Source organism: Brassica oleracea, chromosome C6, assembly GCF_000695525.1.
Source record: "Brassica oleracea var. oleracea cultivar TO1000 chromosome C6, BOL, whole genome shotgun sequence".
Taxonomy (NCBI): domain Eukaryota; kingdom Viridiplantae; phylum Streptophyta; class Magnoliopsida; order Brassicales; family Brassicaceae; genus Brassica; species Brassica oleracea.
In genome coordinates this window covers 38,774,164-38,828,798 of record NC_027753.1, presented here as the reverse complement: position 1 = coordinate 38,828,798, position 54,635 = coordinate 38,774,164, and the positions used below count along the sequence as shown (strand labels likewise).

Genomic DNA, 54,635 nt, shown 5'->3' with positions numbered 1-54,635 from the left:
TTTTTTGGGATAAAGTCAAAATCGGAAAGATTATGAGAGCATGTATCATACTCCATAATATGATAGTAGAAGACGAACGAGATGGATACACTCAATTTGATGTTTCCGAGTTCCAACAAGGAGAAGACAACGGAAGTTCACATGTGGATCTCACATATTCTACAGATATGCCTACAAATATCGCCAATATGATGGGAGTTCGAACTAGAATTCGTGATAGACACATGCATCAACAACTGAAAGATGATTTGGTTGAACATGTATGGTTTAAATTTGGACGTGATGAAGACAACAACTGAACTCCGATGCTTCTTTCAAATTATTATCGTTTATTTTCCTAATCTTTGTTTTTATGTTTTTATTTAAAAATCTATGTTTAAAATGTTATCTTTTAATATGTTTTACTTAATAAAAAAATGTTAAGTTTAATAAAAAAAATGTTTAATGATTTTTTTTTTAAGATCCCTAAATTAAGAACCTTGCAATGGACCACTAAAATGTGTGGGTTTCTTAACCTTGTCTCTTATTTCACTTTTTGTTATTAAATGCATTAAAAAGTAATAAGAACCTCTAATATGAGTCTTTGCAATAATCATGCTCTGAGGTTAGGAAATAGGGCACTGACATCAAAGGAAGGACAAGGACTCCACATTAACCTATAGTATATCAAAACTTCTAGGTCCAGTATATAAAAAGAATTAATAATTAGTAAAGTTGCTTCAAGTCAAATTTCAAGTAGAGATCCACAACACGGTTAGCTAGTGCGGAACGTTTGACTTATGGCTTGTGGCTGGTCGTAAAGATAATAATAGATGCACGAGTTAGTCGTAAAATATGTGACAACTTTAATAAAAGTCTGGAAGTACTCACGAATCACACATTTGACATATATGGTCAATTTGCACAAACTTACAAGAATAGACCAATGCATCGATAACATTTTTTTTCTCAGTTTATCGTTAAAATCCAAGAAAGTGTACAACTGACTTACCTAGCTAGTGGTTGATATCTTGGACAGAAAATTATTATTATTTATATCATTTAATTGGGTTTGCCTATCGCTTGCTAAAACTTCTGTAAAATTTCTTCAATTTTTATACAGTAAATTATATTTATATATATATATATATATATATATATATATATATTTGTATTACTTTTGAAATCTTTTTCTATTTCTCTCTATTTCTAAAGTCATCATAGGAAAAGCTATAAAACCATTGGGTTATGCTTTATTCACTTTACATGGAAACCAATATTATTTGCAAAAGACAAACATGCGATAAATAAGCCATTTTTACGTTAGAATTTGTCAGTTTGTAAATAACTGGCCAACATTAGTCCTTAAAATCTTCTACAATCATCAGACCAAAGATGCTTTACTAAATGAGTAGGGAAGACGACGTCTTCCTTTATATACATCGGATTGCACAAAGTTCATATAGTACCATGTCGGTGTGTCTATTCCATATCAATACTACAATTCATCCGTGAAGCACAGAAAGTCGCATGTGACGACTTGTAACAAATAATCTCTTTTTCTTTTTGGATCATACCAACAAAGGTTCGTCTTTTGTTGAAAAAGGATAAATTATATTTTCTTAATTTTGAAAAAAAATAAGGATTGAGTAAATATCGACCTGCCGGTGGATAATAACAGCATACGCTCTTTGATATAAATCAACGATATCCCCATGTTGCTTCTTATTTATCAAAGATACGACTCTTGTCGCATTTGTTCAGTTACTTTGACCTATCGCTAGAAGAACACGCGTACATTCCAATTACACTGTATCTGACACGATTATCACGTTGTTTTAGATCCATACATACACAAACAAAATCTGATTAACTACAAGTTGGCAATAAGTTACAAAAAAAAAAAAAAAAAAAAAGACCTACCAGACACAATGTGAATACGTCGGGAAATATTTTTCATAAATCTCACGTCGCATAATAACAAGATATAAATATCAGTAATTTTCAAAGCTCGTCGGTAGAAGTAGAACCCGCTTCAATTCTTATTTATTTATTTTTTGTTCTTTTCCTCTTTTGTTTTATTTTGCATGCGACGTACAATCGAATGAATATTGTCAAAAAGAAGAAGAAAGAATTGATATGTAATAAATAATCGTATAATTTTTTTTTTTTGGTAAAAAAATAATCGCATAATTTATATCTTAATTAATCAAGTACAAAGGGGACATGGCTGAACAGCACATGTGATCCAGCAGATTAACCGATCCGTGAAGTTTTTTTTTTTTTTTTTCTGCCACGGTCCGCTACACACAAGAGCTCGAATACCGTGCACGCTAACTTATCCTATTACCCCAAGCATCTCTGCTTCGACGATTAAAAATATATGTGATCCTCTGTAAAAGGCGTACGGGTACAAACACCATCAAATCCACACACGTCGGAAACTATAAGCCACCGACATATCACCGCGTCTATGTGGGACTCACGTTTCTGAGGTTTACCTATTATCTATACTCCACCCAAAAACTCCAAATATTTAATACTTTTGTTATGCACTGATCCAATAAATTCTTTTCAGACACAAAACTAGTAATATCATTCACTTACGCGTCAATACTTATATAATACATGCATTTCTTTAATGTGAACTACGTACTACACACTACGATATGATGTCATAGGATACACGGCAAAACGAGCCGACCTACTGATAATGTAATTATCCAAGAAGTTACAAATATGTAAAACATATCACCATGCACCCACTTGGCCTCTTCCACTTAACTTACGTACGTGAGTTAATCAAACTTCGCACGAGTGGAAAATAAGTAATCTTGGTATGGTGATGTACGTCTCGAGATTTCGAACTTTTTTAAAAGATTTTTCAAGAAGAAGCAAAAGAAGAAATACTAGCTAGCTGTGTCTAGTATTACCCCAAACTTGAACCTTATCATCGACCGTCGTTGGCGTGTACAAGCGGGCAACTGGTCTCCTACTAATGCGTTTGATAATAAATGATCGTGATTTTTGTAAGACTCTTTTATTTTTTTTCGCAAACATTAATTTTCGGATAAGAAGCCATATCAATTTTTGTTATCTTGGCCAAATTTCTGATCGCGAGGTAACTAAAAAAAAATGCTGAGGCAAAATATCGCATAGAACTGATCATGTGTTTTTTCTTTTGTCGTCCATATAAATTCTAAACAATCTAGTTTCAGAAAAGAAAAAAAGATTCTAAACAATCCAAAAATCTGATGGACAAATGATGAAGTCCAAAAAATGAAAAATATTTAATTAATATATTTAATTACTTATTTTTAACTAAAGTTTATATACTCCATCCGTATCACTTTAAGTGGTGTTTAGGGATTTTAATTTTGTTTCATATTATGTGATGTTCTCATTATTCTAAATACAATTTAGTGTTTTTAAAAAGTTGTGACCAATTGTAAAATATTGTATTTTTTTCTTATTGGTTAAACTAATTTTATTTAATGTTATTTTTATGTAAGCAAGATAAACTACATAAAATTTTGTAATTTCTTAATCTTTGTGTAAAAACTTTAAACACCAACTAAAATGATAGAATACATATTATTACTATCATTAAGCATATTCTAACTTTTAATTTGTCAACTACTCTATAGTATTAAGCTTCTATAATTTTTCAGTCGAACTACTGAAAATTAAATTTAAAGGAGTCAATAAATATATTTTGCTTTTATGCACCGCCATAGGAAGAGAGAGAGAGACGTGTTACAAAAAAAGAGAGAGATAGATCAATAATTAAATTTATTAAGCTGAAATAGAAAATTAAACATAGTTTAAAAATTAAAATAGTTACTAAATAACTAAAGAGTAAATTAGACATGTACCAATGGGAAGCTTCTCTTCTTTTTCCCTTAAATACGCTGATAAGAGAGAAAAGATTTTGCTTTATTTATTCAAAGCTCTCTCTCTCTCTCTCCAGTGTAAAGTTTCCATTTTTTCAATCTTTCTTGCCTACATTGGCACCGTATATTTAATTGAGATAAAATTCTCATTCTTATTCAATTCTCACGAGAAGCTTTGTCCGAGAGATTGGATCCATTCACCACGACGCTCTCACACTCTCTAAATTGATAGAGTCTTGTCAAAGAAGAAGTTTGATTAGGATCATTGCTAAAGGTCTCTTCTTTCTATCGATTTTAGCCTTTCTTGCTTTCTGGGTTTCATCAATTTGATCCATAAAACATGGATCTTGCTCGTATTAACCATAAAGTTCGAATCTTTATTCGTAAATGATCTTCTGGGCTTATCAAAGTCTCTCCCTTTAAGCTCAAAGTTACTTTCTTTTCTATGTTTTGCAGTAATCTTCAATGCCAATGCCACTGCAACGTGGCACCTCAGGAGGAGGCATACGAGCTTCCGAAGCTCTCAGAGACTCTCAAATGAAAGACAAAACAGGAGACAACACCACCACCTTGAGGTTTCCTTTTACCGACAAGGCTGATCCTTACACGTCAAGGAACAACAAGCAGAGGTTGATGCTTCTGTTTGTTAAAACCACTTTGGCTCTTATTGTCCTTCTTGCTCTCGCTGGCTCCTTCTGGTGGACCATCTCTATCTCCACGAGCTCTTCTAGTGGTCACGTGTATCAACGCAGCCACAGCTACAGGAGGTTACAGGAGCAGCTTGTTTCTGATTTGTTGGATATTGGAGACATCTCTGTAGGTCCCACTAGGTGGAAAGAGCTGGAGTATTGTAGTATAGACTCTGAGAGCTATGTTCCTTGCTTTAATGTCTCTGAGAATATTGCTTTTGGTTACTCCAATGGTGATGAGAGAGATCGGTTTTGTGGGCCTGGTGGGTCGAGAGAGGGATGTTTGGTTTTGCCTCCTGTGGATTATAAGGTTCCACTGAGGTGGCCAACGGGTAAAGATGTGATATGGTTTCGTAATGTTAAGATCACTGCTGATGAAGTGTTGACTTCTGGTAGTATCAACAAGAGGTGAGTGATTTGCTTCCTCTTCCTCTTGCTAAAAGCTGACTTAGTTCTGCTACTTTTGCTGAGGTTTGGTTTTGTTTAAATTTGCAGGATGATGATGTTGGATGATGATCAAGTATCTTTCCGTTCTGCATCTCCTATGTTTGATGAGATCGAAGACTATTCCCATCAGATTGCTCAGATGATTGGGATTAAGAATGATAACTTCATTGAAGCTGGTGTAAGTCACACTCACACACTCAAAGATAGGTCCAATGTTCGAAAAAAAAATATCGCTAGGCTGTGACTAGGCGTCTTATAGAGGATTATTGTTTAGGCGAATTTTTTGAACCCTTTAAAAATCGGTTTGAAAAAATCATTTCACTGATAGGTCCATCTTTTATCTCTATCTCTCAGATCAGCTTTTTATATGCTGTTTAATTTTTGTTTTCAGGTGAGAACTATATTGGATATTGGATGTGGTTATGGTAGCTTTGGAGCGCATCTACTCTCAAAACAACTCTTAACAATGTGTATAGCAAACTATGAAGCCTCAGGTAGCCAAGTTCAGCTAACACTCGAGAGGGGTCTCCCTGCAATGATTGCTTCTTTTGTGTCAAAGCAGTTGCCGTATCCTTCTCTTTCCTTTGATATGTTGCATTGCTCAAGCTGCGGCATTGATTGGGACCACAAAGGTAAACAATTAAGAATGATTAATCTCATGAGGAGCTGGCCTTAATGTTAAGTTTTAAATCTTCTGTGCAGATGGGCTTTTTCTTGTGGAAATTGATAGAGTTTTGAAGCCAGGAGGTTACTTTGTTTGGACATCTCCTCTTACAAACACTCGTAGCAAAGAGGATCTTAAGAGATGGAGCTTTGTTCGTGATTTTGCTGAGAGTATCTGTTGGACTCTTTTGTCTCAGCAAGACAAGACTGTTGTTTGGAAGAAGACAACCAAAACCAAATGTTACAGTTCTAGGTTAGTGACACACACACACCATACTCTATCCAGAATCTTAAGTCTTCTTACATTAAATGTTGTAATAAACAGGAAGCCTGGGGTGGGACCTTCTGTGTGTAACAAAGGGCATGACGTTGAGTCTCCTTATTACAAGCCGCTTCAGATGTGTCTTGGTGGAACACGTAGCAAGAGGTGGATTCCCATTGAAGGGAGAACAAGATGGCCTAGCCGGTCTCACATGAACAAGACTGAGCTTTCACTATATGGTTAGACTCCTTAGTTAACATTAATGTTGTAAAAATCGGTCCTAACCGAAACGATTTTCATAAAATTCGATTTATACAATTCAAATCGGTTTAAACCATTTTAAATCGATATAAATTAGTCTAAATCTGTTTTAGTAATTTTAGTACAAACCAATAATTTTAGTACAAATCCACAAATCTGTCTAATTTCTTTTGTTTTATATCTCTAATTTTTATAATTCATTGAAATGTTCTTATAATTAAAGCCAAAAACTAAAATATTTTATAGAAATGTTTAGCTATTTCTTGAACATTTTAGCATTTACCTTCTGAATCCATACTTTCTGGAGCCTTTTGTTTTCTCATATGGTTTAGTTGGTTGGTTCAGGTCTTCACCAGGAGGAGGTTGGAGAAGATGCTGAGAATTGGAAAGTAACAGTAAGAGAATACTGGTCTCTCTTGTCTCCTCTGATATTCTCTGATCACCCCAAGAGACCAGGCGATGAAGATCCTTCACCTCCTTATAACATGCTGAGAAACGTTTTGGACATGAATGCTCAGTTCGGTGGTCTCAACTCCGCGTTGCTGGAAGCAAAGAAAACGGTCTGGGTTATGAACGTTGTTCCTACGGCTGGACCTAACCACCTCCCAATGATCCTTGACCGTGGCTTTGTCGGCGTCTTACACGACTGGTGAGTCATAACAAAAAAAAAGAGTATTCTTGTCTTCTTAATTCTTATATTCATGTGATTTAAATAACTTAAACATGTAATTACGGTGAGGTAGACATTATGCAAATTTCAAATATTTATACTCTAATATTCTTAATACACTATTACATAATATATATTTTGTAATTATTATTATTATTTATATCAACATTTATTTTATGCATTTAAATATAATTACTTTATTTATTTGTAAAATAAATATATTTTTTTTTATTTTTATCTAGCTTAATAATTTATTAACATATTTTTTTTTTATCTTTGTGTAGTTTGAAATTATTTCTACATGGTAAACTATATTTTTATACAAAAAATATATTTGAAATTTTTTGTTTCTCAACTTGTCTTTGTACAAACTTCAGGTGTGAAGCGTTCCCGAGTTATCCAAGAACATATGATCTTGTCCACGCAGACAATCTTTTGTCTCTCCAGACAAGTCAGCACCGAAGCTCATGCTCGCTTCTGAACATATTCACAGAGATTGATAGATTACTTCGTCCAGAGGGATGGGTGATAATCCGTGACACGGCACAGCTGGTGGAAACGGCCAGAGCTTTGACAACGCAGTTGAAGTGGGATGCTAGAGTCATAGAGGTTGAAAGCAGCAGTGAACAGAGACTCCTCATCTGCCAAAAGCCTTTCACCAAGCGACAATCAATCTAAAACAAGAAGGGACATAGTAGACACAGGTTTTCTCTATTTTTTGTTGAAAAGTATCACAGTGTAGAACCAGTCATCAAACTATGGTGTGGGTATACGGGGAAGAAGAAGAAAGGAGAAAGACACGCCAGGGGACGTAAGACCACCGGTGAAAGTTTCTTTATCTGGTTTCATGAGTTTTCCCCATTTTACAGAATCTAGATTTATTATATACAAGTGAAAAGAATATGTACCAACATTAGTGAAGATTTAATAAAATAGTTGTATTTCATTTTCAATATTTTTTTTTACTGATGGAGAGGAAACTTTTAGGTGTGAGAATATTGTTCTCAGTGTTTTATTAAAAAATAAATACGTTTTAGAAATAGTATTTTGTAGCAAAGTTCAAAATATATTTAATATGAAAATGAATATAACCTTAAGCTTAAATGTGTATTTATAATAAATATAAGAATATGTACCGACATTTGTGAAGATTTTATAAAATAATTGTTTTTCATTTTTAATTTTTTCTTAATGGAACGGAAACTTTTAGGTTTGAGAATATTATTCTCAGTATTTTATTAAACATTTTTTTTAAATAGTCTTTCTCGCTATAAAAGCTAGTTAGCTATGAAAGCTCAAATGTATTTAATATGAAAATGAATATAACTTTAAGATTAAATGTATATTTATAATAAATCACTAACCTAGAAAACCCTATTCTAATCAAAATAAAAAAACCATTAAAATATAGAAAATACTAATAAAAATATAATTGTCCTAATAAATAATACTAATAAAAAGATAATTTCCAGATATCTTGCTGCATCATTTACCAAATAGCCAATTCAATATAAAAAGTTTCAAAGTAAACACATTATTGGAACCATTCTGTTTAAAAGAATGAAGATGGAAATATATGGCTTATGTTTAAGCTGAAAAGGTGAAGGCTACTTGAAGATTTCAGTGTGATGTTATCTCTCTGCAGTTGAAGTTTTCTTCAGCTGATGTTGGCTTCTGCCTTTGGAACCACGTCCCTTTCCTTTGTGATGATGGGAGCTAGGGGAAGGTGATCCCACAACTCTCTTGGCAGATGTTCTTTTGCGTCTGTGGTGCAGAGAATCTCCACCACCAAAAGCAGCTTTCGCGACGCTGTCTTTGAGCACTTCCCTGGCTCTCTGTGGCTTAATGAGCTGTTTGTTAAGATAAACTAGCTTAGGGAGCAAGCTGGAGACGGTCTTTCGCAGCTGGTCTTCACCTACATTGCTCTGAATCGGGTTGCCAAGGATGTTGAGAGCGACGAGAGAGTTGTAGTTGGCTACTAGCTGGCCTATTGCTTTTGTTGTTGCGATCTTGTTGAAGCTAAGATCGAGAACAATGAGTTTTAACAGTCTGTGTAAGCCTTCTACGTTGCTGATCTTGTTCCCAGCTAGGTATAGTTCTTTGATCAGTGTACAGTTTGATAAACCTGATGAGTTAGCTTAAAGTTAAGACAGGAACCAAACAAGCAACTGTACAATTCTGTGTTATGACTGCAATCTTTACCTTGTCCAATGCGAGAAATACGGTTGTAACTAAGATCAAGCACTCTTAAGCGTGTCAGTTCTCTCAGTCCTTCGATTACACTGATCTTGTTCTTGGATAGGTTCAACGCATGAAGGCCCTTTGGAAGCGATGCAGGAGTAATTTGAACTGTAATTAATAGAACATTGTCTATTAACCACACACACATATAGTTGAGACCAGAGGCATGGGTAACCGTGAACCAAACCAAAGTTTACAAATAACCGAACAATTTCTATATTTCTATAACAAAAAACTGAACCGAGAATAAGATGGATAACCAAATATATGTAGTACAATTTATATTTAAAAATATTAATTATATTTAGTTTTAAAATTACCAAATATTTTAAAGATACTATTCATAACCGAAACACCAAAAAATAAACCTCAAATATTGTTTATCTGAAATATTTGAAATTATCTGAATCATTCAAAAGAACCGAATAAACCAAATAGTTTTATTCGAAATATTTAGATTTATCCGAATTATCCGATAACTAGTTCAAAGAAACAAAAAAAATCTAATTTTAAACCCGAATTGTATGAATTAAAAAAAATCCGAATTGTCTGAATTAACCATAAAACCAGAACCAAATTTAAACCAAAAATTTGTCGGGTATTAGCCGGTTCCTACAATTGTTACTCGAACCGAATAGAAAATCGAAAGAACCCAACCTATCAAATTTTCATAAATAACCGAACGGTTCTTATATTTCTAAAACCGGAAAACCAAAAACCAAAAGAACTTAACCGAACCGAAATTGAAAACCGAACTCCCATGCCTAGCTGAGACTATCTACTAGCTTACCTATGAAGTTGTTGGATAAATCAATGGACTTGAGGCTGGTGAAATGTGAGATGCTTGGGACAGCTTTCAAGCCTATGCTCGAGATGTGAGCCATGCTTGAGGATTTGCTCAGGGACTGGATTAAGCTGTTTGCATGTACTATAGCCTCTGAGTCATTTACATTTCCTGAGGGTGATCTCACCATCTTAGAAGAAGCCATGAAGCTGGGCTTGTCCTCTTCCTCGTTTACTGGAATCACTGTGTCTACATCTAGTCCTCTTACCCACTCATCCACTCGTTTCATCGAAGAGGACTCCGCAGAGAACGCTACCCACTGATTCTTATGACATTGGTGGTTGTTTGCAGAATCTTGATGGCTAGTTTGGCTTTGCTCAGCAAAGTCAGAGGTGTAACCAGACTGGTGATTGTTGCCTGAAGACTTTAGGGAGACAAGGTGTTTGTGAAGGTTCCTATGGCTCCAGAGGAACAGTTTCCACCATAGCCTCCTGCTTCCTGAAGGAAGTATCTGCATTGATGAATGTTTCTTGAGCATCACTCCATCTGCACTTCTATGTGACCTAACAGACTTGGTCTCGAAGCTATCTCTCGGGTCGTGGAGAGCACGCGGTGGTTCAGCACCGTTGAACTTGCTGAGAGTGGAGCAGGATCGTTTGAGCTTAGGTGAAGCAACCCAAGAGGTGGCTCTACCTAAGCCAGGATCGCTGACGTGGCCGCTTTCTTCAACATCATGTTCATTTTCAGAACAGTCTGTCACTTCCTTACCTAGCTCCTTACTTGTCGGAGACGCAACCGGTTGTTCTTGAACTTGGAATTTAGGAGAGTCGTTTTCATCGCGTTCATCTTCACCATCATATGAGTCTTGCTCCGTAGGGCTGTTGTCCTTGTGATCAATGAACTTGTGGTGGATCACGTTGGTGTTAGGCTCGTCCTTCTCTAGAGGCTTCACTGGCTCTTCACGTCTGATCTGAAGGATTCTTTGTGTTCTTGGTGGCAGAGTAGGTTTTGGATTCCTCTGTTTAGGTCAACAAATGAACTATTGTATTAGATTCCTGCTAAACTTCCAACTTAAAACTAATTGGCAATAAATGAATTGATTCCAATCTTAAACTAATTAGCTATAAATGAATTGATTCCAACATACACATGGATAACTTTAACATCAAATACCATATTCAGTTTGAGTTAATCATGACTTTTAAACTTAAAATCTATTTACGAGTCCTAATCTTTATATATTAGTTTATTTATTTAATTATCTATGTGGAACATTCATTCATTGACAAATGGAAACATCTCAAACATAAATAACTTGCCTGAAAAATTGACAAACACACACAAAGTCACCTGAAAATTTTCATGAGAACACCACAAAGTCCAACAGAGACCATAGAAGGAATTAACTTACCTTGTTTTTCTTTTTACCGATCAATCCAGCAAAGCAGTTGAACATCTTTATGTTCTTGTCGGAGATTAAAGCTTAACCGTTATCTACTGGAAGCTTGGAAAGCACCAACCCGATAAATAAAAAGGGATAAATGACGCCGGAAAAAGAGGAGGCAGTTCTTGAGCCGACCACCGCCGAAACCGCTGATGTGTCGGCCAGAGTTTCTGAAATCTCGCCGTACTTTGTTTTTAGATTATCTTTCACCAATACAAAACGATGACAGCCACTAAACCAAAACAGAGAAGAAGAGAAGAAGAAGAAGACTTATGAAAACGACGAGTTTTACAGAGCATGCAGGAGAGCCACATGTAACTTATATTCTATGGTTTGTTTATATCGCTTCGGTCTTAAAGACATATAAAAGTTGTGTGTACGTATTTAGTATATCATTCTTTACTATAAAAAGAATAGGCTTAATAAATTCCTAGTAATTGGTTACTGTATTTCTTTTTTTTTGTTAACAAATATAATTCAGGATGCATATAATTAGATAGCTACAAAATTATGCGAGGAATCCGCGGCTAAGACACGGAGTCAATGATTTCAATTTTCTTATTATATTATTTCCACAAAGTATAATAGAATAACATTCCCATCGCGTTCATGAAACAAGATTAGTTAGTGACTGAAAAATTAATAAAATATAAATATATGATATTTTTTTAATCGATAATGCGAAATTCTTTTCGTCATCAAAAATATTTCACAACAACACATTATGATTGCAATAGTAGTGAGCAAATTTGTCATCCAGTTATGTAAATTGAATTATTAACTTTTAGCTAATATAGCTGCATATCATTGCACCACACAAATTTTTATTAACTTTTATTGCAATATTTTAAAATATTCCCATATATATTTATTTGTTGAAGTTTGAAAGATTTAAAATAAATGCTATTGGATTAGTGTATATATTTATGTACCAAAATCCAAACTACTATCCCAAAATTATGAAGTCTTTCAAACTCGATCATACACAATATACTTTCAGATATATAATACTACTATAAAAAACGAACTATTAAATGTTGAGATCGTGTTTTTCTTTCTAAAAGCTCTAAAGAAAAGACAAGCAACATTAGCCAGAGCTTTTATTTAGAAAACGAAAAAGAAAAGACAAAACGACTGAAAGACAGTAAGAGAACGTACGTAAGCATCAGGTCCGGTAGTTGCGTCGGGTAGCCGCAAGTAACGGCGTCCATCCAATCGGCGGTGAACTTCTCTCTTGGGATTCAATACTATCCGTCCATGGCAGATATTTACATGTCTACCATCATACGTGCAGATGTACGTTGGACCCAGTGATGAAGTGGCTATGTCTCATTAAGTAGAAGACTACATCCAACTAATGGTCCCTCGTGTCACATGCTTTAAAACACTCAAATCATTCTAGCAAAAACAAACACTCTCATGACACATGCATATGAGTGATATAGCAGTTGAAAATATTACTTTATTTCGAGAAGAAAACAAATACTCTCTCGGTTTAGATCAAAAAAAAAAAAAAAAAACTCTCTCGGTTCTTAAAAAATCCATATTCTAGAGAAAATTTTTGTTTTAAAAAGATACATATTTTATATTTCCAATGTAATTTTTGTCAACTAATAATGAAAAATCGTGAAGTTCAAAAACATTAATTGCATTTCTTAAAATCTTATTGGTTTAAAAATATAGGAAATATAAAATTACAAAAAAACTATTCAGTTATAGCTAAGTTTTAATATATTTTATTAAAAAGTGTGAAAATTCTAAAACATAGATTTTTTACGAACGGAGGGAATATTTTTTGTTTTAAGGTGATATTATATTGGTGAATAACCAAACAATACAATCATATAGTACTTGACTCTATCTTTTTTTTTTTTGCTAAAACTGACACTATCATTGATATGGATTCATAACAGTATGGTTATTTCTGAATTAGTATGGTCGATTAAAAAATAACGACATATATTTTGGTAAATTCTTTAAGTGATGCTTGCCTCGTAGAAATAACGTTAACGTTGGTTTTCTGTTTCTAGAAAGTTATTATTCCTTCCGTATTGTAAATAGTTTTAGAGAAATTTTTGTGTTTCAAAATATAACTAATTTTTATATTTCTAGAAGCCTTAGCGATTCGTCTGGCCCTTTCACACGCCCTTTCACTGGGCTACACCAGAGTCTGTGTTTTTTCAGACTGTCAAGTGCTCGTGAGAGCAATCTGTTCGAAGTCATCACCGGTCGAACTCTACGGATTAGTCTGCGACATCGAACTTCTATCCTTCTTGTTTGATTATTGCACTTTGTCTTTTATTTCTCGTTCCCTAAACTTGGAGGCTGATCTACTTGCTAAATCAGCCCTTTGTAATGCTGCACTCACCACATGATTTCTTTCATGGTTTGATTTAATATAAGTTGTCTGTGTTCAAAAAAAAAAGAAAGATAATTTTTACATTTATTAGATATAGTAGGACCAATCAAACAAAATAGACATATTTATGATTGTTAAGTCATATCTAATCTATATATTAAATAATATTTTTTAAACAAATAATAACTTTTTTAATCTTTATGCTTTTAGGTAAAACTACCTACCCATTAAGAAGAACAGAGGGAGTATTTTTGTTTATAGGTTCCCTTTCGCTTTCTTTTGAGAAAACGTGAAACTTGGCACACATTAAGCATCACACAATCTCGAAAATTTTATTATTCAAAACAAATCCCAACGGTTATAGGCAAATACACAAAGTGGACGTAAGCGACATGGAAAAGTTTATAAACATGTTGTCCTTGTTTTATATACGTGTCGTATAAAATTACGTAAAACATAGTAAAGAATATATCCAATAGACGTTTGTTATGTACTTCTGTTATCTCTTTTTTTGCTAAAATGTTATGCTATCTCCACAAATATATGTAATCGGATTTGGAGAAATGACGCTGTATATTACAAAACTAAATTAAAGAATGGGTCCAACGAAAGATATATATATATATATATATATACTTGTTGTGATAATTTTAATATATCAATAAATAAGATACTTATTACCGAATTTAATAATACGATAAAAAAGAACTTTGTATAAGTTATAGTGTGCATTCCAAAGTGACAAGCAGTCGTTTAACCGAGAGGGCTTGCAATTGTAATGGGGTCGTCCTGAAGCATTCCTACTGGGTCGTATACTTTGCCTTGTAAAAGATCTATCTTGGACTGCAAATATATGGGCTTCTCTCCTCCACCTACATATAAGGTTATATCACTATCTTCTTTTATGCTTTTGTTTATAAAAGCATAATTATAAAGTTGAATTTACATCCTACTTTCAAACTTTGTTAATATATATAAAACTTATAAAATAAAAATATTTAGTATATATTATAGTAAATTTAAATATAAATAGTAAAAAAATGGATGCATAGTAGATTCTAGTCAATATAAATTTAATATTAACGAAAATATAGATTATTAATCAATCTATTTAGCTACTTTTTTTTTAATTGTGAAGATAAGACCGTTAAAAATCTTGACAATGTCTCATATTTATATACATTCATAAACTATATACATGTTCATCTAGTGAAACATATCCAACCTATACTAACATCAATTATATTTATTTGGAAAGATATATATGTTTTTATCTTAAATATTTAATTTAGATTTATCTTCTTATCCTCATCCTAAATGTTTCCTTTTGTTTTATAAATATCCTATCAATTTTTCTTAAATTTTTCCATTTTACAAATTGTTTTGTCAATTCCTTTCTTACAAATTTAATAATATCTTTTGTATAGTAGTTTATGATATATGTAAATAGACCTGTTTTGACGCATGATTGGGTTCAGTAATCCATTTTTTATCTTCATAATCACTTCTCTTCAAAGTTTCAACTAATCTGACATCGATCATCCCTTTTAATTCACATTAAGAAAAAAATACAGATAAACTGGTGGAGATCAAATCTATGGAAAACGATAGAGGGAAGTTGATTTACATGGCTACGATTGCTTACCTAGCTAAAAGATATGATGGTATAATTTCACATAGTTGCGTTTTTCAAACTAGACTTGCGTCGTTACACTACTTGATCCTGATCTAAACCAGTATATTAGGACAATTTTCGGTGGTTAATGACCATGCTGGTTTATATGTTTTCATGCGGTCGTCCAGTCGATAGTTGTATAATTTCGCATAGTTGCGTTTTTCAAACTAGACTTGCGTCGTTACACAAGTTGATCCTGATCTAAACCAGTATATCAGGACAATTTTCGATGGTTAATGACCAAACTGGTTTATATGTTTTCATGTGGTCGTCCGGTCAATGGTTATATAGTTTGTGGTATAGAATTACATATTAGTTATGTTTACAAATCACATGATTACAAACTTATGTTACGTGGCAGATATGACGAAATCGATGAGAAAAGTATGTGAATATGAAATAGAGCTAACTGACGTAGAGAGAGAACTACTAGCAATTGGCTACAAAAATGTGACGACTAAGAGAGCATCACTGAGAGCATTATCTTCCATTGAAGAAAAGGAAGACTCCAAAGGAAACAAGCAAAACGTGAAATTGATTAATAAAAAGCTAGACATAGTTAAACATGAGTTTTTCAGTGTTTGTAATGACATTTTGTCTCTCATTGATTCTCATCTCATTCCATCAACTACCAATGTCGAGTCAACCGTTTATTACTACGCAATGTGAGTTACATCCCATCATCATAATCAATGTCGTTATCGTCACCGTCATTGTTTTTTCTTGTTTATTGTGTTTCTTGGTATGCAGGAAAGCAAATTATTTTCGATATATGGCAGAGTTTGGTTCTGATGCTGAACGTGAAGGAGCTGCAGATAATTCTCTCGAGGCGTATAAGGTCATCTTTCAGTTGTGTTTTATCTCTTATATTTTGTTTTTTTTTTTGTTAATTTGATATAATATATAAAGGGCATGTATGTACTTGTAGATTGCAATGGAAACGGCAGAGGGTGGTTTATCGCCAACGAATATGGTTAGACTTGGCTTGGCTTTGAACTTCTCGATTTTCAACTATGGGATCCTTAAATCTACTGAAAGGTATGCATAATGTATAACTGTGCACGCATTTAATAAATGCTTTAATGTTTTAGAACGTTAGATAATAAAATATTCAAGTGTTTAAAAATATACAGTGCGTGTAAATTGGCTAAAAAGGCTTACGACGAAGCAATCTCTGAACTTGACGGTGCTGACAAGCAGTCGTACAAAGATACCATGTTTATCGTAGAGATACTTCGAGACAATATTTCCGTGTGGACAGACGGTAGTAATATACTTAAGAGATAATACAGTTTTTTTCTTTTTTATCGCCTTACTGCTGGGGTAATTTTTCTATTGATATTCTATTGATACTAATCAGAAGAGAGAATATTTGCAGAGCTGATTATTGATACCCCGCAAAACAAGAACTAGATCATGTTTTTGAGACGATGAAGGGGTAAGCCCTTGGCCGTGGAACTTGGGTTTAGCGCATATAAAGCAATTTATTTAAGAAAAAAAAGTTCTGATAAAGGAGAAAGTCTTTGACTCTTTGATAAACAATATGACTAGTCATTTTAATATCTCTTTATTCGTCTTAATTCAACCATATTGTTTTCCATCCGAATAAATATAGTCAGCAGTCCATTGATTAATTTAATCTGCGTAGAAATGAAGCATCTTTTTATCGAACATATATATTCCGTACAAATGAAAAGATGTAGCGACGTTATTGATTACTTGACACATGCAAAACTACATCGAAGCTAATGAAGTTAGCTACCAACATATCTACCTTTTTTTTTTTTATAACCGAGTATCCTGGCTCCACCGTGGTGGTTTAAACTAGAGACCGAAGCGAGCAAGGACGCTACCAGGGCATCACCATGTGGCTCACCGTGAACGGTCTTCGGTCTCGGACGCTGGGGTTCCGCATGTGAATTCCCCAGTGGCCGGGTTTCGAACCCAGGTGGCGGAACTGACAGCCGTGAGTCTTTTACCACCTGAGCTAGAAGCCCCGGTTAACATATCTACCAATTTGGCTTTAATTGGATTTCATTGTCACGTGTCACAAAAACTAACTAAAATAAGATGAGCCATATAACCATATTATTTTTCATTGCTTAATGAAATTGTGGATGGTGCTTGGAATGCTAGTACACAGAAGTGTGGTATAAAATGTATTTTCCGTGGTAATTGATACAAATCTGGAAACAATATACAAATCTGATATAAAATGTATTTTCTCGACTCGCGAAAGATTATTCAAGTAGTTCTACTTGATGATGGGTGTTTACGAGAAGACAGTAACAAAGGAATTAGATGAGTTCATGTTTTCTCCGATTCTCACTCCTTAATCAATATGATTAACATTTAACAAGGGAAAGGAGAACACATTGAGCTGACCAATATGCTAGTTGTTACATGGTTCTCAACATCATATAATGTCATATTATAGAGATTGTTAAATAAATTCTAACGGTTTTATAATAAAAAGTACTGATAATTTTTTTGGTGATTATGCTCTTGTCACTTCAACTTAGGCTGATTACTTTCTGATTTTTATTTAGAGAAACCAATATGTTAGCAGATTCGATTGCTAATTTGAAACTCTTGTCTTATCTTTTGAATAAAATGAGATATTGTTTGACAAAAGAAGAAGAAGAAGAAGGATCTTTTTTTTTTTTGATCAAAGGAAGGATTATTTTTTATTCTCACGATTTTCAAATTATTTTCTTCTATAATATTGATAGATGGAAAACTTTTTCATGATTTGACAAAGAAAAGACACTTTCTTTTACCAAATTTGAACGACGAGTTGTTTTTGGTTTGTGTCTATTTCACAAGCTGTAATCTTATCGAGTCTTCAATTCTTGGATTTTTTGTCAACCTTCAATTTAGGCCAGGGCATTTTAATCTGGATCTGAAGACCCGAACCGGAACCGACCCAAAAATATCTGATCCGGAACCGGATCGAAAATTTACAAGTACTTTTTGGGTCTAAATTTTTTTTACCCGAAAGAACCGGAACCGAAAAGGAACCGACCCGAATAGACCCGGACCCGAAAAGATCCGACCCGAATAGATCTGACCTGATAAGAACCGATTTGTACCCGACTTAAAAACATGTATATCTTAAACTATGATGTTTTTGTGTTCTATTTTATATATATTATTTTATGATTTAGTTGAAATATCTTTTGTTACCAATATTTGTTATTATTTTTTAACATTTTTAAAGTAATATAAAACTTTAAAATGTAAAATTTAGAGTTTAAAAATGTTAATTTTAGATATATATGACAAATATTCAACTAAAGTTGATGGAATTGGGTATATCATGTCATTTTCAGATCCTAAATACCCGAACCCGACCCGGACCCGATATGGACCCGGAAAATTACTGATATTTTATGGGTATTTTAATTATAGACCCGAACCGACCCGGATCCGAGAAGAACCGACCCGAACCCGAACCAAAAATTTCTAAGTACCTATTGGATCTAAATATTTAGGACCCAAAAAACCCGGACCCGAAAGGAACCGGCCCGAACCCGATCCGAAGACCCGAACGCCCGGGCCTACTTCAATTCTTGGATTTATGGAATTAAATTTCAAACCTACACACTGTTACAACTTTATGCTCCCATTTAAGATTACCACGTGCGCCTCGAATTCAGATACAAATATTTTCGTAAAATGTATACAATTTTTGGCTACCTTTTAAAAAGATTTGATTGTACAGCCTGATAAGAAAGCAAATAGTATGTACTAAAGGTAAGTAGGTGACACAACGCATATTGTACAGATTCTACATTCGTATTCCTTTTTATTGAAGATAGAATTAGAGAAGATAAATAAATAAACTGATTCTTGTAAAAACATTTATTTTCTTACTAATAATAATAATAATAAATGATAATTAATTGATCTCTGTTACATGCAAAGAAAACTAGCTTCAAGTGATGTGACTCCATAGTTTTAAAAGAAAACATATTTCAATATAAGCCTCCTGACGTATATAAATATTAAATTTCTGATGGTTGGCAATAAATCCCCAACCAATACCAGAGAACCAAACACAACACACACCACAATATATTCTACTCAATTTTTTTTTAGAAACTTCACATTTTAATCTCTCTTTTTTTTTTGTAATGACAGGTTGCTTCAGCTTCTCTGAAGTAATAGAAGGGGCTTACAGATACGGGTTCAAAAGATCCGGTTTACGACCCGTAACCATCGACTTGAAAGACGGAACCGTGGTCCATTTCTGGGTATCCAAGACCCGAGACGAGTCCAAACCCAACCTCCTCCTCATCCACGGACTCGGAGCTTCTGCCATCTGGCAATGGTACGACGTCGCACGACGCCTCTCTCCTCATTTCAACCTCTTCATCCCCGACCTCGTTTTCTTCGGCGGATCCTCCACGACCCGACCCGAAAGATCCGACATATTCCAGGCCCAGACGCTTATGCGGGCCTTAGAGGCCCAGTCCGTGAAACGTTTCAGCCTCGTCGGTCTTAGCTACGGCGGGTTCGTCGGTTACCGAATGGCGTCGATGTACGGAGACGCCGTGGAGAAGGTGGTGATATGCTGCGCCGCCGTGTGCGTGGAGGAGAATGACATGAGGGACGGCGTTTTCGCCGTCTCGGATCTTGATGAAGCTTCCAAGATTCTCGTGCCGGAGTCTGTGAAGAAGCTACGGGAACTTATCGGTTACATCTTCTACAAGCCGGCGTTGGCGAGACTGGTTCCTCCTTGTCTGCTCCATGATTTCATCGAACATGTGAGCTACTTTCTTCTTTTAGCTTGTTCATCCAATGATATTTGGACATGTGTCTACCTGTCTTAATGCATTTTAACAAATACAGTAGTAAATATTATTATGATCAGAAAAAGGCGAAAAAGTTTTTAAGATGATAAAAATCTAGCAAATGGGAAAAATAGTCTTCAAAAAGAGATATTTGAAAGATTCTAACTGTTTTTAGATAAGATATTAAATTGTCCACTTCAAGTTCTAGAGAGATCTTGTCTAGCTGGATTTTTTTTCTGTATAATTTCACTTTTCGGTTTTTAATTTTTTTCACTATATTTTTTTTTTTGTCAAAAATTGCTAATCATCTGGACTATATTTGCGAAGTGATTTTGCCACATGTCCTTTCTACGATCAATTTCACAAAATAAATATGACGTGAATACTGAAATTGATCAATTTCACAAAATAAATATGATATGCATTTAATGTTAATTTATATTTTTGATAAACTTTTTAAAATATGGTAATAACTCATATATTACATTTAATGTCAATTTATATTTTTGGAATTTTTTTTAAAATATGAGAATAGCTCATAAATCATCATTAAAATAAATATATTCAAATATGATATTATAAATTTTGAAATATAATTTAATTATATATTTTTAAATTATACAATTTTATTACTAAAATTTTCAAAAATGTATACAATTTTTTTAAAAAATTATAAAAATTTAATCGCAAAATCATTATTTTCTTATATATCTACAAATTTTATAAATATTGTTTAATTTTAATTTTTGGTTGTTATGCAACTTTTGCAAATTTATTTAATATATTTAATTAAAATAAATAGATAGAAAAATCTATGTAAGATTATAATTTCAAATATATACATGCATATTCTTAAATATAATTTTTATGTTTAATGAAATCAAATTTATATTAAAATATTGATACAAAAAAAAAATTACAATATTAATAAAATTTTGTTTTAAAATATAATTTATATTTATCTTTTAAAAAATATTTTAAATTTTTTTACTGCACATGCATGCATATATTATTTACTAGAGTATAATGCAACTTTTTATTAATATTTGTTTGGTACTTCATTGTGGTACTTGTTATGGCAGTTCTTTTGCAGAGTACTTGTTCTACCTACACAACAAGAACAAGTTATTAATTTTATCCACTATATTTTGTCAAAAATTTATAGTAGATTATACACATATATTGAAATATGTATACATCCATATTTTTTACTAGATCTCATTTATAATGCAGTTTTCAGACCTTTTTTATTAACATTTGTCAGGTACTTTATTGTTGTACTTCTTATGGCAGTTCTTTCGGAAAGTACTTGCTCTGCGCAGTGCGCACAACATGAACAACTTATTCTTTTTGTTTAACCTTTTATTTTTTTTATTTTTTTTTCTTTAAGAAATAAATATTTTTTCAAACCCGAAAACTGGAATTCAGTTTCGGTTACAAGTTCCATTTGAACAAAATTTCCCAAGTCAGAGTATTACAACCTAGCTTCGCCCACCACTAGACCAGGCACATTCCGCGAACCTTTTATATTTACATGAAAAGTTTACTAATTTGTAAAAAAAAAATGTAAATGAACCAAAACAGGCATTGACCAGAGAAAATGTTAAAGAAAAGAGGGAGTTGATCAAAGACATACCAAAAGATAGAATAGTCTCCGAAATTCCAAAGCTCACACAGGTTCATCCCTCTTCTCGAATTTTCTCATTACTCACTCTCACTAATCGTCATTAATAACTTTTTAATTATGAATGCAGCCAACTTTGATTATATGGGGAGAGCATGATCGAGTGTTTCCATTGGTGATGGGTAAGAGACTTAAACAGCACTTAGGAGATAATGGGAAGCTTGTTGTCATCGAAAGAACTGGTCATATCTTTAATTTTGAAAAACCTAAAACTTATGTTAAACATCTGAAGTCTTTTCTTATGCAGACTAAACAACAGGTTCCTGTCTCTAACGGATCTGTTAAGTCTTAAACATCTGTATTATTTTCATATCTTGTAAGGATTATTAACGCATGTAGCAGCTAGTGAATTTCTATTAAATGTAGAAAGTGTTTGATTCCTAAACCAAACATTTCACTGGTTATTAATTTCGTATTAGGCTAATTTACGTTCACATTTATGAGATTTAATTAGTTGGCCATAGGAAAAAGTTTCATGGAAGTGTGCTTATTTTCTATCAAGATAAATCAAAATAAATAATATTCTCTTTGTTATTTTCAAAGTTTTTCTTGTTTTTGAAATGAGATGATTGTAAATGTTGGAAGAAGAAGGTGGATGTACCAAAGAGAAGGATAATATTTGCAGAGAGAGAAAAATCTTTGCAAATAATAAAAGCCCTCTCGTGATGGTGAATTGATATTTGCCTCCAGAACAAAGCTAACAAGAATGTATCTTGCTGCTGAAAGAAGAGGCATATCTTTCTTCCTTATACAGAACAAAGCTCAGAATCTAATGAAAATATTAAACGAGAACATAGAACTATTGACATTGGAGCATAAACGCTTGTGGATTGATTGTATATGATGTTTGCATAGCATTTGGTATTATATAGAGGCGGTCTCTAACTTCTTGCTTCGAAAACCCTACGTAGGTTATAAAACATACTGCTTTTCTGAAAGCCTTATGGGCCTATATTTAGGCCTTTTATAAAAGCCTTGTAAAATTGTAAGCCTACTGATGTCGAATGCATATGGAATGATTGATTATTTTTCAGTTATATGGTACTGGTTCAACTGGAAGCCGGATTCCGGGTTTAAATGGTTTTTTGTGGATTTTACCAAATTTTTAAATAGTGGATTTTGCCAAAAACTCAAACCAGATTATATATTGGGTCACCGGATTTACCGGTTCGACCACGGATCTGGTTGAATTTCAAAACACTGGTTATACTGTATGGAAGAAAATGTATAAAACATGTATCAAAGAAAAATAGAGTATCAAATAGATCAGTTATTCATTATTCCAAGAATATATCTTCAAGACTAAATTATTAATCAAATTTCTATTTTGTTTTTTTATATGATAAGATGTCATCTGGTTTGTCAAACTAAACTCCTAACATTTTGAGACTGCAAACGTACCAAGAATCAGAACAAACTGAGCCGGACCCAACACAAGAATCACATAAGCTGAATCTATCATCTATTTAAACCGGACAACAATGCAAGATATGTCATCTTTACTGTTTCTTTTCAATGCTTCAACAACTAGTTGTTTAGCCGCTTTCTTTGGATCTTTAAACTTCAAAGCTATGTCAACTGCTTCTTGGTTTGCCATCACCTTTGAAATACCGTCACTAGCCAAAATAAGAATCTCTGTGTGGCTATCAATTTTGACATCCTTAATGTCAGGCTCTCTATTCATAAACGCTTTGAGGTCCTTATCACCAAAGGTACGAGACACAGCTAATATACCATTCACTCGAGCAACATCACCTGCTCAAAACTCACAAACATGAGAATCATCATCACTATTATTTAATAGCTATATGTATAATACTCAAAAATATAAAAATAAAAGATTAATTAACCTGGCCTGTTGGTTACAAATCCACCTTTACTCTCGATCATACTCCTTTCAGCATCAGTATTAGGATCATGATCAACACTTATCTGCGTTGCTTTACCTCTACGAGACACAATGGCTCTTGAATCACCCACATTAGCTATCCACATAACCTTTCCATTTATCAAAATAGCAGTCACTGCGGTTGAACCACCACTCCATAAATCCGAACTAGTATCCGACAAAATCTCTTTGTCTGTATTCTCATAAGCTTTTACTATCGTTCTTCGAGGATCAACCAAGAACTCTCCCTAGAAAACATTAACACATTATAACTAATCATAGTACACAAAAGTAAACTACAATATTTTGTAAGACTTACATCTTTAAGGATGTTGGAGAAGAGATGTTTCTGCAAATAAGCAGCTACTTGATCACCTTTATGACCATCAAAGATTGCAAATAAACCAAGTTCATTGCCTTCGACGTTGATGAGCTTAGAAACATGATAATCCTCCAATGGATGCTTAGCCTTCCCCTTCATTAAACTATATCCAAACTTGATTTCTCCATCGGGTTTTCCTTTACTAGAACGAGATTTTTGTCCTAGTACAATCTAGCATTAAGATGGCGTAATCAGACATAACATAATCATGTTCCACCAGTTTGTCCGTACAAAAACATTCATATAGGAAAATATAAAATTCGAAAATAATACTCAAGGTAACGATTAATTACTAGTGAATAAAAAAAAATAGAAAAAGGGAGTTTGCTTGTTTACTTGTGTATCAGAACGAGAGCAGCAGATCCTTTTCATCAGGAAGCTAAAGAGGAGGAAGATAAAGCAAGATCGAGGAAAGAAATGAGCGTAACAAAACTCTCTTTAATCTACAACCCGAAGAGATGAAGAAGCCTTCGCTCTACTTCGTTAATGTCGTTTTCTTTATATCCACTTTTTTGGCACAATATATTCACTTATAATAACTCAATCTGGTTATTCTGTAAATTAAACTCATATGATATGTTTATTTTATAACTCTTTTTGCATGTTTTTTTTTGGAAAAATACATAAATATTTCCACAAAAGGAAGTATATAGTCTATTCTTTTTCTTTTGATTTTATTTCCATTTATTTTCTGTATTGATAACTATGCAATAATTACAATTTGACAAATTAAGCTTGTGTGTGTGTTGTGTATCAAATTATGACAACTTATAATGAGACTTATATGTAATTTAGATAAACAAATTATATCTATGGATTAGTTGTTTACTATTTTTAGAGCACTGAAGAAATCTCAAAGCTCTCAACATGAAATGACTAAGACTAAAAGAGTAGAAAAAAAGTCAAAAATGTTATTTTTGTTCTTTAAAACTATGATAGATGTCAATTTGTATATAACTTTATTTTATTTTCTATTTAATTTTAATTTCATAACAAAATAATAAAAATCTTAAATTGAGAAGGTGTTACTTTTTTCTCTCTCTGAAGTTACACTGAATATTGAAGATAATCAGTCAAGATCCCAACTCGAAAACAGAGGGGGAGTGAACCCAAAGATGTTCTTACTCTTTTGTGGTTTATTTCTAGCAGATTTGTTTCTTTTATATCACATATATTCTTCATTTTACCTTTCTGGGAAAAACTATTTTTATACAATATTTTTCGTGATCATGCATAAGTCATACAATAGAAAATTTCTGATCACTTTGATAGTAAGTTACGGACCTATGGTACTAATGGACTTACAACCTTTATTAACATTTTCATTTCTAGCTATGGGCCTTAAATGGATAAAGCCCATTTACACAACTAGATTCTAGCGAAACCAGACCTTTTCGTCAGTCATCGCCCACCACGACACATCGCCGCAGAGAGAGAGAGAGAGAGAGAGAGAGAAAGCGAGAGGCGAAAAAGATGAGGTTGATAGTGCACAACATGTTGACTTGCAACATCAAGGGAGTGGTCAACAAGTTCCCTCTACGGATCGAAGCCGAGAAGGTGATCAAGAAGGATGTCGACTTCAACCCTGATTTTCTCAGACACATGCTGGCCAAGATCGAGTGGAAGGCTCTCGTGGACGGTGCACGTTCCATGGGGTACACCGAGCTTCCTGATCACGCACCGGCGCTAGAATCCGACGAACCGTTCCTCAAGAAGTTCCACCACGCGTTGCTCGAGCTTAATCTCGAGGAAGGCTCGCTCGTATGCCAAGAAACCGGTAGAAAGTTTCCAGTCGAGAAAGGAGTCCCAAACATGCTTCTCCACGAGGACGAAGTTTAAAAGTAGAATCCCCGGTATATTATCTAGGCATGGGAGTTCGGGTAGCCGTTGGCATTCGGATCGGGTTTTTCGGGTTTTCGGATTTTCGGGTTTACGTTTCTAGGTCCCATGCTAAAATTTTATTAGTACGGGTCGGGTTCGGATAATAACACTTCGGGTTCGGTTCAAAATTGTATTGCATCATAAAACCCATAAAGTAATCATATATCATACTGATTCGGGTTATATCGGTTCGGTTCGGATATAACCAAAGTAAAAAAAAAAAAAAATTTGAAGTAAAACATAAAGAAAAACATCTAAATTAAATAAAAATTAATCCATCACATATAAAATTGATAAAATAATAATAAAATATTAAATCAAGCATGAAAACAAACATCATTTGTAAACAATATGTATTGCCTTATATAGAGTAGAATTTTTATTTCAATGAGCAAATTATAAAATACTTACTATTTATAACTAATTGTGTACTTAAAACATTTATTAGAATTTTAATATTTATTATTATATATAATATTACCACAAATATTGAATTTAATAATTGGAATACTTGTATATATTTCAAAATATTTATATTGACTATTAATTTCAGATTTTTCGGGTTACCTGTTCGGGTTCGGTTAATAACACTTCGGGTTCATATATTTTTTTGTACCATCCTACAAGACCCATTCGGGTATTTTTACGTTTCGGGTCAGATAACGGGTTGGATTTTTCGGTTCGGGTTCGGTTCGAATTTCGGGTTCCGGATTTTATGCCCATGCCTAATATTATCTGAGAAGCATTACAACTTCTTTTTGTATATCACTAGATGATTCTTAGAATCATTAAAGAAATATGTTGGTCCATCTAATTATATAATAATTTTTTTATTAAACTAACAATAAATTCATTATTAATATACTTTATTATTTCCTTAATTAAAATTTATGGAATTGTCTAATGTGACTAACGTATATATGACAATTAATGATTTTGAATAATAAAGATTTGATAAAAATTAGTATATCTTCTATCATATTTGTTTAATTTTAAACTATTAAATAAATTAAACAACCACAATAACCATATTATAAAATTTTAGATTTTTTTTGTATATGTTATATTTTGAATTCTTAAAAACGACTATAAATTACTAAAACTGTCAAAAATCTTAAATTCAAATTTTGTGATCCATGGTTTAAAATTTAATTATTAAGATTAATATATATATATATATATATATATATATATCGTTTTAAATTAAACTATAAACCATATAAAATACAATATTTTAGTTTCAAAATTTACTTTGAACAATTTTTTTGATAAAAGTTTTGAACGAACACTAACAACTTATTTTTTTAAAAAAATTATAAATTTCTAAAACTATTAATACCACAATGAAAATTTTGTTATCAGTAGTAATTTGAAAAAAAAATCTATAAAAGATACAAATGATCAAAAAAACTATATGAGTAGAAATCATCATTCGATAGACATTAATATTAAAAAATACACTAAAATATACTATGTATGTTAGTATCATTTAAATTTAATTACATATCCTATCAAATATAAAAAAACATTCTTTGGATTAATAAAATTGATTTATATGTTTGCACCAATTGTATTATATATTTAATAGTTCATGACTTTTAATGATTCAATATATATATATATATATATATATATATATATGTGGGTTATTTAATAATATGTAAAAATATTTAATATATAAAATAATTTTTATATATAATGTTTTTTCTGCGCAAGGCGCGGATCTTAATCTAGTTAAACTATTATTGCCTTGTGTTATGGATGAATGATCTTCATACACTCCTAGCCAAAGTAACTTTTTTTTTTTTCGCTAAAAAACCAAAGTAACTTACTGAGTGAGGCTTATTGGATTAGGGATTTCATAAAAAAAATTAGGATTTTGTCAAATCCTCCCTTATTAAATATGGTATTTATAAAAACCTTTACAAATCTATGGTTATTGGATATAGCATTTGTAGAAATCCTATCAAATCTCCTCTTATTGGAAAATATGATTTCATCAATGGGATTCATAAAAAGTTCTTTTGGGTTATTAGAAAACGTCATTTACCCCTTAAATTCAATAAGAAAGAATACCATCTACATAGATGGTATTTGAAAAAAAAAATCAACGAGAAGAGATGGTTTGGATTATTCGAAAACCTCTATTCTTCTTCGTTCTATCCTTGCGTGGAAGACGAAGCTTGAGTTTTTTGTTTGGTCTGAGCATGGCTACAATAACAATACAAAAGGATTGAAATTGACCGTAACAGAGAACAAAACCTCTCGACATACCATTTGTTCCTATACTTCCAGTGGAAAGCTCTTCAAGATGAAAAAGTTTCATCTCCTCTGTCTTTAGTCTTCATCTTTGCAAAACTGAAATAAACAGTCAACTTTGTTTATGATATAGGAAAGATCTCTCTGCTCTTCTTTGGTATGTGCAACACTGGGAACGATATAACAAAGCTTTCATCGATCTGAAACCCTTGAGTCTTTGGTTAAAGACCCGACCTTTCATCACATTCAATGTCTACAGATCTGGAGGTTAACATCATTCGTTGTCAGCATGGTCTTTCTTTTACATTGGCTCACTACAAGAAAAATGAGTTTTATTAGCGGACGAAAAACGCTATATAACGATACGATAGCGGTTTTAGAAACGTTGTATCATCGCCCGTCATAGTAGGTCATGTACATTAGATAGCGCTTTTTTAAACTGCTATCTTATGGTTATATACAATAGCGCTTTTATGTATGCAATTAAAAATGTTTTAATAGCGTATAATTTTCGCTATTATTTACATTAATAAAAAACAAAAAAAAATACAAATCACAAAAAACAATTAAATCTATTATATATGAATTTTGATTTACAAAATAATTGAATTTGGTTTACAATTAAAATAGTTACAAAATAACCTAATTAAAAAAACTAAACCTAAAACAAAAATTATACAGTTAACACCTAAACCTAATTTGGTTGTTCTCCAACGAGCCGCCATGGCACTTTCGACGAGAAGCAAAGCTGTCTCAGCGAGGATGAGATGTAGGGTTGTCCCAGAGGAGGAGCCATCTTCGGCTTGTTGTGGAGGAGAGGAGGTTTGGAGGCGCAGATGAGTGGAGGAGAGGTTGCGCACAGAGGAAGAGAGACATCACTGGAAATAGACTACACGGAGGCGAGAGGCAGAGGACGCGTCATGTAGCAGAGCTCTCACAAAGTAGAGGACTATAATTTTCACAAAGTATGGGAGGAGAAGTCATTTCGTCGCGGAACCGAGGAGGAGACAGATCGGAAGACGGCGACGGCAGAGATGGAAAACTCGCGACAGTTCGAGATTCGTGACGAGAAGACGTGGGCAAGCTTGAGCAGAGGTGGAGAAGAGATGAGATACATAGAAGAAGATGAGTGGTTGGCCTTGAAGACGGAAACAAAAGAGACGAGAGAGATTCTAGAGAAGAAAAAAAAACGATGTGCAAAGAGAGAGGGCGTACATGAATACGCGGAGAGGTTGTGCGGCGGTGGAGTTACAGGGAGAGGAGGAGGAGGAGGAGATGCCGCGGGGGAGAGACTGAAGCTGGGAGAAGTAAGGGGTTGGATCGACGGTGCCCATGTAGATAGAGTAGGAGGCTATGAGGAAGACGAAGAAGACGATGGTGCATATGGTTTTGCCGTACATTTCTTCGTGATGAGATTTGGATCCAACCGTCTGGCTTCTGTTTTTTGTTGCTTGAGTTTTGACGAAACGTATTGAGTCATAACCACAAAGAGATTCTTCTAGTCAGAATTGATCTGGTAATTATTAAGATTCTAAGAGTCAAATCCCAATAATAATTTGAAAGTTTTTTTTTTTGTCAATAATTTGAAAGTTTATAGATCTTGAAATTGTAGCGTATAACACAAAAATGTAAAACTGGATTTGTTGGGAGTATTTCATCTTGAGATAAAACGGTAGAAACTTTAGGATTAAGGGATGAGTTTATAAATATAACCCTGAAATTCGTAAGTAATTTTCAAATTGAAAAAAATGAAAGAGGATACATAGTGGCAAATATCGTAGACCAAATCTCCAAAATAGCACATTTTTAAGTTTATGTCATAAAAATAGCTTTCAAAAACTAAAATGATCAAATAGCATTTTATCTTTTGAAAAATTTAAATTTTTCTTATTTTTCAAAATTTGAAATCTTATCCCAAAACCTCACTCCCCAGTTTTAAACTCTAAAACGTAATGTGGCTTATCCTTAACTGCTTCTTTCTCCAGCTTCTTCTTGTTAACTTCGGCTTGCTTTTCATTTCTTCTCGAGATTTGATGAACGTTTTCATGAAAAGATCACTGCAGATAGGAACAGTGATCAGAATAGGAATGATTAGTTGCATTTATCACATAATGGCTTTAACCAATCTAGAAGAAGAGACTTTGTGCATGTACCTTGTTCGAAAGGACACAATGGAATCTGCATTTCGTCCCTGTAAATTAGAAATCAGTATTTGGACTGGATTATATACTTCGAAGACCTCAAAGGGTATAAGTAATTAGCTATATATAACTCACCGATTCTTTATATAATGAAGTAAGCAACCTCGCTTCTGCTTCAGCAATATTGTTAGATATCACCGATTCTTTATAAAAGGAAGTAACTAATTAGTCCTCATCTCCTCTTATCGCCAACTGCAAATACATAGGAGTTATCCTCGATCTTTGCTTGCATTCCCAGCGTTCGAACTACTAAAGATGCTTATGGCTAACTTAACTTGCTCCTTAGTTTCAGGACTAGACTTCAGCTGAAGATCCAGAACATCTGGCATGTTTTCAGTCTCACCAAAAAGAGACGATGGAGATGCAAGAGCCAAAGAATGAAAACATAGAGGTTAGGATCATGCTATTGGTATTATATACAAGTTTTCGTTTTGGGACAGACTTGCGTCCAAGTTTGACCCATGCGTCCAACATAATATGTTCAACCTTTTTGTACTCTCCGAACTATTGAAACAACGTTTTTAAATTTTTATCATATAATGGAGACTTTCAATTCTGCAAACATAATGGAGACTTGTTCACTCTTCTTTCGGTGTACAAAGGTGGGCATCGAGAAAGAAGAAATAAATTGGTGTTGGAAAATAGTCTGAATGGTTAATTTTATTATTGAAATATTAAAAACAGATCTTACCAAATCCTACCAAATTATCCTACTAAATCCCCAACAAAATCCTTGAATTCAACTAAAACCTCTATGAATTCCACCAAAACTTAAATCTTCAAAACCTTCTCAAACCCCTATTCCAATAAGGCCCCCTGAATCTTTTAGCTAAAGCACTATCTTCATACCGGTTTGCTTTCTCCGGTAACCGGTACAATGCACAACAGACTCAGAGTCTGAGCATTTGGAGGAGATGGATTCAAAGAAGGAAGAGTAAACGCATGGTGGTTTGGTTCAAGAAACAAGCCACTGGTGCTTTACAAAGCTTCACTGGATAGATCACTAGAAGTGGTTATTGGAAATGTCCATAGCAAGAACTCAATTGAGTGGTTATTGGACCGGTCTGGGCCTCTGTGATTTATTTAATTTCTTATTAAACCGGTATGCTGACGTCAGCAAACGCACGGTGGTTCAAGTTGCAAGCCACCGGTGCTGAAAAAAGCTTCATTGGGATAGATCCCTAGGGCCGGAAGAAGTCACATTTGGATAATGAAGATGAAAAATTCATAGACAAGAGCCTAATTGAGTGGTTATTCGACCGGTTGGACCGGTCTGGGGGCCTCTGTGATTTTATTTAATTTCTTATTGAACCGGTACGCTGACGTCAGCAAATCCGCGTAATGACTATAAATAACCTGACGGGACGGAACTTTATTTTCTGTTACATCTCCCACGAGAAAGAGAGAGGAGAAAGGGCGGGAAAAAGGCGATTTCGAAATGCAGAAGCTAGTGTTTCCGGCGATGAAGAGCTTGGATCAGATGCGATCGCTGGCTGGATCGGGGAGGAACCTCGCCTTCTCCTCGCGTCAACAACCTCACGATTCCGTCTCTTCCGGAAACTTCTCGAATCTCAAGTCTACGGCAGGTTCGCTTCTTGTTCGCTTGATTCGAATTGACGATTTCGCTCCGATGCTCTCTCTAATCGCGATGTAATCCGTTTCTGTTTTTTGCAGAGAAACTGGTGAAGGAACAGGCGTCGATGAAATCCGATCTCGAATTGGCGGTATTTCGAAATGCTATCCCGTTTTCTTCTTACGTTCTGCGTCTTTTACAAACTTTAGAGTTTGATCGATGTGTTTAAGAGGTATGTATGGTGGTGTTGCTATATAGTTCGTAGTTTTGAACCGATATGAGCAGGAAGACGCAGATCTCTCTCTTATACGCTACAACATCTTATGATGTATTTGATAGATTCGAGTTATTGCTATATATAATATCTCCAGAAATGCATCTGAACGGACTTTGATTTAGGATATTTTTCATATGATGTATTGCGAGAAATGTATTTGATTGGACTTTGATAGAGAATGTTTTTCTTTGAATCCAGAACTCTAAGCTGAGAAAGTCGATGGATCATGTAGTTGCTTTAGAGGAGAAGCTGCAGAACGCTTTCAACGAGAATGCTAAGCTCAGGGTGATGCAAAAGGAGGATGAAAAGCTTTGGAGAGGGATGGAGTCCAAATTCTCTTCGACGAAGACTCTTTGTGATCAGCTTACTGAGACTCTGCAACACTTGGCTTCCCAGGTTCAAGAAGGTAATAAATAATAGATGCACATTGCGAGTTGAACTCTTCAAAGTACTTCTGGTTTGTTGCTTTATCTGTTTTCCCAAATTGTCTCTACAGCTGAGAAGGATAAGGAGCTTTTTGAGTCCAAGTTCTTTACTAGTGCGGAAGTAATAGACTCTTTAAAGCAGCAAAAGGAAGACCTGTCTTCAAGATTGGGTGTTGCTGAAGAAAACATCAAAAGCCGTAAGTTGCTGGTTTGTTTCAGACATGTTTTGTTGATTTTTATACATGGTAGTAACATTGAAGTCAAACATGCAGGGGAGAAGGAACTAGAGGAGCTCAAACTTGAGAAAGAACAGACAGAGAACTCTTATCTGAATGAACAGTGTAGAACCGCCAGTCTCTTAAAGGAGAAAGGTAAATTCCATATTCTTTTAGCTTCACAAACCACAATGTCATTTCTCACATGCAGTATATCACATCTTAAATCTGGTTTGATAGCTTAGACATGTACGCACACTCCAAGTAGGTTGAAAAAACTCAATGCCTGAAGTGTGTTCACTATTTAAATGGAAATAAGATAGCGAGTTCTTAGCTTGCACACAGATTATTATTTAAAGGAACACACTTTTGTGATGAAAAGTCTCGGTATGTATGGGATCTTAACTATACCTCTTTGAACGTGTTGTATACTTGTATATCAACTTGATCACAAGATTTTTCTTCTAGATTACGGGATAAGAATTGTATTTAATGTTGCAATAAAGATATACACTACATACATGAAGCTAGAATTCTCTTCTCTTTTTTGGACGTGCGACAGCTACATGATAGTGTTGGTATTTGAATTAAAACTTCTTGTCTTTCTTCTTTGTGGCAGATGCTACGATAGTGAACTCTGAAGTAGCTATAGCTGAAGCAAAACTCAACATTGGGAATTTAAACCTCCAACTTGAGAAGGTGCGTGTTGAGTTAACATCAAAGGAAGATGAGGCCAAATACCTTGTTGGAGTCAAGGAGAAGCTAGAACGAGACAAGATGGATATTCAGCTGAGTGCTGATAATCTATCTCAGAAACTGATCAACTCAGACCAGGAGGTCAAGAAGCTCGAGGGATTTGTACACTCTTTGGCAACCGAATTGGCTGAATTGGACAAGAAGAACTTGGCCTTCGTGGAGAACTTTGATAAGCTAAATGGTTTATATGGCACTCACCTTATGTTGCTCCAGAAGGATAGAGATATTGCTTCTGATCGTGCTCAAAGATTATATAATCAACTCCAAGGAGAGTTCTCCACTGTAACCGTCCAAAAAGAAGCTCTGCAGTCATCAGCCAACGAGTTATATGAACAAAAAGAGGAACTGAAGAAAGCCAAAGAGTCATTGGTTTCTCAACTTGCTGAGGAACGCTGCTCTGCAAAGCAGGAAATTGAAAAACTAGAGTCTGAAGCAAAATGTCTGGTTTCAACAAATTCTGAGACGGAAGCAGTATTATCGGAGCTGAAAGAGGAATTAGAAGCATTGTCTGAAAATCTGAGGGCCTCAGAGAATAAGACGGTAGATATATCTTCCATCTCTTTGTGCAGTCTCTATCAAATTATCAACGCATAGTCTAAATGCTTAATCTTTTCATGTATCTCGCAGCAAGAATTGTTGTTAAAGCTTTCGACATCAGAGGCTGAAAGCAAAGAGAACTATGAGAAGCTGCAGGCTGATGCAGAGAGAAAGGCTGAAGAAATTGAGATTTTGCAGAAGGAGAGCCATAGCAACCAGCTGCGTCTGGATTTATTGTCAAAAGAGGTGAACCAGCTCCATAGCGTTATTGAAGAGAAAGAGCTTCTTATCAATCAATACAAGGAAAATGAGAAGAAGCTGGACCAGAAAACAACAGAGGTTTGAGAAGATGGATATTGAACAAGGCTTTATGAGTATTATCCACCTTTTTGTACTCATCAAATACTAACTCCATTGCAGGACAAGGAGCTACTGGCAGCTGCTGAAACTAAGCTTCTAGAGGCGAAGAAGCAATATGATCTGATGTTGGAAAATAAACAGATGGAATTATCTAGGCACTTGAAGGAGTTATCTCAGAGGAATGACCAGGTATATCTAGATCACTTTCTTATATTTGCTTGAATAGCATGCAGAGGATTTACTTAGAGCCCTTAATTGTATCCACCAAATATATCGCCCTAAAAAATTTGACGTATATGCTTCTCTGATGCTTTTTAGGCGATTAATGAAATCCGGAGGAAATATGATGAGGAGAAGCAGGAGATTATTAAAGCTGAAAATGAAAAGGTATATGCGGACAATCTTTTATTGCGATTCACCGAGCAATTATTGATCATGGTTCTGATTTCAGGTTGAGAAGGTTTTCAAAGAGTTATCCACTAAATATGATAAAGAAATTTCTGACTGTAAAGCCGAATCAAAGCACCAATTGCTGACCATTCAAGAGGATCATGCTTCTCTGGTATAGTGATCTTCACTTAAACCTGATCTTTATGAACATCAACAAGCATGAATAAGCTTATACATGTGTTTAGCTGCAGAAGATGCACATGAGAGAAACCAAAGTCCCTTTTCTCTGGCCTTTTTGTTTGAAATTTGATTCTGAGCAGGTTTTCAAATAGCAGATAGACTGACTGATAAAGCTGCCATGTTCTGCAGATACTCACTATTCGTGAGGAACATGAGAATAGGGAGTTCAATCTCAAAGCCAAGCACGATGAGGAACTGAGACAAGCTCAAATTCAGGCCGAAACTGAACTGAAAGAGGTACCAACTGACACAATTTGATAGTTTCATAGGAATATGGAGACTCTGGTATTCAAGTGACTAAATGCTATCATGCAGAGGATAACAACAATCAGGAACGAGCATGATGCTCAACTGAAAGCATTTAAGTGTCAGTACGAAGATGATTGCAAGAAGCTGCAAGACGAGTTAGATCTTCAGAGATCAAAAGTTAGTGTTTATCAGATTCATTATAGGATGCACCTTTTAAGGTTAAAACGTACTGACGTAGATGAGTTATCGTTGCAGGAAGAGAGGCAAAGAGCTTTGTTGCAGATGCAGTGGAGGGTGATGAGTGACAAAGCTCCAGAAGAGCAAGAAGTGAGCTCTAAGAAGGTTAGACCACGAACCATTTTGATCCACTGAAATAATACTTTAGCTTTCACTGTATATCCCTTTGAGAAAATTGCAAACATTTACTAATTTCGAGTACTTAATCATCATCATGCAGGAATACTCAGTCTCATCTGTGAAAGTGAGAGGCTCTCGTCCTCCTGTAAGCAGGAAAAGACAGCATACAACAGTGATGCTTGATGATGATGAACAAGTAGGAAATAAAACACCATGTTTCTTCGTATCTTGTTTCTGATTTTGTCAAAGTCTGCACGTATAATGTATACATCCACCCTCATGGATGAAATGCAGGATTCTCCTTTTGTAAAGGAAGCAGAAACACCTGTGCCGAAGATGCTAAGGAAAGTTGAAAATACAAATACAAGAAGCATAATGAGCAGTCAAAAGCAACATAGCAAGGTAAAACATTGATAACTACATTTGACATCAGCTCTCAACCTCATCATCATTTTTGTGGTTCAACTTGGCAGGTGACTCGTCGTGAACATGAAGCTGAAGCGAAGGATGGGAGGACCACTAAGCGAAGGAAAACAAAAGGCACTTTCATGTTTGAGGTAACCTATTCTGCGCAGCCAGTAACCCTCAGATATTCAGATATATTTCAACAGCCATCTTCTGTGAGTTGAGATTCACCTTTGTCATGGCTACAGGAGCCACAGAGGCGAACGACCCGGTTTACACCAAGAGCTAAGACCACCCCAAGAAGTATCGCTAAGGTAAAAGATAGATCCCAAAAGCTTGCTAAATATTTGGAAATGTATAAATGCCACCCAAAATAAACTAGTGCTGAAGCAGGGTTGGTTAACTATCACTCAAGTAAACTAGTCTCTTGCTTTCTATTGACTGCCCTTTCTATACTAGAACATATATTTCAAGAGTTGAAGAAGAGAACATGAATATGAGTGGTAAATGTTAAGGCTAGGTTTGTACAGTGAAACATTTTTTGCCAGTTTTGAGGTTTAACGCAGTGAATGTCTTGGACATGTGCAGGTGGCAGCCATAAGCAGCCATCCACCACGGTCTGCAAACATTGGAGATCTGTTTTCAGAAGGCTCTCTCAACCCCTACGCTGATGATCCATATGCATTTGACTGAGTAGAATCTAAGCAGCAAAGCTCGGATCATAAAATCGTGTCCCTCTTCTTTGCTACACTATGGAAGTTAAATAAATGTTGCTCCTCACACCCACCCTTTGTACAGACGTGTGTTAAACCTATTGCATCAAACTTTCTCATTTGTTAAATTGGGTGTGTGTAAGGTTGTGAAAGTTGAAGAACTTGTCACTAGTTGCCGAAATACAAAACCGTATCTTTGATAGTTACTCTTCGTCAGATGAGTTTATGGTATGAGTTTGTAAATGTTAATTTTTTAAGCAAAATGATTTCCAAATAACCAAGCCACAATTATTCACCGCCAATACTATAATGACAGATTATGTTTTTCAACGTAGCTACATTTTCAAAACCTTATTACACCACACCACTAATCTTCGTCTGGTGTTTATACGTCAGGTTGCATCTTGGTATTGTTCCCCCTCCCCCCCAACCTGTTAACAATACAGGGCGTCTTCTTCTCCGGTTTATCATTAGTTCTTTGTGGTAAAATATTCCCTTACCTGAATCTCTCTCTCTCTGATCATATTATTTATACGATATGTTTGAGCTTTTAAGTAAACACATCCTATCATCCTCAATTTATAATCCATATATTTGATTTCAAGACTTGTCAATAGTTTTACAAAAAGGCATCGTGGCCTGCTGCTACTGAACCATGATCTTGGTTTATAACAGCTTTATAAATAATCTTTTTTTTTTATCCTCCGGTGATATTATCGATAGTGACAACACTCAGAAGTTACCTTGACAAACTCTGGCATATCATTCCGTGTACGTGTTATCTCAAGTACAATTCAATGCAAATACTAATAGGTTGAGAGATCTAAACCATGAACTAAGATATGGAATAATCTTCGTAGAAAGCATAAAATAAAACTTTTGGTACTTGGGAGTGTATATACATAACATTCTCCTTTATCTAGTCTCTTGATCGTTCATATTATTCCGTACAAATTTCATAGATCCAGTAACCCTGAAGATACTAACACAGAAGCCTAAGCAAATTCGATGGTTTAAATAGTTTAGTAGAGCTGTGATCATGTGGGTGCATGAACTTGCAGTTGGGACAAACAGGAGTTGATGTGCACAACATAACCAGCATGTGGCATTTCATGCACACTTTTGTTACCATCTCTTGCTCCTTGTGATCATCATCATCACCACCTTCAAAAGCAAGCCATGACAATGATCGGTTTAGTCCTGTCCCAGTCGTGGTCTTCTTACTAGGGCCTGTCAAATTCTTACCCTTCGAAGATGACACGGTTTCATTGTGATTTGAGGATTCCTCTATTTTCTTTGTGGTATTTGTAGGTGAATAAGAAGGTGAGAGGTTCAGCTCAAGGTCTAGGCTCATCTTTGGTCGCTCAACAAGCAGTGAATCTTTGGGGTATGTCCTTTGATCCACAGATGTTTTGGAATAGCCCTGATAACATAAAAATTCATGTTTTAGATGCATGTTTGTTTGCATATAACATATATATTGACAATTACAAAAAAAAAAAAAACTGAACACATATATGAATATATACCTTAGTTTCTGTGGTTAGAGGAGTGTGGAGTTGAAGTTCAAAATCAAAGGTAACTGATCTCATACTCTCTGAGTTTGATCGTTCACTGAACATGGTGCTCTGAAGTTTTCCCAGTGATTGATCGTCTTGTTTGATCTTCTTGAATGAATTGTGAAATTCTTCTCCATAAGCTGTGAAATCTCTCTTTCTAGAGAAAAGGGTTCCTTCTTGTCGAGAAACCATTAGCCTCAGTCTATATTTCCACTGAGTAATTTATGCTTACAAGGGAAGTTTAAACTCTCTCTGATCTTATGAGGAAATGAGCAGATAGACTTGAAAAGTATGTAAAGATCGTCTCTATTTATATACATGTAGGAAAATCTTCAGGGGAGTTATTGTCTCCACCGGTTCATATGGAGTAATTGAATTAGATACCAATATAAGAATTTATTAATGGTTGATAAATTAGATACTCTTGAATAAAAAATATATATAAATATTTAGAATTTTCAAAGATTTACTAGGCAATAAACGTGATCTGCCGACTGCTGCATCTTAATTTGGATTTTTGGAGGAAAAAAAAAAAGAGAGGGAAGTAATGTGAAGTATGATGTGTGAGTTCCAAGTTGGATGTCTTCAATAACTCCAACCAGTCTCATTTAAATGCTTAGATGTGAAGTGCTAACCGATTTCTCTTTCTGGTTTTCCCTTTCTCATCTACCACCACCACCATCATCATCTTATTGTCATCACAAATCATCTTTAATTACTTCATGTTCTTTGATACTCCCTCCGTTTTTTTATATAAGTCGTTTTAGAGGAATTTTTATGTTCCAAATTATATGACGTTTTCGGTTTTCTGTGTAGAATTTATTAACACTTAATGTTGTATGACCAATAATAATATACCTTCTATTTTATTATTGGTTGATTTGTGGTTAGGTAAATAATTAATGATGTTTTTGTTTAGAAAATATAAAAAATTAATGATTTCTTAATCTACGTGCATAATTCTAAAACGACTTATATTAAAGAACGGAGGGAGTATATTGTTAAAATCTAAAAAGGATGAAACAGATTGTTGGTGAAGTCATATGGATGTATATATGTATCATGAATGTATGCATGGTGATAAGAATGGTGTATATGAAGGAAGAAGAGTTTGGAAAAATGGAGAGGTCAATAAATGGAGAGACAATAAAGACAATTAAAGATGGGAGAAGGGAGAAGGGAGAAGGGGAGGTTGATGAATTGATGAATGCCGATGCAACTTTAATACTCACATTAACTCCATCTCCCATTTTTGGATATATAACACAAAATATACGCATTACTAACCAACCTCCCACACACGACTTTATTATAGTTCTATTTTCATTACAAACAATTTAAATTAGCCTCCTATGTTCATATCCCAAGTCAGATTTATGAAATGGGATTTACTGGATATTTTTTAGTCTTTGGATGTCTCCGGATTATATAATCATGCGATCCGTGTCATGGGAAATTGTTTAATATAATTAAATAGTGTATTTATAAATTATAACTAAAATAATTAATGTTTTGATATTTATACACTTCTTTACCTTATGAAGTTTGTACTTTACCTCATGTGGCATGATTGCACTTATAGATATGTTAAGTCTTTCGACTCCAAAAAAACAAAAACAAAAACAATTTCAATAACTAAAGCTTTCAACGGCCTCCTATTACATGTCATGTCATGAGCTTGGCTTCCTCGTTTATATTTCGGCTGTTTTGGCTATTTTCCTCATAATTTCTTTCTTTTTCTTTGTAGTACAGAAGTTTCCTCATAAATTTCCAACTCCTATATTTTTTCTTCTTAATTTGAAACGATACATTTTCGGTGTGTTAAGTTGCAAACGTAGTGTAGATATTTCTGTGTATGTTTTGCATAGAATATAAACATAGCTTACTATTTTCTACAAGGTAACTAAAATTCCTCTCTTAGTAGTACCCGATCATTAAGCACTAATTACACCCACAACAAACACACAAAAAGCACCTAACTAAGTCACATTTATCAAACCGAAGTACCTTTGTGAATCACTTCTCCACTAATGATATTGATAACTGCGGGATATTGAAAAAAAATCTGTTAAATCCAAAGAAGGATGTATAAAATGGTGTTTTCGAATGACTACTCAGAATATGAATAATGTCGAATTATACCTAAACGATAAGTTGCACACGATGTCTATAGCTCGATCTACGTATAACTCGAATCTCACTCATAGGAAAATGTATCGAGATATGCATGTATATTTTGTTTAGTCTAACATGATCATGTAACTGTAAGCCATAAAAAATACTAAACTTGAGTAAAATAATAATTGTCATTCATTTTTTGAGTCTGTTATATAATTTTGATGATACTTTAACTAGTAATAGATCAACAGATCAACACACAAATATAAATGGAATTGCTACAATGCAACACTATTTTTTTTCTATATTACAGTAACTCTATTTTAGAATGAAATATATATAAAAATAGTGTTTCATTGGAGGTGATCTAAAACCTTTAAAGTTTTAACTCAAAACATAAATAAAAAAACTGTGAAAATATATAAATTTTTTACATTAATACATAAAAATATTACAGTAAAAATAACGTACAATAAATTTTCAAAGGATGGGAGAACCAGCTTTTAAAGCTCCCAACATCCGATCCTCCATGCATGCAACTACAATTAAGATCCATGTCTCTTCTCTTCAATTTAATTCGTACTATAAACTTTATTTCATAAATTAAAATATATATTTTTTTATAAAAATTGTATGAAAGCTACAACGAATTATGGATAACCTAATAAACCTACACTGTTAGATGGAATCATAATTCCAAGTCTCTCAGTTAATATAATTATTTTCTGACATAAATTAGTTGCTATTTCCTGGTGGAAGAATTAAATAGTCAGTACTTGTCTACCCGTTTCCATTAAATAATTGTGAACCGATTATAAATGCGGAATTCAAGTATATGCATTGAAGTATATATCTACGTACTTGTCAATTTAACATAAATTTTATCATACATCTATCAAACCATATGAATTACGAATGCGTCAGCCCATTGAAAAACATACTAGTTCGTTTAACAAAATTTTCATATGTTAACAAAATTAACAGAATTTTCGTATGTAAATTACCAAAAAAAATTATATGTATTTTGATTTTCTATTCATAAGAATCGTTCATTTTGTTTACATATATTAAAATAAAACATATTGCAATTCCAATTTTTATATATTTCCATGTAAACTTAACAACAACAAAAATATTTTTTTGGTGCGAAATGTAAAATATTAAAAATAAAACAAATAAATAATAATATAAACGTCCTAAACATTTTATTTTTTATTTTGATTACTAACCTAAATGTCCTAAACATATAAATCTAAACACTTCTATAAGAAAATAGGGTTTTGCAATAATCAGTTATGGCATGCTCTCATAACGCCCAAGGTTTTTGTGTATGCGGATGGTTCCATGCAAAATGTCACAATATTTTTTACGTCCGCATAGATCAAAGACTTCTACGTGCGGCTTTTGAGTTTTGACCCTTTTGTGCTACCAGAAAAAAAAGTCGCCTCGACTCTAACGGTAATGTTATACTTTATCCTGTTATACGATCGATTTATGTTGAACATTAATGTAAGATATAGTCAACACCATATAATAAAAACATCTAATGTAAAGTTAATACGAGTAAACAATTAATTTGTTTGAAAACAAATTGCATGTGACGATGAACATTAAATAGGGTATATGTTCTTATTGATTACGGTTGATTTGCCCAAGAATTAGGTTTGAGAAGATGTGTTGATAATTTGAAATAAATGCATCACCCATAAATTATGTCAAATAAATTTTAAATGCAAATGGAAATATATTTGAGTGCCGGAAGAACGTAGATATGCTATATATAAATCATATAGACTATTTGTAATCATCCTCGTCATTGGATTATATTTATACAAGGCAGGCACACTATGTAGCATATTTTAAGTTCGTGTACTTATAGTCATCGTGCTATATTATAAGGCTACAGAAAAGTTATTACGCAAAAAATTTTGTGTCTTGATTAAAACGAATTGAAAAAAGGTATACGGAGTACTAGTATATAATAACGCAAACATAATCCGATACCCTGTCCTCTTTGTAAATTTGATTTTACATTTTACACTGTTTTAGTTCGAGGAATTTAATCGGATTAATGCTTCTTTTCTTTTGGGATACACGCCTGATCGTGCATGGTTTAATATTAATGTGAATGATAGGGATTGGGGAGATTTTTCGTTGGGATAGGAGAGAGTTAAGAGACTTAAAATAGGCTAAACCTGTTTCAACGGCTTCGTTTAAATTTTATCCCCTAATAAGTCTCCATCTTTACAAGCTGCTAATTGAGGTAACCATAACATTTGTTAATTGGACAGTTTTTGTGTAATGCCTTTTTATTTTGTTTTCCACAACTAATTTTTAAAGACTGCAATTGAGTTAATGAGAATTAAATTATGACTGGGCCAGGTACAGACATCCAACTTATAGATTAATCATAGCTAGACATAAACAAAGCCCATATAATTGTTGAAAGCAAATAGAGAAGCAATTAGTTGATATGCGTTTCAAATTTCCTCTTTTCAATTTTTCCATAATCTCTCTTTTGGTTGCAAACAATACTATTGGACGTAGTAAACGGCAAGCAATTAGTGGATGTATACACAAGGACATGCGTGTGTTTCAAAAAAAAAAAAGTGTTTCAAAAAAAAAAATACACAAGGACATGCGTTATTTAGTGGCTGACAACACTATAAGCTTTCCATGTAACTCCAGTGGTCATCCTTGCATGCTACAGCGCCGTCTCAAGAGGGAGGGCGAAAGTCCGTGTCTCACCCTAAAATCAAACAAATTTAATAGTAAAAGGACCCCCAAAATTTTTTTTATCCAAAGACCCATAATTTTTTTTAATCATCTATAATGCATAAAAAAGATATTGTCCAGGGACCAATAAAAAGTTAAGCCGGCTGCTACTCTCACCGTCATCATAAACATTTAATTTACTGTGAAAAATGGCTTAACAAGGTTCTAAGATATACGGGCATGACTGTGCCTCTGCGTAGACTGCTATACCAATGGCTTAACAAGGTTCTTAAGATAGGATTATTAAATTATAATTTATGAACATGGCTAAAAGTTCGGTCTTGTGAGTCAGTGACTGTACAGTTCAGAGATGTTACGATAATGCTTTGGAAGGTTTTAAATATTTTAGTACCCGTGTTTTCTACCACAACCAATCAAACAACAATCTATATATAAACTTAATTTCATCGCTGGAAGAAAATATAATTTCTTGGTTATTTTCCCTACTCTATTTTTGAAGGAGATGAATATAAATGTTTCGAAGAAGAAGAGATGTACCAAAGAGAAGGATGCTATTTGCAGAGAGTGAAATAAACTGCAAATAATAAAATCCCTCTCATGATGGCGGATTGATATTTGCCACGAGAACAAAGCTAACAAGAATGGATCTTGCTGCTGAAAGAAGTGGCATAATGTTTCATTGTTTCTTCTACCAACAAGTCAACCCTCAAGGGTCAAGCTAACAAATAAAATAAAAACAAAAACCCGTTTTCTTTATCTATCTATATTATGTGAAGCAATCTAAACAAGAACTAGTCATCTTTAGATTTCGGGAAACGTTAGAAACTAGGAAAAAAACGCTTACAGTGATGATTATATGATGAGGGAATATCATTGGTGTATATATAGATATAGAGGCGCCCTCAAGTGTCCTGCTTCCAAAACCCTAATGCTCCTTATGTGTAACGGTTTAGAAGCCATAATGAGCTTATTTAATAAAGCCCATCTAACATGTAAGCTTAAGCCTGCTGATATGAATGGCTCAAAACAGTGAATAATGAACTTTTACCGAATTAATACAAATAAGAATTTATTAAGAATTTATTCAAAGACTAAACCGGGTTAAGAAACACGGTTTGTTACAACATGAAATTAGCAGAGACAAGACAAAAAAACAACAAAAGAAACAACAGAACAATACAATAGAAACAAAGAAAACAACAATGAGAGCTCTTAATCTCTGGATCCAAGATCACACTGTGTCCAGAGATTATTATTCATAAGAACGAACAAAGCTTGATGAGTAAGAACAACAACAGATTCTTGAAATTACAGACTCAGCAGCATACCCTTTCACTTCTTCAGTAGATTCCTCGAGAAAATCCTCTTGCAATAAGGATTATTACGCAGAATCGAATGTGGCCTTATCACTTCCACAAGTGATGCATGGAGTGGACCCTGTTGATATGTTCAGTTCCGGTTTAAATCGGTTTAAACCAAACCAAACCAAAAAGAAAATTAATCAACTTGGTTGGTATACCTTTGTGGCCGCAAGAGCCGCTTGGATGACGAAGTTGGCGTAAGGGTCTTGAAGAAGGTGATCAAAGTGAGGAACAGAGACAAGCTCACGCACTATCTGTGGACGACTCTCGGGACAATGCATGAGACATCTCTCTACCATGTGGCTACTAAACTTCTGCATGGATAGCTGAACGTAATGCCCTTTTAACTGAGCCAACATCATAGCTACCGCTGATGGAATCCTCAGTTCTATAACGAACTGCACTGCGTAGTTCCTGCAAAGAAAAAAAAGATCATCCAAAAAGTCGAAATTAAATCTTCGTGGCCTGTAAACATTTTTTGGGTTAATCTTAACAAAAAAAATATTTTTCTACAATTTATGGACCGTGCCACTTATATATAATAGTATTTTAAAAATTGGGAGTCAATGCTAATGTTTCATTGAGATGTGTATAGAACCGGCCAGACTATCATGTTTACCCAAAGGGGTCTTGAGCAAGAAGGAGACTGTTTCTAGAGATCTCAGCGATCAGCTTCTCTCTTTGTTGCCTCATTGAATAAGCAATGCATTTTTGGAGCACACAACATCCATGTCGATGTGTTGCAATCTCAGTACAGAACTTTGTAGCTGCGTCAAAGATAAACTGTCCAAACCAAAAAAAAAACATAAACGACATTTAACCTAATAAATATCAATAGTAACAAGAGAGTGAAGTTTATTTATTTCAACCTTGTTATCTTCAGTGCCAAGGCACTGCAAGCAACGTTGAATCACATGGTTCCCATTTAAATCCTTGATCAAATCAAGAAAACCAGGTCTCAACGCAGACTTCACCATAGAAACCTGCTTTCCTGTTCTGATAGTTTCCACTAATCTCTGAACAACTCGAGTACTACAAAAAAAAAAAAAAAAAAAAAAAAAAAAAACAAGATTTAAAACATTATCCTTAAAAATCAAAACATCATGTAATAATAATATTTTTAATTACCCGTATGCGTTGAGAGATATCCTTATAAGTTGACCAGGCTCAGCAGTAGCCACAAGCACAATCTGCGTCCTCTGCTCCTCAGTACAAACATCTAGAAGCTTCTGCATCAAGTAATTCCCAAAAGGATCCATCATAAGCTCAACTACATGAGAGATCACTTCATTGAATATTATCATGGCGTCAACAGGAGTTCCTTCATCGAATATCCTCTGTAAGAATCTACATCCGTGTTGGTCTTTAGCCATCAAGTAGACGTATCCTTGAATGTCACACACGTTAGGTAGACTCGTGTGACATATCTCTGTAGGATCAGACATCAATCCTCGAGTAACACCGGTTCTCTGATGGTCCATGAAGAAACTCTCATCAGAGGCAAATGGTTCGGACACTTTAGAAGCCTGAGCTCCTTGGCAGAACAATGGCAACATGTCTGATGATGTTGTTGTTGGTGTTGGTGTTCTGTAGTAAGCTGAGTGATCTCTTGTTAACCCTCCTCCAAGATTCATACCTAACCCTAACATCTCCTGGCCGTTGATGTAAGGACTGTTGCTGGTTGGGTAGCTAGGCCATCCAAATTGACGAGAGTTGGCTATGGAATCTTGAGTTTGATGACCAAACATGTCTCTCTTGTCTTCGGTTTGGTCGTTGTTGAACCACGTGTCAAATGGCTCCTTTTGCGTGTGGAAGAATCCACCGTTATTCCTCGGCTCATAGTGTGAGAAATAGAGTGGATCTAGAGATGAGCCAGTATGATTCGTCTCAAGAAAGGATGCGAGAGGATCTTCTTGGACGACATCTTCTTTGATTTTCATACGGTAGAGATCGTTGCACAGACCAAGATCATCACCGTTAACACTCTTGTCATGGTGATGATAAGTGAACGGAGAGGAGTGATTGTAGTTAGGGATAAGCCCGTTAAACGGAGGAGAAGCAGAGCTATCGTCGGAAGAGTAGAATCCGTTAGAGAAGGAGCTCGAGAGTGAAAATTCTGAGGAAGAGTTGAAAGAGAATCTGTTGTTGCTGGGAGAGAAGTCTCCATGAACGTAGTTTGGACGGGGAAGACTTTGGTTAGGAGAATGAGACGGTGTTCTTAGAGGAGATGAAGATTCTCGAAACTCACCCATCTTCATTTATATACTTGATTCTACAAAACAACAAGAAGACAAAACAGAGATAAATATAAACAAAGGAGAAAAGACAATAGAGAGCATAAGCTAGTTTGGTTTCTTTACTGTTAAACCTGTTGTTTAGGCCATTGAAATGAAAGTGGGAGGCTTAATATCACACAGTGTATAGAGAGAGTGGTAGAATAAAGGGAGTAACGTTTTCTGTTTTTGGGCTGTGTTTTTTCTCTAACAACTTTGGATCAAGTATTTTTCAAATCAATAAATAAGATCTCGTAGATATCTGTTTGATTTACTATTTTTGACATTATACTCTTTTTGATTTGGTAGTGTAAGACTAAATCAACAAATTCAGATTTAGACTAAATCTTCAAAAATTATCGTTATCATTTGAATCGGTAAACTTTCTTAAATTTCTTTATACTTTATTTAATTCAATTGCAAAACTAGTATATTATTTTGAAGCTACTTTTGAATATGTATATGAGCTATACACATACACGAAGTACATGTGGTAAATACTAAAATTATAAATTTGAAGTAGAATAGTAGATGTTACATACTAAAATAATAATATCTGTTAATCTTTCAAAATCTTTGTTAAAGTTTTTGCTATATCATTTTCTAATTAGTCATACATATATATACTTGTTTTAAATACGACAAGATAAAAATATTATTTTCCAGAAAAAAATAAATCAACTTCAAGAAAATACGAAACTTAATTGTTGGGTATATTTTTAGTATATTCTATTTAAGGCTTTAGCCTGAATTATTATCCACAATCTGTGATCCTAATTTTTTGCAACTAAATTTTAAATCGCCAGATCCTTTGTTTACTTTACACAAACGTATTGACTAGAGAGAAATAAAAGGGAAAAACCAAAACTGAAAACTTTTTTAAGGGAGTAATATAAATGGATTAATAGGTTGACAAACAAACAAAATATAATTGATTAATGAAATACTTGAACGTAAATTCTGCGATAAAAAGGCTTAAACTGAATTATATTGATAAAATATTGGGCTTTATTTTAAAGTCCATACTCAGAAAGAAAGCAAAATCTTCAATATATAAAACATTTATCGAAAAATTCAATATTTTCGTATGGGTTAACACATAGATTTTGAAAAAATATTCAAAAATATAAAAATACTGTTTTAATGAATAGTTGCATCTCTCACTAACATATGATGAAGCTTAAAAAGGTTTGGGACTTTTGTTGTCTCTGTTTCTCTAAAGAATAACGATTTTATAGTGGTTAATCCACCAATTTAGAAAGTATTATGAAGTTTTACTAAATTGATTGACAAAAAATTAAAACGATGCCCATGTACCATAAAAGAGAGTTTAATATACATTAATACAAATGTAGAATTTGCTTAGAAAATTTAAAACAACACCAAAGATCACAGGCTTCAGTATATAGAACATTTATGAAAAAATCTCAATATTTTCGTAGGAGTTAACACATAGATTTTGAGAAAAAATTAAAAAAATATGAAAATACTGTTTTAATACATATTTGCATCCTTCACTAACATATGATGAAGGTCAAAGAGGTTTGGAACCTTTGTTGTCTCCGTTTTTCTAGAAATAGCGATTTTATAGTGGTTAGTCCACCAATTTAAGGAGTATTATGAAGTTTTACTAAATTAATTGACAAAAGAATAAAACGATGCTCATGTACCATGAAAGAGAGTTTAATATAATTTAGTACAAATGTATAATATGGTTATAAATTTTAAAACAACACGAAAGATCATAGACTTCAGAATATTGAACATTTACCAAAAAGTTCAATATTTTCGTAGGGATTAACACATAGATTTTGAGAAAAATTCAAAAATATGAAAATACTGTTTAATGCATAATTGTATCCTTCACTAACATTTTATTAAGGTCAAAGAGGTTTGGAACCTATGTTGTCTCCGTTTTTCTAGAAAATAACAATTTTATAGGGGTAAGTCCACCAATTTAGGGAGTATTATGAAATTTTACTAAACTAATTGACAAAATATTAAAACGATGCCTATGTACCAGAGTTTAATATACATAAATACAAATGTAGAATGTGTTTAGCAATTTTAAAACAACACTAAGGATCATAGGCTTCACTATATAGAGCATTTACCAAAAAAATCAATATTTTCGTATGGGTTAACACATAGATTTTGAGAAAAATTCAAAAATATGAAAATACAGTTTTAATGCATAGTTGCATCCTTCACTGACATATAATGAAGGTCAAAAAGGTTTAGAACTTTTGTTTTCTCCGTTTCTCTAGAAAATAACGATTTTATAGTGGTTAGTCCACCAATTTAAGAAGTATTATGAAGTTTTACTAAATTAATTGACAAAAAAATAAAACAATGCCCATGTACCAGAGTTTTGTTGTCCCCGTTTTTCTAGAAAATAGCGATTTTATAGTGGTTAGTCCACCAATTTAGGGAGTATTATGAAGTTTTACTAAATTAATTAACAAAAAAAATAAAACGATGACCATGTACCAGAGTTTAATATACATTAATACAAATGTAGAATGTGTTTAGAAATTTAAAAACAACACTAAGGATCATAGGCTTCAGTATATAGAAAATTTACCGAAATATTCAATATTTTCGTAGGGGTTGTTAACACATAGACTTTGAGAAAAATTCAAAAATATGAAAATACTGTTTTAATGTATAGTTGCATCCTTCACTAACATATAGTGAAGTTCAAAGAGGTTTGAAACTTTTGTTGTCTCCGTTTCTCTAGAAAATATCTAGAAAATAACGATTTTATAGTGGTTAGTCCACCAATTTAAAGAGTATTATGAAGTTTTACTAAATTAATTGACAAAAAAAAACGATGCCCATGTACCATTTGTACCATGAAAGTGAGTTTAATATAATTTAATACAAATGTATAATATTCTTAGAAATTTTAAAACAACACTAAAGATCATAAGCTTCAGTATATAGAACATATACCGAAAAACTCAATATTTTCGTAGGGGTTAACATATTGATTTTGAGAAAAAAATAAAAATAAAAATCTGAAAATATTGTTTTAATGCATAGTTTTATTCTTCACTAACATTTGATTAAGGTCAAAGAGGTTTGGAACCTTTGTTGTCTCCGTTTTCTAGAAAATAACGATTTTATAGTGGTTAGTCCACCAATTTAGGGAGTATTATGAAGTTTTACTAAATTAATTGATAAAAATTAAAACGATGCCCATGTACCATGAAAGGGAGTTTAATATACATTAATACAAATGTAGAATGTGTTTAGAAATTTTAAAACAACACTATAAAGATCATATGCTTCAGTATATAGAGCATTTTCCAAAAAAATTCAATATTTTCGTAGGAGTTAACGCATAGTTGCATCCTTCACTAACATATGATGAAGTTCAAAGAGATTTTGAGAAACTTTGTTGTCTACGTTTTTCGAGAAATAGCGATTTTATAGTGGTTAGTCCACCAATTTAAGGAGTATTATAAATTTTTACTAAATTAATTGACAAAAGAATAAAACGATGCCCATGTACCATGAAAGAGAGTTTAATATAATTTAATACAAATGTATGATATGCTTATAAATTTTAAAACAACTCTAAAGATCGTAGGCTTCAGTATATAGAACATTTAATGAAAAATTCAATATTTTCGTAGGGGTTAACACATAGGTTTTGAGAAAAATTCAAAAATTTGAAAATACTGTTTTAATGCATAGTTGTATCCTTCACTAACATTTGATTAAGGTTAAAGAGGTTTGGAACCTTTGTTGTCTTCGTTTTTCTAGAAAATTGCGATTTTATAGTGGTTAGTCCACCAATTTAAGGAGTATTATAAATTTTTACTAAATTAATTGACAAAAGAATAAAACGATGCCCATGTACCATGAAAGAGAGTTTAATATAATTTAATACAAATTTATAATATGCTTAGAAATTTTAAAACAACATTAAAGATCATAGGCTTCAGTATATAGAACATATACCGAAAAACTCAATATTTTCGTAGGGGTTAACATATTGATTTTGAGAAAAAATCAAAAATATGAAAATATTGTTTTAATTCATAGTTTTATTCTTCACTAACATTTGATTAAGGTCAAAGAGGTTTTGAATCTTTGTTGTCTCCGTTTTCTAGAAAATAACGATTTTATAGTGGTTAGTCCACCAATTTAGGAACTATCATGAAGTTTTGCTAAATTAATTAAAAAAAATTAAAAACGATGCTCATGTACCATGAAATAGAGTTTAATATACACTAATACAAATGTAGAATGCGTTTAGAAATTTTAAAACAACACTATAAAGATCATAGGCTTCAGTATATAGAATATTTTCCAAAAAACTCAATATTTTCGTAAAAGTTAACGCATAGACTTTGAGAAAAATTTAAAAATATGAAAATACTGTTTTAATGCATAGTTGCATCCTTCACTAACATATTGTGAAGTTCAAAGAGGTTTGGAACTTTTGTTGTCTCCGTTTCTTTAGAAAATAGCGATTATATAGTGGTAAGTCCACCAATTTAAAGAGTATTATGAAGTTTTACAAAATTAATTGACAAAAAAAAAACGATGCCCATGTACCATATGTACCATTAAAGTGAGTTTAATATAATTTAATACAAATGTATAATATGCTTAGAAATTTTAAAACAACACTAAAGATCATAGGCTTCAGTATATATAACATATACCGAAAAACTCAATATTTTCGTAGGGTTTAACATATTGATTTTGAGAAAAAATTAAAAATCTGACAATATTGTTTTAATGCATAGTTTTATTCTTCACTAACATTTGATTAAGGTCAAAGAGGTATGGAACCTTTGCTGTCGCCGTTTTCTAGAAAATAACGATTTTATAGTGGTTAGTCCACCAATTTAGGGAGTATTATGAAGTTTTACTAAATTAATTGACAAAAATTAAAACGATGCTCATGTACCATGAAAGGGAGTTTAATATACATTAATACAAATATAGAATGCGTTTAGAAATTTTAAAACAACATTATAAAGATCGTAGGCTTCAGTATATAGAACATTTTCCAAAAAACTCAATATTTTCGTAGGAGTTAACGCATAGACTTTGAGAAAAATTCAAAAATATGAAAATACGGTTTTAATGCATAGTTGCATCCTTCACTAACATATCGTGAAGTTCAAAGTAGTTTGGAACTTTTGTTGTCTCCGTTTCTCTAGAAAATATCGATTTTATATTGGTTAGTCCACCAGTTTAAAGAGTATTATGAAGTTTTATTAAATTAATTGACAAAAAAAAAACGATGCCCATGTACCATATGTACCATGAAAGTGAGTTTAATATAATTTAATACAAATGTATAATATGCTTAGAAATTTTAAAACAACACCAAAGATCATAGGCTCCAGTATATAAAACATATACCGAAAACTCAATATTTTCGTAGGGGTTAACATATTGATTTTGAGAAAAAATCAAAAATATGAAAATATTGTTTTAATGCATAGTTTTATTCTTCACTAACATTTGATTAAGGTCAAAGAGGTTTGGAACCTTTGTTGTCTCCGTTTTCTAGAAAATAACGATTTTATAGTGGTTAGTCCACCAATTTAGGGAGTATTATGAAGTTTTACTAAATTAATTGACAAAAATTAAAAAGATGCTCATGTACCTTGAAATGGAGTTTAATATACATTAATACAAATGTGTAATGTGTTTAGAAATTTTAAAACAACACTATAAAGATCATAGGCTTAGTATATAGAACATTTTCCAAAAAACTCAATATTTTCGTAGGAGTTAACGCATAGATTTTGAGAAAAAATCAAAAATATGAAAATACTGTTTTAATGCATAGTTTCATCATTCACTAACATATGATGAAGGTCAAAGAGATTTGGAACCTCTGTTGTCTACGTTTTTCGAGAAATAGCGATTTTATAGTGGTTAGTCCACCAATTTAGGGAGTATTATGAAGTTTTACTAAATTAATTGACAAAAATTAAAAAGATGCTCATGTACCTTGAAATGGAGTTTAATATACATTAATACAAATGTGTAATGTGTTTAGAAATTTTAAAACAACACTATAAAGATCATAGGCTTAGTGAACATTTAATGAAAAATTCAATATTTTCGTAGGGGTTAACACATAGGTTTTGAGAAAAACACATAGACTTTGAGAAAAATTCAAAAATATGAAAATACGGTTTTAATGCATAGTTGCATCCTTCACTAACATATAGTGAAGTTCAAAGAGGTTTGAAACTTTTTTTGTCTCCGTTTCTCTATAAAATAGCGATTTTATAGTGGTTAGTCCACCAATTTATGGAGTATTATGAAGTTTTACTAAATTAATTGACAAAAAATTAAAACGATGCCCATGTACCAGTGTTTAATATATATTAATACAAATGTAGAATGTGTTTAGAAATTTTAAAACAACACTAAGGATCATAGACTTCAGTATATAGAGAATTTCCCAAAAAATTCAATATTTTCGTAGGGGTTGTTAACACATAGACTTTGAGAAAAATTCAAAAATATGAAAATACGGTTTTAATGCATAGTTGCATCCTTCACTAACATATAGTGAAGTTCAAAGAGGTTTGAAACTTTTTTTGTCTCCGTTTCTCTATAAAATAGCGATTTTATAGTGGTTAGTCCACCAATTTAAATAGTATTATGAAGTTTTACTAAATTAATTGACAAAAAAATAAAACGATGCCCATGTACCATATGTACCATGAAAGTGAGTTTAATATAATTTAATACAAATGTATAATATTCTTAGAAATTTTAAAACAACACTAAAGATCATAAGCTTCAGTATATAGAACATATACCGAAAAACTCAATATTTTCGTAGGGGTTAACATATTGATTTTGAGAAAAAAATAAAAATATGAAAATATTGTTTTAATGTATAGTTTTATTCTTCACTAACATTTGATTAAGGTCAAAGAGGTTTGGAACCTTTGTTGTCTCCGTTTTTCTAGAAAATAGCGATTTTATAGTGGTTAGTCCACCAATTTAGGGAGTATTATGAAGTTTTACTAAATTAATTGACAAAAATTAAAACGATGCTCATGTACCATGAAAGGGAGTTTAATATACATTAATAAAAATGTAGAATGTGTTTAGAAATTTTAAAACAACACTATAAAGATCATATGCTTCAGTATATAGAACTTTTTCCAAAAAACTCAATATTTTCGTAGGAGTTAACGCATAGATTTTGAGAAAAATTCAAAAATATGAAAATACTGTTTTAATGCATAGTTGCATCATTCACTAACATATGATGAAGGTCAAAGAGATTTGGAACCTTTGTTGTCGACGTTTTTAGAGAAATAGCGATTTTATAGTGGTTAGTCCACCAATTTAAGGAGTATTTACTAAATTAAATGACAAAAATGAAACGATGTCCATGTTCAATGAAATAGAGTCTAATATACATTATTACATATGTAGAAAGTGTTAAAAATTTGAAAACAACTCTAAAGATCGTAGGCTTCAGTATATAGAATATTTACCGAAAAATTCAATATTTTCGTAGGGATTAACACATAGATTTTGAGAAAAATTCAAAAATAGGAAAATAATGTTTTAATGCATATTTGCATCCGTCACTAACATATGACGAAGTTCAAAGAGGTTTAGAACTTTT

The 54,635-nt window shown here is 33.3% G+C and overlaps 9 protein-coding genes across 10 annotated transcripts; 5 read left to right on the top strand and 4 right to left on the bottom strand.

Moving 5' to 3' along the window:
* Window positions 1–3,920: 3,920 nt before the first annotated feature.
* LOC106300480 (probable pectin methyltransferase QUA2) lies at window positions 3,921–7,817 on the top strand. The gene is made up of 8 exons (XM_013736632.1): window positions 3,921–4,146; window positions 4,329–4,969; window positions 5,057–5,186; window positions 5,400–5,640; window positions 5,711–5,924; window positions 5,997–6,172; window positions 6,540–6,843; window positions 7,242–7,817. The coding sequence occupies exons 2-8, from the start codon at window positions 4,338–4,340 to the stop codon at window positions 7,540–7,542; spliced, it is 1,998 nt and encodes a 665-aa protein (XP_013592086.1). The 5' UTR covers window positions 3,921–4,146; window positions 4,329–4,337; the 3' UTR covers window positions 7,543–7,817.
* A 512-nt stretch (window positions 7,818–8,329) lies between these two features.
* On the bottom strand, window positions 8,330–11,710 carry LOC106300547. The gene is made up of 4 exons (XM_013736711.1): window positions 11,301–11,710; window positions 9,896–10,907; window positions 9,067–9,213; window positions 8,330–8,989 (listed from the first exon to the last, which is right to left on the bottom strand). Exons 1-4 carry the CDS (start codon window positions 11,343–11,345, stop codon window positions 8,496–8,498), a joined length of 1,698 nt encoding a protein of 565 aa, XP_013592165.1. The 5' UTR covers window positions 11,346–11,710; the 3' UTR covers window positions 8,330–8,495.
* A 3,572-nt stretch (window positions 11,711–15,282) lies between these two features.
* LOC106299706 (14-3-3-like protein GF14 epsilon) lies at window positions 15,283–16,960 on the top strand. The gene is made up of 6 exons (XM_013735751.1): window positions 15,283–15,356; window positions 15,729–16,032; window positions 16,118–16,205; window positions 16,296–16,405; window positions 16,501–16,631; window positions 16,746–16,960. Exons 1-6 carry the CDS (start codon window positions 15,290–15,292, stop codon window positions 16,778–16,780), a joined length of 735 nt encoding a protein of 244 aa, XP_013591205.1. The 5' UTR covers window positions 15,283–15,289; the 3' UTR covers window positions 16,781–16,960.
* A 2,407-nt stretch (window positions 16,961–19,367) lies between these two features.
* On the top strand, window positions 19,368–22,227 carry LOC106296928 (uncharacterized hydrolase YugF). The gene is made up of 3 exons (XM_013733191.1): window positions 19,368–20,136; window positions 21,748–21,840; window positions 21,918–22,227. Exons 1-3 carry the CDS (start codon window positions 19,504–19,506, stop codon window positions 22,137–22,139), a joined length of 948 nt encoding a protein of 315 aa, XP_013588645.1. The 5' UTR covers window positions 19,368–19,503; the 3' UTR covers window positions 22,140–22,227.
* A 1,044-nt stretch (window positions 22,228–23,271) lies between these two features.
* Window positions 23,272–24,610, bottom strand: LOC106299457 (probable protein phosphatase 2C 17). The gene is made up of 4 exons (XM_013735553.1): window positions 24,454–24,610; window positions 24,055–24,288; window positions 23,698–23,983; window positions 23,272–23,602 (listed from the first exon to the last, which is right to left on the bottom strand). Exons 1-4 carry the CDS (start codon window positions 24,487–24,489, stop codon window positions 23,310–23,312), a joined length of 849 nt encoding a protein of 282 aa, XP_013591007.1. The 5' UTR covers window positions 24,490–24,610; the 3' UTR covers window positions 23,272–23,309.
* A 793-nt stretch (window positions 24,611–25,403) lies between these two features.
* Window positions 25,404–27,806, top strand: LOC106299307 (multifunctional methyltransferase subunit TRM112-like protein At1g78190). The gene is made up of 2 exons (XM_013735418.1): window positions 25,404–25,966; window positions 27,735–27,806. The coding sequence occupies exon 1, from the start codon at window positions 25,591–25,593 to the stop codon at window positions 25,954–25,956; it is 366 nt and encodes a 121-aa protein (XP_013590872.1). The 5' UTR covers window positions 25,404–25,590; the 3' UTR covers window positions 25,957–25,966; window positions 27,735–27,806.
* A 4,039-nt stretch (window positions 27,807–31,845) lies between these two features.
* On the top strand, window positions 31,846–37,157 carry LOC106296969 (synaptonemal complex protein 1-like). Of its 2 annotated transcripts, none has more exons than XM_013733233.1 (18): window positions 31,846–32,044; window positions 32,133–32,182; window positions 32,507–32,714; window positions 32,805–32,930; window positions 33,006–33,104; window positions 33,568–34,244; window positions 34,332–34,580; window positions 34,662–34,790; window positions 34,920–34,988; window positions 35,053–35,163; window positions 35,361–35,468; window positions 35,547–35,657; window positions 35,736–35,822; window positions 35,938–36,033; window positions 36,132–36,239; window positions 36,311–36,394; window positions 36,491–36,556; window positions 36,831–37,157. In XM_013733233.1, the coding sequence occupies exons 1-18, from the start codon at window positions 31,897–31,899 to the stop codon at window positions 36,933–36,935; spliced, it is 2,631 nt and encodes an 876-aa protein (XP_013588687.1). In that variant the 5' UTR covers window positions 31,846–31,896; the 3' UTR covers window positions 36,936–37,157. The 2 variants fall into 2 exon arrangements, with proteins under 2 accessions (XP_013588687.1, XP_013588688.1); XM_013733234.1 differs by having other exon boundaries at window positions 31,859–32,044; window positions 32,133–32,263.
* A 629-nt stretch (window positions 37,158–37,786) lies between these two features.
* LOC106296995 lies at window positions 37,787–38,819 on the bottom strand. Its single transcript, XM_013733269.1, has 2 exons — window positions 38,485–38,819; window positions 37,787–38,378 (listed from the first exon to the last, which is right to left on the bottom strand). Exons 1-2 carry the CDS (start codon window positions 38,704–38,706, stop codon window positions 37,938–37,940), a joined length of 663 nt encoding a protein of 220 aa, XP_013588723.1. The 5' UTR covers window positions 38,707–38,819; the 3' UTR covers window positions 37,787–37,937.
* Window positions 38,820–44,443: 5,624 nt separating this feature from the next.
* On the bottom strand, window positions 44,444–47,199 carry LOC106299110 (putative pumilio homolog 7, chloroplastic). Its single transcript, XM_013735249.1, has 6 exons — window positions 47,098–47,199; window positions 45,858–47,001; window positions 45,599–45,761; window positions 45,349–45,512; window positions 44,888–45,143; window positions 44,444–44,805 (listed from the first exon to the last, which is right to left on the bottom strand). The coding sequence occupies exons 2-6, from the start codon at window positions 46,985–46,987 to the stop codon at window positions 44,701–44,703; spliced, it is 1,818 nt and encodes a 605-aa protein (XP_013590703.1). The 5' UTR covers window positions 46,988–47,001; window positions 47,098–47,199; the 3' UTR covers window positions 44,444–44,700.
* Between the last annotated feature and the right edge of the window lie 7,436 nt (window positions 47,200–54,635).

Coding starts and splice junctions, on each gene's coding strand:
- LOC106300480 (XM_013736632.1), top strand. CDS start 4,338: ATGCCAATGCCACTGCAACGTGGCACCTCAGGAGGAGGCATACGAGCT. Junction 6,173..6,539: donor GACTGAGCTTTCACTATATG/GTTAGACTCCTT, acceptor TGGTTGGTTCAG/GTCTTCACCAGGAGGAGGTT. Junction 6,844..7,241: donor GTCGGCGTCTTACACGACTG/GTGAGTCATAAC, acceptor TACAAACTTCAG/GTGTGAAGCGTTCCCGAGTT.
- LOC106300547 (XM_013736711.1), bottom strand. CDS start 11,345: ATGTTCAACTGCTTTGCTGGATTGATCGGTAAAAAGAAAAACAAG. Junction 10,908..11,300: donor TCGGTAAAAAGAAAAACAAG/GTAAGTTAATTC, acceptor TGACCTAAACAG/AGGAATCCAAAACCTACTCT. Junction 8,990..9,066: donor TATTTCTCGCATTGGACAAG/GTAAAGATTGCA, acceptor CTAACTCATCAG/GTTTATCAAACTGTACACTG.
- LOC106299706 (XM_013735751.1), top strand. CDS start 15,290: ATGGAAAACGATAGAGGGAAGTTGATTTACATGGCTACGATTGCTTAC. Junction 15,357..15,728: donor CCTAGCTAAAAGATATGATG/GTATAATTTCAC, acceptor GTTACGTGGCAG/ATATGACGAAATCGATGAGA. Junction 16,632..16,745: donor TATTTCCGTGTGGACAGACG/GTAGTAATATAC, acceptor GAATATTTGCAG/AGCTGATTATTGATACCCCG.
- LOC106296928 (XM_013733191.1), top strand. CDS start 19,504: ATGACAGGTTGCTTCAGCTTCTCTGAAGTAATAGAAGGGGCTTACAGA. Junction 20,137..21,747: donor TCCATGATTTCATCGAACAT/GTGAGCTACTTT, acceptor GAACCAAAACAG/GCATTGACCAGAGAAAATGT. Junction 21,841..21,917: donor AAATTCCAAAGCTCACACAG/GTTCATCCCTCT, acceptor TTATGAATGCAG/CCAACTTTGATTATATGGGG.
- LOC106299457 (XM_013735553.1), bottom strand. CDS start 24,489: ATGAAAAGGATCTGCTGCTCTCGTTCTGATACACAA. Junction 24,289..24,453: donor GCTCTCGTTCTGATACACAA/GTAAACAAGCAA, acceptor TCTTAATGCTAG/ATTGTACTAGGACAAAAATC. Junction 23,984..24,054: donor TCTCCAACATCCTTAAAGAT/GTAAGTCTTACA, acceptor AATGTTTTCTAG/GGAGAGTTCTTGGTTGATCC.
- LOC106299307 (XM_013735418.1), top strand. CDS start 25,591: ATGAGGTTGATAGTGCACAACATGTTGACTTGCAACATCAAGGGAGTG.
- LOC106296969 (XM_013733233.1), top strand. CDS start 31,897: ATGCAGAAGCTAGTGTTTCCGGCGATGAAGAGCTTGGATCAGATGCGA. Junction 35,164..35,360: donor AAGAGGATCATGCTTCTCTG/GTATAGTGATCT, acceptor CATGTTCTGCAG/ATACTCACTATTCGTGAGGA. Junction 36,395..36,490: donor AAGGCACTTTCATGTTTGAG/GTAACCTATTCT, acceptor TCATGGCTACAG/GAGCCACAGAGGCGAACGAC.
- LOC106296995 (XM_013733269.1), bottom strand. CDS start 38,706: ATGGTTTCTCGACAAGAAGGAACCCTTTTCTCTAGAAAGAGAGATTTC. Junction 38,379..38,484: donor CTCTAACCACAGAAACTAAG/GTATATATTCAT, acceptor TTATGTTATCAG/GGCTATTCCAAAACATCTGT.
- LOC106299110 (XM_013735249.1), bottom strand. CDS start 46,987: ATGAAGATGGGTGAGTTTCGAGAATCTTCATCTCCTCTAAGAACACCG. Junction 45,513..45,598: donor TTGGCACTGAAGATAACAAG/GTTGAAATAAAT, acceptor TGGTTTGGACAG/TTTATCTTTGACGCAGCTAC. Junction 45,144..45,348: donor CTTGCTCAAGACCCCTTTGG/GTAAACATGATA, acceptor TTTTCTTTGCAG/GAACTACGCAGTGCAGTTCG.